Raw genomic sequence first — 72,089 nt, 5'->3', positions numbered from 1 at the left:
GCTGGAAGCACCGTCCATGCACCACCCCGTCCCCTCCTCAGGGTCGGTTAGCTCGTGGGAAGCAGTCTCGCATCCCTTCCCCGAGTCCCACGCAATAAATAACATCTCCTTTCCCCACCGCATCCCCCCCGCTGCATCCCCAGCGCCTGGCCGTACCCGGAGCCGCGGGCGCCGCTCCCCAGCAGCCCCCGAAGATCCAGCGGCATCTGCAATCAAAAGGTCCTGGTGAAGCAAGAGCAAGAAGCTGCGGCTGGTTTGAAACTCCCATATTTATAGAAGGGGGATGTTTATAGGAGCCCTTCCAAGGCTGCCAACCGCGTATGTAAATTGTGACGATTACTGTTATTAATAATAGCAAATGGACTCGGAGGCTTTCTGCTGGAGGCGAGTGTGCACAAGGCATTATCCCTGGGCACTTCTTTCAGTTGTTTTAAACAGGCTAAATAATATGAAAACAGCAGGTTTCAGCAGAACAGACAAATGTAGTTGCAGTAGCCTCTTACGGCCATGAAGCCCCCCAGCCCCGGCCGAGCGGTGTAGCTTAAAAGCTACAACAGAGTGGAAGCAGATACCTTCTCAGCGGTCATTTTTCTCCATTCACATCTTGGCTCTTTCTGCTTGCAGAACTGCTAGATTGAGAATATCAGGAGTCAATTGACCATCAGTATAATTTCCTTTCTTAAATTACTTCAGTGCTTTATTCTTCACGATGCACTTCATTCCTTGACTCACGACCTCGTTTTGCAAAGGCAAGGCAACTCAGGGGTCTATCACAAAATGAGCAAGTTCACTGGCCACTTTATTGCATCTCTAGTGTATTGTACCCTGGCCATTTGACAGCAGGGAGGCATCTTCTCTTGCAACTGCCTGAGATTTTCGTAAGGCTCGTGAAAACATGAGCTTCCTACAGTTCTTTTTGCATTTTTAGAATCAATGCTGAATTTGCGTGAAAGGGAAAAAATGTGTTTTGCCTGATTAGAAATCATTAATTTGAGGGAACAGATGGAAACTGTTTGTTTGTGAGACAGAGGTCTTTAGTTTGGTCTCTAAAGGATACGTTGCATCTGGGTAGTATGGACAGTTTTCAGCTCCTTGCTGCCGCAGACTTTGCTGCACGTATTTAAAGACCATTTGCATTTGGGCAAACACTAGAGAAGGAGCTTAAGGCACTTAGATGCCAGAGTGCTGGGAAATTTGTCATTAGCCTCCCCAATGCTTTTGAAAATACCGTCATACAATCTCAGGCAATGCTTTCATTCTTCATGAATGTGGCAGTTACTAATGCAGCTGCTACTACTACGAGCAAACCCTAGAGAGCAAGAAGATATATGCCATCCCCATCCATGATATATTATTATTATTTAGTTGGTCTCTAGCCGTTTTGGTAGGAGCAAATAAATTGGCTATTTTGGACAACTGCACGACCTTCTCCTTCATGTGCAAAGGGTCTCATCATTTCCTATGGTCGTATCAGTAGGACGGTCCTTGTTTTACTGAAAGAACAGGGCTCCTTCGGTGCTGTTGCAGTTGGGTTTCTGCCCCTTCATGCTTGGGGAGGTTGGAATTGCCATGGACCACATCCATAGCAAAAGTTAAGAGCTGAACTGTCTGTCCAAGCACGTTGCGTCATGTTGATTTTTAATTGCTTATGAGAAAGTCAAGATCTGGAAGCGAACACGTTGCATCTCTGACACCAAACGTTCCCATCAGCACACCTTTGTAAGGTGACACAATTGTCTCTGGATCCCACTGCTGCTTCCTAACAGGACTGTAAAAGTGTGGTGCTTTCAAACCTTGGTACAGGACAACAATAATAGTTCATAATAGAAAATATTCTGCTATTTCAGTAAGCTCCCTGCTGCCTTTAAGCACAAATGCCAATATTTCCATTTCGAAAATAACTTGCTCGCTAGGTGAACACTCTGTAAGAAGTGGGGGAATGACAAATACAACTCAGCAAGCATACTTCCCCGTCCAGTGCCAAGGATGATCACTGGGAATATATTTTCCGCTTGCTGTCATCCACACATTTTATCCTCACACCAGGGAAAAGCGCACTCCTCCTTGGTGGGGGGCTTCTGTCAGTCTCTTTTTAAATAATTTTCATGTTCACTTTTTTTTAGTTTTGGAATAAGAGAGGTACGGTTCTCGGGAAATGGAGCCTGAATGCCAATAGGAGCCAGTGCCAGGCAAGCACCCGCCGGGTATTTTTCTCCAGTTTCTGAACATGCAAATTAGATTTCTGTGGCTACCATGTGAATTGAGTTAAAATAGAAAATAATGGAAAACAAGGAGGTTTGGGGCAGGCTGGAGCCTTTAGTCATATTTCATTTTAAACTGAAAAATAACCTACTATTGTATGGTCTTCAGGAAAGGATTAGAAAATATCCAGGATATAGAAGAGAAAAATAAAAGATGGAAGATCTTATGACAGAAGAAAAATGAACAATAACAAAAATCCACTATTGTCCAGTTCTCTGAGGGAGAGAGGTGGCCAGTCTGTGCTTTCTGAGGCTTTTTGCTGAACATAATGTAATTTCTCAGGCATGTTGCTGTCTGATAACTGTGGATGAAGTGTTTGTTTCAGAAAAATTTAGTATGGTCAGAAAGCTATGCATAAGAAAGGCTCATATAAACTGATTAGCAGTGAAAGAAGAATGGAGATGCTATCTTGGCTGCTAGCACAGCTTTCTGAAAACTTCCCTGTAATAATTATACTGAATTATATTCTCAATTACAAAGCCCCACAGATAGCCTATTATAAGCTGAATTAAAAATCGCGCATCAGAAGCTGATTCAAACCACAACTCATTAGCACATGTACAGACACAGGAATGAAAAAGGAGTTATTTTTGAAAAGCGTTGAAATCAGAGTTGTATCTGCCAGTATGCTCCCTGAGCTCAGGCTCAGCTTCACCTGAGAAGGGACTAGCTGGTCCCTAAACGAGCACAGGGAATGAAGCTGCCTCTTGGATTAGGGCTTAATTTTGCAGTCTCTTAAGTGAAACGCACTTGAAATCCCCAGGAGACTTCTGAGTTAGAAAAACCAAACCTGGTTATTCGGGGCAGGGAGGGATTGCCTGCCTGAAGGGTTAACTTTAAGCTCAAGTTAGCTTTAGTTTAACTTTAGGTCACCCAGTCCCCTCACCATTATCTGCTTGTCAGTTATAATTTCCCATAAAAGGTGAAGTTCCCCTGTTTCTCCTGAAGCCCCGGACCCAGCTGTGGTTCACCTCCCCAGGGTGTGGGACAGTGCAGTGGCCAGCCATGCCTTCCTCCTTCTCCTCCTCCTCTTCCCCCTCCTCCTCCTCCTCCTCCCCCCTCCCAGACGCATCCCTGTCTCCAAGGTCTCTTTTGGAAATGCTGGACACCGATTCAGTCATCACGTAAAATGTCACGAGCATCCTGCAAATCACCAAAGAAGTGATGGAGCCTAATGTAGACTTACTCTTAAAAACTGTCTCATGCTGGACGAGACCAGGATTCCCTCCTAGTGCAAAAGCAAACCCCACCGCACGCAGCTTTCTCTTCCCCTCCGAAGGGGAGATTTCAGGCCCTGACTTGAGCTGCGGCACTGCTCATCCTCGGCGAGAGGGGGACGGTCAAGCCGGAGGCTCAACCGAGGAGGACGGAGCGAGAGGTCTGAGCAAGGGAAGGTGCAGCACAAGCAACTTTGGAAAAGACGCTGCCACGAACAGTATGTCAGGTATTGTATTCCGTGACTCCTCTCTTCTAGTCTCTTGTCTCTTTCCTGCATTGCAGCAGACGTGGCATGACAGAGGAGCAAGTCTTTGGCTGATCCGATCCTTTGGGGTCCCCTATCGTCGTCTCCCAGTCGGAATCTCAGGCAGGACAAGGAGCTCCTCATGCACCCCGGCTCCAGTGCAAGCCCCACATGTGAAAGGTTTGCCAGATCACGGACACAGACCAAAGGCTGCTGGGACCAAAAAATGCACCCTGAGGCTTCAGTTAGCTCTGGACTGAAGCCTGGGTCCTACTCCTCGTCTGACAGAGGAGAAAAGTGTAACCCCACGAAAGTCCTCAAACCTAGGGAGGGCTTCTCCATGCACTAGCAGAAAGCAAGGTAATTAAAAGCACGAACATATGACAGTCTGGGAGGTTTTTATACCCAGACTTGTAAGCCTAGATGAGAAAGGCCATGCTCACGTGGAAAGCAAAAAACCATAGGCCAGATATTGCTAGCGGCAGGTCAACAGCCTACCTCTGCCCTACCTGCTGCCGAAGCGCCTGCATGAAACGCTTTGAAATGATCAGAACGGTCACATTCGGGCTGGTCTTCACCCAAAAGGGTGCCCATCATGGCCACAAAACTCACTTTGGTGGTAAAGACCATCAGCCAAACTCTTGGTCCCAGTTTCTTTGCTTTAAAGAGTGGTTGCATTATTATTCCATCGGTTTTCCTAAGACTTTAGGTCTGGAAAATTTCATCAAAAAATATATTTTGGAAAATTAAGGATGGATAGAAGTAACAGATATCCAATAAAACAGTCAAGCAACCTGAAGTTTACCTTGACAACTGGAAAGCTGTTGTTTATAGTTTTGTACCACAACTCATTTAAGCATGCTGCTCAGTTTCAGAAAACTGCTTTTCCAGAAATAGCACTTATTTTTCAATAGAGTCCCATTAGTATTTGCTAGAATATGTTTGATTTGGTAAAATGTTTCAAGCACTAGAAATTCTTCAGAGCGACCTACTTTAAAATACAGATTAAAATAAATCATTTAGTTAAAAGGTTATTTTAGAAAAGATCCGAGATGGCTGGAAAACATTATGAATACAGACAATTCTTTAATTCATGGTTTCCCATCAAGTGTCATATTTTTAAATCTAGCTGCATGCATTTTTAGAAATGAAAACCAGCGACTCCAACGAACTTCAGAAGGATGGCAGAAGCTCTTGGATAAACTGATAGAAAATTATGAAGACATTGACTAGCAATACATTAAGACTGGAAGCATTTCTGTTCTATAATCAGACAGTTCTCCAACAGCCACACAAAGGAAAAAAGGAAAGGCCAACGTGGATACCAGCAGAGTGGTTTCCTTGGCAATTGTAACTATGCAAAAGACTTTCGTTTCCTTCCATCTGGCTAAGATAAGCAAATATTTAAGCCTATCAACTGATCTATAAAGATTAGTTCAACTGAAATCACACCATCTTATTAATTTGAAATCACAGGGTCGTATCCAGAGAAACACTGCAAGCATATACATACCTGTGAGCATTTTAGCAACCCAATGGCCTTGATGGATTACTCCCTTGCCTACAGCTCTGCATGTATTTTCATGTTTTCATTGATTCGGAAGACGGAAAGCCAGAACAGTCAAGGGCAGAACTGGGAAGAATTGCATAGACCCAAACTGGGAGAAACTAATGAGGTTTCTGTCTGAAAGCTGAACTTCCCCCAGCGCTGGCCACCAAATTAGATGAACCTTTCCAGAGAAAGAAGAACGTACGAAGCTCGTCTGGGACACATGAACCATTTTGCTCGGCTGTTGCTGTAAGGGGAGGGGGTTTTGTTTGCTTGCATGGGTTTTTTTCAATACTAAAATCACAGCCTGGTGTCACAGGCTCTAATGTATTGCTTCAGTTGCTCATAATCAGAGTTACTCATGCCAAAGAAGAACAGATTGATCATTTCATCCGAAGGCAATAGAAACCTGTTCTGGCCCCAGTGCTGGGGAATTCCGTGTTCCTGGAGGGAAGATTCAGAGCAGATCATTGCCCAAGCGCAAATGTGCATTGGCATATACAAACACTCGATTGGGGTTTATTAAAGATAATTATTTCTTATAAATAAGTTGTATGGCCCATGTTTTGTCTTTTAAAGAACACCAGCTACCTGGAAATGATTGCTCTTGTGAATTGCTTTTACATTCTTTTGCTATGAATCAATGGGAAAAAATAGATGATGTTTTAAAGATTTATAAAGATTAATTCATAAAATTAAAGAAGGACCTCACATTTTATTCTCACATCAAAGGAGAGGGAAGACTTCACGATGGAGGAGGCAGTGTGGATGAACACTGTGCATAAGAGCCCTTGCAGGAGGCACGGGCAAGGTTGGGGATCCCACTGCCGGGGTCCTGGTGTCCTCCTCCTTTTGGGTTGGAATAGGTCCCATACAGCCGTGTCAAACCTGGCCCTCCCCTTGTCCCACGTTTGACCATACGGAAGGGAGAGCCCCCCAAACGGCGCTGCGAGCGAGCGCCCTTGCTTTGATTCCTCAGCCGTGGGGAGGAGGGAGCTCAGGGGGAGCAGCGAGAGCTCATCGACATGAAAAATGTTTGTGTTCTTCTGCTAATATAGGGAAGACGGATGAGGTTTGGTTTGCTTCGAGCCTCTATCAGTTTAAAAGTAAAAACAAAGCCTATTATTCTTATTATTATTGCTATTTTTCTGAAGGGTATATTAAATTTCAGACATCCTACTTGATGATTTAAAATGAGCTCTCTAGCTAACTTTAATTAAAAGAAAAAAAACCCCACAGTCTAGGTTTGATTGACAACTATGTCATTGGACAGAATTAATAACCTTTCACTGTGCACTCTGAAAATGACGGATGCAGGATTCATCCAAGCCCGCGTGCCCTCCACACACCATTCCCCAGCCTGCGCGGGGAACTGGGGCTGCTCCCCGTACCCCGAGGGCAAGCGCGGGGAGGGCTGCTGTCGGGCAACCCATGCGGGAGGAGACTGATGTACCCACCGTCGCCGTTTGCTCTCCCACATCCTGACTGCAAATATTTCCAAGGGATCAGATGCTTTTGCCACGTCTGGCATTCCCGAGTGGAGCCTGTGCGCGTGTCAGGGATCGGGGCGATGTCTGCGTGGTGGCCATCGGCTCCTTAGAGGTTGTGTGCGATAGGAGGCCTTTTCCTAGGGCTAACATCTGGTCTCCTGGTACAGAAGTATATATACTTATTAGGCAGGTACCATCTTAGCATATGAAGACTGAAAAAATCACACAAGCCCACTTATATAGTCACCCAATGATCCCTGCCAGGGGCAGGTAGGGTGCCAGTAGCCAAGTTCAGCAACTACTGTAGGAGGTAGCCTGTATTAACATGTTATTTTTCCTTTTTTTTCCCTTGACCTGTGCCTTTCATCAATATTTCTGCTTGTATCATTCACATTGGATGTTGTAAATAAATGTTTTCTCTGCCAGTAGCAGTACCCCAGCATGCTCCCTGGAATTTACTACAACAGCGGGGAGCACGCCTGAATCCCAGGAGCTCCCTGAAAGCTTGTCAGGATCCATAAAAAGAAATAAATAGAATATTTGTATATAAATTAACACAGAACCGTAACAGACTTCAGATTGTTAAGTCATGCCATTGGCCGCCTCATCCATCGGAGAGTGAGGTTTTGACCAAAAATCCATCCTTCATATTCAGAGCTTAATTTCCTTTTCCTCACTTGATCTCATTACGTGGGGGTTTTTTTTTTTTTGGCTTATGAGTCCATGGCTCCGGCAGACAACTCCTGGCCTGGCAGAGCTGCCCCGGTCCCCCGCGACACCTCAGCATTCCCTGCTGCTTTGGGGCGCCTGAGAATCGAGCTGCTGGGCTTCGACGAACCATTTACAGAAGGAGCTCAGCGCAGCAAGGAGCGCATCGTGCGGCACTGCTCCAGCCTTGCATCCCGGTCGCACCATGAAAGGCCCAACGGCAGCACGGAATAGGGCAGAAAGCGGGTTTACGGCTGCCAGATTGAATTAAGGAATAAAATAATTCCTGCCTGCAGCAAACAGACTAATTAGTGGCAGCACACCCAGAAAACTCCTCTTAATTTCTGGGCGATTAGGATGCTTTGCTGAGACTTTTAGCAGCCTCCAAGGTCCTATTTAACCCGCAGGGAAAAGGAAATGACTGAAAGGCCAGGGTAGGCTGGGTTTATGGGAGGGTGGCAGCGCTCGTTTTGTTGGTATCCTGAAGTGGGGCCTTAGGGCAATCAGCTCATGGTTTTCAACCCAAAGACAAAAGCTACTAAAATGAATTTACAAAGACATAAGTGCCTGAAAGCTGGTTTTACGGAAAAAATTATCTCTTTAGGCACAGAGAAGCAGACCCAGGACAAGTGGCTCTGCCTCTCCAGCACAGGCCTATACCACACGCTGCTCGTATTTATCCTACAGAAGGATTACTGCCAAGCACACAAGTAAGATATTAGCTACAAGTCTGATTTTCCATCCTTATCATGACCATTAGTTACAAAATCATATCAAGTAACTTATTCTAAATGTTTGGCACAGTCACTGCGGTCTGTTGGCAGGCTGGATGAAGCACAGAGCCCAGGGTGGCTTCTCCTGGAGATCACTATGGCTGATTAGTTCCCTAATTCCTGCAATTATTAACCTTAATGAAATTTTGCTCTCTAATAGCTGCATGGCTATTGATTTTTAATTGTTTTGTTTGTGCCTTGAATTGATTAATATCAATTCTGAAAGGCATGCACAGCAGGAAGAGCCATTTGTCATTTGCAAATTAACATGAAAACAAAATGAACCCAGTAAGCAGCCGTGCATGAGGGAGCTGCCGAGAGCATCCGTGGACCCCTCACCACGAGCATCCCCGTCCCAGACAGCTGTAGGCCATTAAAGGCTTTGCCTGAAGGGGAGAAGATGAGAGATGAAGGGCAGGTAAAGATCTCGCATCTTGCTCACTTGTCACGGCATAGTTTATACCTCCTTCTGCTCGTGCACCGGGTACTGCTATCAGCAGTGCAAAAGCTGAGGCGGAGGCAAGTAGCGCTCTAATGCCCAAGATCGGCCAGTCTCTTGGGATATCGTTTTCTCTGTTTTTAATTCTATTTTATAGAAGACATTTAGCATAATTTTGTCTAAAAGTTACGCGTAGAGACAACTAGATAAGTTAGGATTTTTAAGTCACTTGTTCAATTTTGCTGGGACTTGTGTTCGTTTCAGCCATGGGCGGCTGAGGGACGGCCCTGAGATGCTGAGGGGGTCTGCACGGCCACGAGGTCCATGCGCTTGCGATGCCGTGCAATAAAAGCCTTCTTCAACGTTAGTCCAGGACATCAAAAGAAGTGAACTTATTGTCACTGCGTTTGCATGTGTAGAACTAGACCACTTGAGCATCTGAGCTACATCTGATGTACAAAACGATGAATTCTTCTTTGTTACATATCCAAGATGTTTCTTTAATTTAGATTAAGCAGTATCCTTGGAGGTAGCAAGAGCTGGCCTACCTCGTTCATAAACAAAACCCCAAGCTTTAAAAAAGTTCACACATTGGTATATTTTCTTCAGATGAAATAACTATCGGGTTAACTAAAGGAGCTGTGCTGAACAGCATAATTAGAAGAGAAAAAAAGATTAACACCCAATAACAAGAAGAAGCAAGGGAGGACCAGGAGCAAGGCACAGCCCTTCTCCTGGGCAGTCACCAGGCTCCTCACCTGGGGAGCGGTGGGGACGGTTCGGGGCATCGAGCCGGTGCCACCTTTCATGCCATGGTTCTGTTACTGCTGCAGCCCTCACCCACAACGAGCTGCAGTGCCGCGCTTTGGCCTGAAGACGCCCATGGGAGAGGAAATCTTCTTGACCCAAATCTGTACCGTTTTCCTGAAGCTGGTAAACGTGATGCCTAAAAAGGTACGGTTTCATCTCTGGCATCCCAGCCCAGGATGTTCCAGTTATGTTACTTGTATCGCTGTGCACAAACAAGGGGAGCCTGCTTGCTTGCAAACAAACCCCCACAGCTTTCTAACTTCAGGCTGTTGGTGGTAACCAGAACTCCCGAGAGGACGAAGGGCATCTCTCTGCTGCTGGTGGGCGAGCAGACTCCAGCATCAGCTTTCCAGTTTTCCCTCGAGCATCCCACGGCAGGGATGCAGGGATGCAGCTCAGCGACTCGCTCCCAGCCGCCCACCATCCGCCCCTGGGTGCCTGGGTGGGTGTCTGTGAAAGGTAAGCGCTAACTGAGCCACCCCACCGAGCCCCAGCCCGCTCCCCGCACCGGCACCGGCACCGGCACTGGCACCGGCACCGGCACCGGCATGCACGGCAGGGGCTGCCATTTGCTCTGGATTAACATCTTGCCGGGGCGCATCCCTCCTTCCTCCCCGTCAGCAGCTCGGGGAGTACCAGTCCGCAGCAACTGGCATTTCCACAGGCTTTAGCATTTACCTTTTTTTTTTTATTTTTTATGTTAGCATGCATGGAAACCCTGAGTCTTAATGAAGAATATCGCTATTCAGAGAATTTCTCTTCCAGCAGCCGCCCGTTCAGAGAAGGGATGCCACTTACTCAATTCACATTGGAAATCCAAATCTCCCAGCAGAAAGGTGTGCAAACCAAAGTGCAGCAGAAGTCTCTGCTTGGCTTTTCGATATATAGAGGAAATAACTTTGCACGCAGGACGTACCTGTGAGGTGGTTCACTCCCAGCTGGGGCATTGCCATACACGTGCAAAAAACCTGAAATTCATCGTAAGTGAGAGGGGCAGGGTAGATGCCACAGCCCCTTAGTCTTTGTAATTTCAAAGCTACCTATGCTTTCTCAATTTTAACAAATCCACATTACTACTCGCTTTCCAGTTGGCCAAAATAACGCACGTGGTGAGAAGCAGGAGCTAATTTAGTCCACTTTTCAAAGCGGGATACTTCTAGCATTTTGTGTTGGAGATGGAGTCCCCTGTAACCTGCTTGGAGGAATATACGGTCTGGTCATAAGATATCCAGTTCCTCGGCTCTACCGGAAATTTTGCTGAACCTTCAAACTTTATAAAGTGGAGATGAAATTTAAGAGATCTTCTACAGTAAGAGCTGGCCAGTTACTATACATAAAGCAAAACTTTTTAGTCTCTGGAATTCAGGAATTAATTTAATTTTCTTTCTCATGCTTATAAGATTAAATAAAAAGCTTTTTATATTCCCCATAGATAGGAATTACTGTGTGTCTCATTTTGACATTTTAGGCAAGAAAGTATTAATATAGAGAAGTTTGGGTCAGATATGATTTCCATGCTGTCTCTATAGATGAAATGTGTTGCTCACTGCATACAAGAGAATTCATGGATTCAGTAAGCCAGGAGCGGTTTATCCTCCTTTTCAATTTCAGAAATTGTTAGCGTTGGCTCTTTGCACTGGGCTGGGGTGAAGATACGCTCGGTTTAGAGACACGGGGAATATTGGGATCAACACAACAGGCTGCTGCCAACCTGCCCTCGCTGCCTGTACCTGCCCACGACACCTCCTTTGGCTCGCGCCTGTCCTACCCAAGCAAAAAACCAACCCATTTTTTCCTGTTAACTGTCATTGTGGTTAGAGGGGACGCTAGGATCTTGCAGAGCACGGCCAGAGTCTGCCGGCCCAGCTACCACAGACGGTCCTGCCCACCGTGAGCTGGCTCTGCCTAAGTGAGGTCTCCACTGCTGTAATGGAAAATTCCCCTGGGGCCAAGCAAGATGCTGCTTTTTGTACTTTTCTGAGACTGTATGACACCGCTCTGCATTAATTAGCTTCTCAGAACCGAGGTACTTCAATGTGTAATTACGAGCAAGCATTTCGACAGACATTACGCCGAGACCAAGGCTCAGCGGTACAATACAGCAGAGCCTCCATTTTCTTCCCGGAATTTCTCCGTTTGCTCAACGTTGGGTTATGGTGAGGGCCACCTCCGGCGGTGGCTGAGCCGTGCAGGGAGGCACGGCTGCACTGCGGCTGCGATGCTGCGGGATGGGGTCAGCTGGCTGCCCTGGGGGGGATGCCAAAGTGACATCCCTTGCCAGAGGAGAGGCTGAGCACGCAGCCCCCCAGCCCTGCCGAGGCTGGACATCCCCCCCCACGCCAGGTTCAAGCTCCCCCAAATCCAGGCACCACCCAGTTCACAAGGGAGCTTACACGTCCTTCGAGAAGATGCTTTTCTCCGTGCATCGCTGCTGCCACTCACTCATCTGTTCGCTGTAAGCGGTGACGCTCCCGGCAGCGGTGGCAAATGCAGCACTGAGCAGCTTAACCCTGCCAAGGAGCAGCGGGAAGAAGAAAACCAGCGTCGTGCATGGTCAGTCATAACTCACGTACCTCCAGCTGTGATCTCTGGCTTCACTTCGTAGGTGTCCCCCCCCAAAGAAGCCCTTCTGGCAGAGGGAAGGCAGGCAACTGGCAGCCATGGCTCCGTTTCCTTCCCCAGGGGCAATATTTGCTGTAACACCCCAATGCCTCCAGGTCTGGGAACTGAGAGTGCACTGGGGTGGTTTCCCGCAAAGCCAGGGCACCCCGCAAAGTCTGGGTGCCTAACACTGCGCCTGAGGTTAAATACACACGATATTTTCATCCTCTTATAGTCCCCCAAATCAACATTAGTGAGAAGAGTGAGGATGGGAGACTCACGTGTTGGGGAAAAAAGCAAAAGCACTATAAAAAGAGAGGGGGAAGTGCTGCTGTTGCCCTGTGGAAGCGTGCTAAACGCTCCGGTAGAGAATGAGCAAACTGCAAGAACCACCCTGCGCTGGGCAGCAAGCGGCTGCCCGGGCTGGGCGGGCGACGCGGGGCTCTGCCTGTGGTCACCCCGCGGAGCTGCTTTTCCTGCCTCTCGGGACGAGATGACCAGCGTGCGCCCACCCCGTGGTTTGCACTTTTGAACTAGCAGTGAGATTTTTCAAAAATAATATTTCCCCATGAAAACTAAACTTAACATGAGCTGGAAAAGAAAGTGAACAAGCAGGCAAAAGAAAGGAAATGCTTAGCTACAGCAAGCATAAAAGAGAACAGGTTTTATTTAATCTTCACAATGAATGGAGAAGACTGACTCCTCATCTTATTAAAGTGTGAAAAGATCGCTATGGTTGTCAAGACAGCTTAAATTTATTAGTTTCTCGAGACAGCATTTTGGAGTGGATTCCTGGTATTACAGTGCTTCGCTTTTCAAAACTTCTCTTTTACTGAACTTCTTCAAAAAAAAAACCCAAAATATTTTTTTCCTGTTAGCTGCCATCTTGCTTTGTGGGATATTAGGCTTTTACTGCTTTTTGAACACATGTTGTTAAGGGCTCTAACCACAGCGGATAGTACCAGTTACCGACCTGCCTGCTACCCTTATTCACTTCTCTCTCATTTGAAAACTTAGGACGGGCTTTAGAGCAACTCACAGTCACAGACAGGGCCCACGAGCAAAGCTTCTCTTTAGATTTATAAACAAACAAAGAAAAAATCTCCCATTTACTTGCAAGTCTTAGTTACAAATGACTACAAATTTCAGGATTTGATCTATAAAAATTATATATATTAAACCAAAGAGCACTACAATGATCAGTTAGCTAAAAAATGAGGTACGGCTCTTTATTTTAGCATTCATTGGTTTTTCTAGGTGTAAACAGAAAGAGCAGAGGAGCGAGGAGCCTTGTTCTGAGCCCTGCTCTGCTACAAGGCAACATTTCTGTTCTCTGTCAGGAAAATGACCAACCAAAATGAAATGCGCTCTATGGAGAGAAAAGCACTTCCCAGGCGGACTTTCTGGGCTATTACACTATTAGGAGCTTGAGTTCTCCTGAGGTATTAATTAGTGGAAATAATCACCCGAGGAGTCAGCGCCTTCCCTTGCGAGCGGTTTTGTGTTGCCCTGAAGACGCTGATGGAAAACCCGGGATGCCTGCGATGGCCAACAGCTCTGGGACAGCGGGGGGATAGGACAAATCGCTCCCCAGGCGTTTTCCCCCACCTGGGCTAAGCTGAGCTTCGCAGGGAAATAACATATTATTTAATTCATGCTACCGGAGAGGGTGACATAGCGAGACGTGGCAAAACAGCCGTGCCGCTTTGGAGCGGTTCGTGAGGCAGAGGGAAGAGCCAGCCCCAGGCGCGGGGCGTCTGCCAGGTCAGCGGCACAAAGCCAGCGCTGGGTCCGTCCCGCCGTTCACATACGGAAGGTCTGACCCTGCTTCTGGTGAGACCCAGATAAACCCACTTGATTTATCCCTGGTGTATAATTCTTTCTACGGTGCAGCGTGGTGGAAGAGGCAGCTCTGACACTGACACTCATGGTTAGGGCCCAGCGGTACTGTTATAACAAGCCTCTTTTCCCTTTTTTTGGTTTTTTTGTTGTTTTTTTTTTTTTTGAAAAGAACTCCTTTGCTCTCCTGGCTTGAGTACTAAAACTTGTCAGACCCAGGAGCCCACGAGTGATTTCCAGGGCAGGCAGTGAAGCTACTGAGCATCACGAGACAAGGAAGGCGAATCCTTTCTTCCCACAAGACTGGGTTAACACCGGAGGAGCGACCCCAACCTGAGCTCTGCTCCGAGGTAACCCACGGCACATGAGACACACTGCCCGGTGCCTGCGGCTGCCACCCTCCAACGGCACGTCTGCGGGTGAAAAAGTGGGTGCTAAAGACGTAACGCCCACCCTCCTGGCAACTTCTTTGAGCCATTTACCCAGCAGAGCTGAAGCACCGGGAATCAGTCAGATAAGGAGGCATTTCCAGGAGCATTCCTGTTACTTTCAAGCACGACCCTTTCTTTAAGAAGGCGTTTGGGTACCTGAGAACCGTCCTGCTGCAGTTCAGAGCTGTAGGCATGTAAAGGGCATTTCCACATGACACCAAGGGAGAAAATAACTTGTCCGCGGCATTGCTAGCCCAGGTCAGACTGCGAGTGTGGTCGGCCGGGGCTGACTTCTGCAAAGGCTCTACGTCCTTAAACCTCTTGGCTCAGCTCCTCGGAGGCACTTAAGAGCCCAGCCCCGGCGACTGCAACAGATCCATTTAAAAGCTGGCGTTTACCCTCTTCAGAAGATGTTATTCTGCGCTGGGTGTTGGCAGGCTAATGCAGCCGCTCCGGTGGCTCTCCGGGAGGCGAGAGCCGCTCCGCCTCCGGCTCCCCGGGGGTTTTCACCTAATGGAAGTCTGGGCTCAGGCCAAGCTCCGCTTTTCTAGTAATTTTACTGCAGAAACCAGAAATACAAAGCGACAGCGACGGGAGAAGAACGGACGTTGATGAGAGGACTGGAGCGGCTATTCAGGAACGGTTCATTCCCACGTCCAAACCCAAACCTTTCTCTTTTGTGCCACGGTTAGCTAGGATCGCATGAATTACTCGTCTTGAACCTGCCTACTGCAATGAAAATTATGTTTTAAACGACCCCTCGCTGCGACCTGCTCCTTTGGACACAAATCGTTAAAAAACCCCGATCTCATGGTGTGGGCAGGACAAACGCAGTCACAAACACAGTCCTGCTAGCGCTGGCTTTGTGCTCCCGCTAGCCGAAACGCCAGGCGTCCTTGCACACCGTAAAGGGGAGGAAAAGTCCAAAAATTGACATGAGATCTCAAAACCTGTAGTAAAACTAGCTTTTAGGCAAAACGCATGTTTTCCAGCCATCCCACCGAATAGGTGGAGGTTGACTTTAACCATGGAGCTCCTCTCGTCGTCAAAATAAAGCATCAAAAAGCTCCTCCCCGGCCGTGGGGCTGGCCAGCATCCGCAGAGCCGGTCCCTTGCACGCTGGGAGGAGATGAGGCTGGCTGGCGCATGTCACCTGCCAGGCAGATGACAAAGGCTTAATTTTAAATAATGGGTTTATTAAAGTAAACTAAAGTCCCCAAGCGATGGTTTACTGAAACACAATGATTTCTCTTCAATGCATACGGTGGAGGCTGGGCTTTGCTGAAAGATGCTGGCAGGAAAGAGGGATGTGGGGAAACACTGTTTGAATTTATGGGTACGCAGAAGAGTTCCAGCTGTACAGAAGTTACACACTGCTACAAATGCCATTTTTGTAACTGGAAGTATTTCGTAAAATTAAGAACGTTAAAATTCATTTTGCAATGAGTTGTAAATACAGCATTGTAAATACTAATCATCATGCAAACATACCAGCAAGCCTTGATTTTAATATATGCATTCGAAATGTGACAAATTTCGCTTCAGATCACATGTTTTGCCAGCTGGGCATTAATTTGAGCAGCTCTACTTCAGCGCTTTATTAAGCTATCTGTTTATATCATGATCAAAACAAATAGCACAAAGTGAGAAATGGAAAAATATTGTTTCAAACCATTTACCCCTAGCCGATGCCAGCTGCTCCCTTCTCAAATGCAGTTTTAACAAACCCCAGCCCCGCTGGGGAGCCCAGGGATTTCATCACTCCCAAACACACAAGTCCCCTCAACAAGGATATTTATTACTTATTTCTTCGGTCCTAAACTCTGTCATGCACATGCCATCTCTGTAGAGAAGCGATTATATCTGGCAGAAAGTGGGTTAAAAGGCTGAAATGGTCATCTTATTTTTATATGTTTGTACCCAGTACAATTCTTTTGTCCTCAGAAACTCAAGAAGATAACTCAAACTAATTGCACAGCAAAATTGTATTCAACATAAACAAGGAGTTGAATATTCGACTCGATTGCAAAAATTTGTTGTAATGTAAAACGAAGTGGGACGCGGCAAGATGGGTGCTGGATCCGAGGGCAAACCGAACCGAGGGCATGGCTGAGCAAGCAGATTTGCCTGGCTTTTATAGAATAACAACTTAGCAGTATTTACTTCCATGCTAATCCCAGATGAATTATTGCACTAGGAGTAGCTTGCAAAAAAAAAAAAAAACCCAAAAAACCTTACAGATGCCAAAAGTGAGCTTTCTGATAAAACCTCAGCAGTGTATTTTCGCCTCTCGCTAGAGAACAGCCGGGAAACGGCTTCAGCCGGCTGAAACTCCAGGCAGCTCGCAGCAGGGGGGACGTTGGTGCTGCTAAACCAAACCCAGAGCCCGTTTCATCACGGCTCCCGCCGCTCGGAGGGGACGTGCTTGTGTTTGAAAGCTAACGCAGCTACACCGGGGTGAACCTCTGCCAACTCGGCTGGGTTTCCTCAACCTTTTTTTGACAGTGAGCAATGAAACTCAAGCCACCTCGAGTTTAAATATTTATACTTTGATCTGAAATGTAACAGCTTTCCTGTGATGTTTTATTGTTTTATATTCCCCCTGTATGTTTAAAGGCAGAAGTCTAAATATGTGTCACTGGGAATGGCAACTTGCTATATATTATAACCGCTAATGTTTTTTGTCCTTTCCACAGCATATTCAAGTTTAATGTGTGCTGCGCTCCCTGGGCTCTGCAGTTAAAAGTGATTGATAAATTTGCAGGTGAAATCATAATTTAGCAGCATTTCAGCAAAACAACCCTGACACGTTGCAGTACCATCCAGCTTTTTAAAAATCCAGTCCCGTCGGGGTAGGCTAACCCCAAAGTCATCGTGGCAGCAGGGAAAACCACATCCCAGAGGTACCCCACTGCCACCCTGCCCTCCATCGTGGCACTGCACCGGCCGGGCCCTGAGCCCAGCCTAAAGGTAAAGCTTGGGTTTAGGCAGATATCAGCTCTCAGACACATTTTCTGCATGCTACTTGGAGCTAGCAGGGACGAGATGACCGAGGGGCTGCTGCTGTGTCTGCCTCCTGCCAGGATACACCACCCTCCTGCTCGTGCCCCCTGTTAAATGGTGAATTATAGAGCCAGAGCTGGATGTCTGGCACATCACTATCGATCCTGCATCAGGCCCCCTTGCCGGTGAGCCCTGCCTGCCACAGCAGCCGTACCGACCTGGCCACGGCAAGATAACTGCTGCCCCTCAGCTGCCCTTCTCTGCCCGTCCGTTCGAAGCTATGCAAGGAAATCAAAAACATCTTCCAGCTCCGATGGCAACTTTCACGTTTCCTCTGCCGGCTACAAAAGCTGCACTGGGATTACGCAGAGAAAAACATGATGGGGCAGCACGAGCTGGCTCCAAGCATGGGATGAAGAGATTTCCCAGGCCAGGGGCTCCCCGTCACAGGGAACCAGAAGCAGAGAGGGCAAAACAGCAAAAAAAAATACTTGCTCAGACCCTTACAAGCACCCAGTCCCACCCAGTATCCCAGACACGGTACTGGGGAGTTATAAACAGCCTTTCTCTCTGACCCAACATAATAAATAGGATGTTTTAAGGCTGCAGAAGCGATTAGAGGATGGGCACGCTGAGCCTGCAGACCGCGACCAGACAGGAGGAGATGGAGGTTTGGTGCCTCCGGGTGATAATGCGGATCAATGACGCTCCGGTTTCTGGAGTACGTCCTGGGTCCCGGCTGTCGGCTGCGGCCGATTTATGGTAAATAAGTGTCATCTGTGAAAGCTCCTATTGAAAATGAAATAAAACACAGGATGAAGGAGTGAGAGAAGGAGGGCTTCTGGAATAAAGTGGGCAACAAGGTGGAGCGCAAAGATAGCGTCAAAGTAGTTCCTGGAATACACAATGTTTGTTTTACATGAGTATTCTTTAAGCAGTTAATTTAGCTGCGGAACAGTATTTACTGACCTCGTATGCATCTCCTGCGCGTTATCGTGTTTCTGTATAAGCAATATTTTCAGGTTTTTGTCTTGTTTTCCTTTGCAGGGCAGGTTAGGGGCCAGCGTTTGCTGCCTGATGATGCACAGAGCTCCAGAAAGCAGGCGGAGGTAACCTGACCCTCCCGCTGCCTTCAGCCAGCTCTCACTTGGAGATTTGCCTTCTCATTCCCTTTGGCTTATTTACATCCCTCGCCGGCTCCCCCCGAGCCTCCTCTGCACCAAGCTGTCCCGGCATGGTGGGGCTCCCCGGGAAACGTCCCCTCCAGCAGCCCCTCCAGGACAGGGTCACCAGCCTTCTCTTCAAGCTACGCTCTTCCCGCATACGTAGGCAAAATAAAATTTAACGTTAGGATCAGCATCTCATAAGCTTGCGAAAGCTGAGATGGCCAAGCATTTGTCTCCTCCCTGGCCTGGCCAGGTTTCCCCTCTCCCACTTAAATTCATCTTGCCACACAACACGTCTTTGCCCAGAAGGGGAAAAAACCATCTCGGGGTATTCCTAGGAGTCACCGCTGTGGATTAGGCTGTTGTCTCCGGACAACGGGGAAGCATGCCTGAATAAATGTGAGCGTATGTTGTCCAGCCAACCTGTTTTAGAAATTTTATATGCGTGCAGGAGAATCAGCACGCAGCTATTAATATTAAATCAAACTTAGGGGTTTGTATTTCACACGCTGTAACACTCGGTTGGAAATAAAATTGCTTAGTAGATGGACTGAACATGAAAACAGTACAGTATAAAATATTTCAATGTTTGCTTCATTTCACATAATAGCCATTTCTATTATTAATTGCTAAGCAATTGAAACACTATTTCTCTGGAAATAAATGCATAAGAAATATGCTTCTCCTCGAGTGACATCCATAGAAAAAATAAAGCGTTACGGAAGGCAGAAGTAGCAGATGTCACTCAGGCTCCCCTGTTCCCATCTCTAATTAAGTTAGGAACCAATCAGCTTTTATTAACATAATTTAAAAAAAAAAAAAATCATTTTTCCTCTAGTTTAAAAATATCACATTTCCGTTACACAAGCACTAACTGCTCAGGCAATATTTACCTTTTGCCGAGACTATCTCTGTGCACATACTTTTTTTTTTTTTTAATGTTTTTGTACTATTCTGCTCTACACTGCGGAAAGAACCACCAGAAACAGGGAGCAGGCAGCGGCTGTGCAGCATCCCCACCCGAGCAGCAGCCTCACCCGGGGGAAGCCTCTGTGAGCCGTCCTCGGGCACGGGGGAGAGCTCGAGTAACCCTCTTGTTGGGGCAACGTGCTTGCATACGCTTGGGTCAGTCGTGACAAGACAGTGGGTTTACCTGGCTTTTTGTATCCTAGGAATATGGGGGGGGGGAACCACTTCTTTGCATAAGTGCTGTGGTCATGTCCTTGGGAAGGATAGTATCTACCTGACAGTTTCTGCTGTCTTAACCTATTCCAGCAGGATCCACCACATAACTCCCCTAAGGAGTCAGTGGAAAAATACCTGGGAGGTGCCAAACGCTCAGTTGTGTGCGTGCCATAATCAGGGAAAAAAGGATGAATTCATACTGTAGAAGAGAAAAAATCTGCATGTAAAATCTCATTATATACCTCCTGGGAGAGACAAAGGGAGCTCGGCCCCAGAAACCAAGCAGAAAGCTCCTCAGGAGCCCAGGCTGTTGGCATCTCAGCCGCTTTCTCGGTCCAGGATGGGGCTCTTCGTACGCTGCATGCAAAGATACCGTTTCAGGTTTTGTGAAGGCCCGTGATATGCTAAACCCATAATTCAGATGCCATCTCCAGACATTACTGAGCAGAGCTCATTACAGCACGGAGCTGGCTTGGACGGCAGCATACATTGTCGGCTTCCCACATTATTTTTTCACACCCCCTTTACGCCTCAGCCACGTCGATTGCAGTTATACATGTGCACGGCTTTGCAATTAGTGACGGGCAAACGAGCACGGGTTGGAATACAAGGTTAATGCTATTCCAGCACCCCTCCCAAGGAAGCGACAAGGGTCAGCAAGTTTTTGACGTGCCGCCTTCTTGCAGCGTTTGAGAAGCTGCGTGCTGCGGAAGCCACGGCGGTGCAGACGAGATCCGTGGGAGGGGAGATCATCTCCAGAGGTCATGTTTCCAAAGATCACAACTGCAGCTACTGGAACCAATCTAATTTAACTGCTAAATTAAACATGGTTACTGCCTCGGGGACCTCTCTGTAAGAGCGAGGTAAAGCTGTCTTGTTTCTCAAAACCAAGTATATATGCAGATTTGAAACAATAGTGCAGAAATTAATTATTTCCCAAAATAAGAATGCTCAAAAATAACGTCTAAGCTGGGTTCCTCCTTGTTTTGCATCTGGGCGCAGTCCGTATTCTGAGCCAAAACTGAGGACACCAGCGCCAAGACATCACCCCAACCCTATCACCTCGTCCCCTGCCCAGCCCGCAGCCACGCTGGGAACGGCTCCCGCATTTTCCTGGCTGCGGCACAGGGGCAGCAGGAGCCCCACGTCCCCTCTACGTCTCTGCTGGTGCTTGCTTTGCTGCTGTGAAGTTTAGCTCAGGGATGATGGATATTGGGTGGTTCCCTCCACCACGACCAGTCTATGGGGAGCCCATGCACATACTGATGCGCTACCAGGTCCTTATGATAAAGGGACTGCGAGGGAGGGAGAGCACTGAAAGGGAAGATGTGCCCTTCATTAAATATAGACCCTGCTCCCCCTGCACTCCGCGGGCTGGAGAGGAGCCACAAAACCCACTTTTCTGCCGAGTGCTGGATGGGAGCTGCTGGAGGACCTTAAGCACAATTGCATTGCTCTGCTTCCCAGAGGGAACAAAGAAATTAAGCCACTACAAAATTATGCGTGTTCCTAAGGTGAAACTGAATTAAAATGAGACCTCCAAATCGAATAAAAACCTCAAGTAAGGCTGCAAAAATGAGCAGGCCTTTCCAGAGGCTTTCTAAAGTCCTTGTCAAGATGGTCAGAACGGGTAATAATGAACAAAGGAACCGCAGTTTATGGATTATGCCCAAAAAAGTTATTGACATGCAAAAATGTAATCAGAAAGCAAAAGGCAAGAGGGAAAAGATGGTTTACAAGAAGCAATGACAAAACTAGCTAGAAGTGCAGCACTTAATGGATAAAGTGGTTCATCTGGGAAAAGTCATTTATAAACAGCAGCGGCTGAAACCCCCCCATCATTCTCCACTTCTCTCAGCCAAAACATTTGCAAACAAGTGCAGAGAACAGATGTCGCAATGCCTGGCTACTCAGAGCAAAGAGTCAGCGCGTTCCCAGCCCGCATGCTAAAGGATAACTTTAAAGGATAACTTTCTCGTTAGCTAGGAACAGCAGCAACGGGCTGCCGGGGGCACAGCCCCGCTCCTGCATCCACCGCTGGCCAGCAGCTGCTCGGACGCTCCCACCACGGGGGTGTGCAAAACGCAACTGGTTTTCGAGACGCTGGCATACAGAGAAGACTTACAGTTGGGGAAAAAAATGGATAAACATTACACGTGATCAAGAAGTTAAAGTGCCATAAAATGCTTTCCCTTGAGAGCAGCAAAACTACTAGCAAAACTCTCCGTTGTGCAAAGGCAACTATTATCTCAGCTTACTTTTTGCAACTGAAAATTGTCCAGCTGTAGTGAAAGGAACACAAATATCTTGCTTAAAAACTATAACCTTTGCATAGTCATTACAGCCTACGTAAAATCTGTGGGAGGCATGCCAGCAAAGTACAAAACAGGTACTAAAAACTTGACATTTATGTACACAGATCAGCGGATTCAGCTAAAGGATTTCCAAGTAGTTCTGTTAATGACCCCTTAATACAGAGTTATTTGGTTTTGGATAGCATCATTAAATGTTATTACACAGGACAGTAATACCAATTTATTGGTATTATTCAATTCATGAAACACGGCCCAGGCAGACAATAAACAGAGCTGAGACCCAGAGGAGAAAGGCACGAGGCGGAGAAGAGCAGTTGGCAGCACGGGCAGGAGGACCCCGCACAGGGATGCGGCACGTGGGAATAAGTTCCCAGGCAACAGCACCCCTTGACAGCGTCCCCAATACCTGTTAGCACTCCTGCTACATCCCATCCATCAATATTTACTCTACCAACTACGTTTTCCAAAACATATTATGAAAAGACAAAACCTATTACCTATGTCCCCTCAACCCCAACTTTGGTTTTCATGCTCTTCCTCCTGTCTAAAAGAGCAGCCAGCAACGTCTCATCATTTCAAAAACAAATGGTATTTATGAAATTTTTAAACCGTATCTGGGTGCAAGTGATTATGATCTAAATGAAGCAAAGTTACATCAGTTATATGGATTGAAACAGAGCCTGCCTCTGTTCATGGTCCTCCTGCGCTGCAATTGAAGGTCTCCGGCTTGCTAAGTCATGGCAAACACAAGGGAAGCTGCAAAGAAAATAAGTCGTCTCCCTGCTGCACTGGTCCCAGCTGCGAGCTAGGCTGTGCCGAGGAGAGATGGGGTGCCCAAAGGAGAGGAGGGGGCTTTCGGCCACGCTTGCCATCGAGAGCAGCCACCGGGACAGCCCAGCTCAGCACACTACTCCGGATACCGCAAAACACCAAAAGGCTGTTTTAAAGTGTCTTATTTTAATCCTATTTTTCAAATTCCCCATCCTTGATAAGGGAATATTTCAGCTTTGTCTTCCAGTCGGTGTTAGGGCTGGCCAGTATTCTGCACAAGCCACACAGCAATATATTCTAATGTATGGCAGTACCAGATTAATTCAGGTTGGTGGCTTGTGTTCTAAGGTGGCTCTCCAGTGAGAGGGTATTATCAAAAGATCCATTTCTCCTATTTCAAGACAGAACAGTCTTTTCCACAGATATCAAGATTTCCTATTTAGTATTTTGAGTTTTATTTCCTTTTTAAAATATTGTTTATTTAGAAAAGTCTTAGGAAAATCTTGCAAATCCCATTTCTGCTAACGTGTAATTAAGCAGGCTGATTTGAAGAAAAATGTTGCCCAGATCGAGTGCCCCATAACGTAATAGATCGTGTGGCAATTTACTGTAGCATGGTATAATTGCTTGTGACAAAGTGCTTCCATGTGTCAGCATGTAATGCTGCTTCCCAGCACAATTGATTTTAGAGACGGAGAGAACCTAAATTTATATAACAGTAGGATACAATGGCGTTTCCTACACTATTCAAATATCCCGGATTTTTCTCTGGTCTTGTACATACCTATTTTAGCAAAAAAGAAAAGAAGAATTTGCTTTATCATGGAGGCATTTTATATAACCATGCAGTTGCTACAACAGATCCTCATGGGAGAAATACAACACGACTTTATGCTCGGTGAAATAAGCTGATTTTTCTCTCTTGCCTGCCTTGGAGTTGCACAGAAAAATCCATTAGGTTTCAATATTGCCGCAGGGCGATTATTTTTTCCAGGGCACTCTTTGGCGATGCCCCGTCACTGTGGAACATCCTTGCTTCACTTGGACATTTTGCACAGTTGCTGACATCTATTTTAAAAAGCCAAGCTCCTGAACACTGACCCCCCCCAGCCTGTGCACCAAGCCTCCCCGCACCACCGAGGCTGCAGACAAAAATGCCTCCGTAGACGCGCAGCTTCTGAGCTCCATCAGGACTTGAAGCGTTAGCCCTTTCCTGAGCTGCCCCCCAGAATTTGGTATGTGGCAAGAAAATTACTTTAAACGTTATTGAGAAGCCCTTTTTTTTTTTTAAGCAGTCAGATTACTTTAAATTACCTTTCTCATTCTCACGTGAAGTCTCATTTCAGGTTCCTCCACCCAGTAATTTCTTTCACCTAGTTACTGTATGGTCTCTGCTCTGCACCACATTCCCTTCCCACTCACATTTCAGCTCCCCAGACACGACAGTGATAGGCATCAGCAAGAGGAAAACCAAGTTCTTCACCTTTTAATTGCAGGATGTTTGGGTCCCAGACACAGTCTGCCTGGGTCCAGCTTGATTTTGGAAGCAGACTGCCGCCCCCTTGCATTTCTCACGTCCAGAGCTCTACCCCTGACTTTCTCCTTCTTTAATTATTGTTTGAAGAAAATACTGAAGCTCAGTAAGGATTTCGCAGCCACTCCAGCACCCTGATGGGAAAGCCTGAAGATAACCATGTTAAAACTTAGATACTTCCTCACCTAAGTTAAAACTTAGCTACATCCGTGCATCAGCCAGTGTGTCTCCAAGTACTGCCCCATCTGTATTCCTTCTGTAAAAGGCAACCGAGGATGGGAAAAATCACCTTCGTTTGGGTGGGGAACGGTCCTTCTTGAACAAGGACCTACCTCTTGGCCATTACCAGCTTTCAGGGCTGCGACACCGTCTGCCGGCGGGGACATTTGGGTGCTTCTCGTCCCCCCTGAACGGGGCAGCGGCGGGAAAGCAAAGCGTTCCTGGCCCCAGATGCGTCTCCTGAACCGACCGATGAAGCATTTTAAAGAGAGGCACACAGGGGCAAGATTCTGGCTAGCGGATCAGAGGCCACACGAGCATACCCGAGAGTTTTTTGCCAAAAAAAATAAAATAAAATAAAAAATAATAATAAAAAAATAAAATTAATAATAATAATAATTAATAAATTTTTTAAAAAAAAATCCCCCTGGCTCTGTTACCACTAAAGATACTTCCTTTAGGAGCATTTCAGATGTACAGACTTCATTAAAAAAGGCCACCAGCCTTGCAGGGAAAAGCGTAACAGAGTCGTCCACAACCTGGCATTTTTTTTTTAGCTTTTCAATTATTCACCCCTTGTGTTCCCAGTGGGGTTCAGCCATCTGATGCTCCCAGACTGCTTTTTCCATGATGAAGTCATGTTTTGACAGGTTTAAAATTTGAAAGTCCTCTTCAACAAAGAGCAGCAAATAAAATCAATAGCAAACACAGCATATTGAAAAGACCACAGCTGAATAAAAAAAGACTCCGAATTCAGTAATTTTCACGTTCCAGAGAAAAAGCAGTCAATTCCCAAGAAAGATTTCGTTGTCACTGCTAGAGGTTTGCTTTAAAAGGGATGCACAACGCCACCGGCAGCCTCCCATTGCCCAAGGTCTTTGCTTGTTCCTGATGGACAATAAGGAAAAAAATAAATAAATCAAACCACAGCAAGCTAATATTAAAAGATTGTAAAAGTGTGTTGTTCCCTCTTATTGCAGTATCTGCCTTTGACAACTCTCTCTGCTTTTAGTTAAACCTCAGGGCCCCGCGTTGTGCCAGAACAGCAGCAACCAGCGACAGGAATCTTGGTACAAGTTTAAATTCCTGTTGATTTATTTTCGCATATATACCAGGAGTGCCACAGCAACAGGCACAGACGGTGCCGGCGAAGGTTTCCAAGGGCCGAAGCCTGCCGGCGCTGAGCGAGGTGCTGCGCCCGGGGTCAGAGCAACGTACGCAGAGAGCAGCCTTCGCTAACCCAACAGGTTTTGCCACCAGCAGAGACGTAAACCACGAGCAACCAGGCTTCTCCGAGAGACTTGCAACTTACACAGGCAAGACAGTTAGTTTACTAACAAGGTTTAATCTGACTTCAGCATTTCTGGTCCCGATCTTGGTTTAAATACGCAATATCTGCATGAAATACATTAAAAAGACTCTCACAGCTATATACGCTGTGATGCAGATTTAACGAACCTGATTTGGTAAAAAGAAGCAAAACGTGATTTTTTTTTTTATCATTTCTATCCCCTTGCCTTGCAAATTTTAAGAATTTATTAAAATACATTTTAATTTGGCTTAGGTCAAGATAGGTGGACAATCTGAGTTTCCCACATTTTGGGGGTGAGGTTCAAAATGCATTTGGCCTAGTGTTTGCCTGCAGAAAAGACTGATTCCTTGCTAGTTTTGAAAAATCTCTGACCTTTCTTCCCAGCCACAAAATGAGAAGCATGAGCACTTATCACATAAATGGGTCTTAGAAGATATCCAGAGAGCAGAAACCTCAAAATGATGAATAGTCACATTGACTTCTGCCTTGATTCAAGGATAGCATGAAGAAAGCATCATGGGAAATGAAAAGATATTTATGTAAATTATCTAAATACACCCAAAAAGGGGCTTATTCTGCCAATGAGGATACAGGCGTTATCCCAGGGAGAAACAGTGAAACCTCTGGCAGCTGCTGAATATTGAAATTAATTTTCCATCAGAAGGTGATACACAAAATATCCAGATAACAGTCTTCTGTTGAGCATGGGAGCATCATATTAGCCTCATTAGAGCTGCAAAATTAACTTGAAATCCTGCAGATATGACAGGTTTACCGCTCGCCCGTGGGATTTGGAACAAAACAGCAAACGGAGCGTAACACAACAGCAAACAGCCCAGGCACACGCTCAGCATCTCCATCCCACGGGCAGCGGTGGCTGCCGAGCAGATTGCACGTTAACCTGCCCTGTCCTTCGTGGAGGAGGCTCCATACACCGTACAGGCTAATTTCTGGTGATGGAAAACACTCTGTTACTGTGGAGCCCTGGTTTCCTTTGCTTCTTCCAAGAAAAGTTTGCAAGGATAAAAACGAAGGTAAACTTCAGATTAACTATAACCTGCCGTGGGCAGTGGGTATTGGGCTTCAGATCTGCGCTTGCCTGCTGCTGCCCAGATTGCAGGTGCTGGGGAGACTTAGCAAGTCTTCAGTGGTTTTGTCCCAGCTCTAAAGCAAGGCTGAACACTCTTCATATACAATTAAAAATAAAAAAAAATAAATCTATGCAACACTTTTTAAAATAAACTGCCTGAAGCTTCAAAGCAGCACTGCGCCGGCACTTGGGTGAGATGGGATGCTGGAAGAGGACAGGTCTGGGATGCTGGAGAGCTCAAGCTTGTGATGACGAACTGCATCCCCACGTACTGCAAAATCCTGCTGGGAGCCCCCGACCCGGAGGGGGCCAGGACAGGGCCAACTAAAGCATTTACACCCAAAGCATGAGGTTAAGATTTTGCACAAATGTGGTTTATACAGCGGCAGACAGCAAACAGGTGCCTTGGCTAAAAGAAAGCGGGAGCATGCACCCAGAGCCGGGGAGAGGCGGGAGGGAAGGGGAAAGCGATGAGCCTGAGCGGGACCAGGCTCGGGAGGGGGAGCTGGGAGGGAAGCAACAGCCAGAGATTGGGGACAAAAAATGGAAAAACAAGCACACGTTTTTGATTGCAGCTCTTGGTTAGACACGCGCAATGCTTGAGCATCTGCCAAGAGTAGATCTAGAGGTTGCTGGAATAGATCAAAGTGATCACCAACCTTTTTAACAAAGTTAGCCTATATCTAAGCAAGAAAAAAAAAATATAAGAATGTCTGCCTAGCTGATTTGCCCCAGCAGAGCTTCACGCTGTGCTTGTTTTTTCCAGAGCAGTGCTCACACTGCCGGTGACTCCACAGCTGAGCACGGGGGAACACCCCGGTGCCTCCTGCTTTGTCTAAAAGGCAGGCAGTAAGTGGCATTGGCATAATACAATAGAAATCCAACAATATGAAAGATAAGGGTTTTACTGAGTTTCTGAGAACGTCATTTATTTAATGACATCTCAAAAAAAAGAAAAAAAGAATGAAGAGCAGCACTGCAGCGCTGGATCTCATCCTCATAGCTGTGTGAACCAGGGTCAAATTTTCTGAGAAAATTCACAGGAACAATCCACGTTTGAGCAGGTGTAAGGTTCAAGGAGAACACAAAACAGACCTTCACTGTTCCAGTCGCGTGTCCAGAACCCCAAAGTGCTGTTTAAGAATTCTCTGGAGAAACCATAAGGTGCAATTGTTTTTGTCCTTCATATAATAGTTCTTTCCCGTGAAAATATGCGTATCTGAAATCTAGGTGCAACAGGTTCATTCTTCTCTCATTTGAGGCTATTAAGAAAATGGGACGTTCCACCGCGTTGGGTTAAACAGGGCAACACCTGGAGCCCAAATTCCTCAGTTTGGCTTTGCTTGAGAAGTGCCCCAGAAGTGGTTTAAACCATAAACATGTTACTTTTGTTTGAAAAAATTTAGTGCCAAGGTCCTGAGGTCATCCACCCACCTCACCCCCTTTTTAGCATTTGCTGTTCCTCACACGTTCAAATTCCTGCTGCAAAGATGTGAAGATACTGCAAGTCTCCTTACCTTCAACTGATAAAATTATCATTTACTTTCTGTAACACCCTAGGGAAGTCACACCCTCCTTTGGTAAATTGGATCTAAATGCTGATTAATTTAACAATATAAATCATGAAAAGTATAGCTGCTTCTAGAGTTTGCTGAATGTAAGAGACTAGAGATCAGGCTGTCACGAGCCATCATTAGATTTTCCTATGGAGAATTTCAACAAAGAATTTTAAAAAAATGTCCTGCTCAGAGTGTTTACTGCAGGGGAAAAGAATTCAACAGTTATGCAGAAAAACTCTTGTGTGAAAACAGAATTATTTATCATGCTTTTCCTCTAGCAAACTAAAATTAGACATGGTTGCTGGAACAGAGAAGTGGTGGGGTTTTTTTTTCCCCCCAGGTGAAAACACGGGAAGAGTGCCAAATTCATCCCCAGAGTTATACCCAGAGCAAAGGCAGAGATAAATTTGGCAGGAAAGATCCCGGCCCCTCTGTTGTGCAGGAGGTAGCGCGAGGCAGCGACGCTCATTACTCAAGAAGACTAACAGCCCTCCTCAGTGATGGAGCCGGAGCTCCCCTTGCAAACGAAGGGACCAGAGAACTCCAGAATGAAACTCAATTTTACAGAGCGCTGTATGAATATGGATGAACCTCTGCAAAACAGACCACGCAGGCATAAAAATAATTGAAAACCTCTGAAAGCAGAGTATAAAAACGCCGGGACCAACCGCTGTCCTGCTGATGCCAACACTACCCACGGCACTGACTTCAGCAGGATGAGTATTTTACACTTAATGCTAGCTGATGTCCTATCCTGTTAGTTAAATGTTATTATCTGTGCAGATACCACGGGTCCATCAAGTGCTAATCTCCAAACATAGGTGCTTGGAAGAATATTGAAAGTAGAGCAAACAAGAACAACCTGTTTACATGACATTAAAAAACCCCAGGACCTTAAAAATAAAATGTATTTTTAGGAAGTCTTTACATTTACATAGTACAATAATACAGCCATTACTGAAAAAAACTTCAAAAGTGGTTGCTTTCAGCTTCAGCAGATCTCTGAATAAATAAATATGAGGCTTTAACCTTGACTTCAGTTGTTTCTACAGAATTTGGTAGAGATTTATTTGTGTACACCCAGTAAGCTTCCAAGCTGTTGGATATGGGGGTTGGGGTTGTTTGGTTTTGTTTGGGGCTTTTCTGTTTGTTTGTTTTGGGTTTGGGTTTTTTTTAATTTGGTTTAGTTTTGGTTTTTTGTTTGTAAGGTAGTTGGGTGTAATAATAAAACTGAAAAACCCATCACTAGGCTCAGAAGCCGAAATAAAGCCTAACACCCCTTTCTACAGTTGTTTTAATTGGCTAGAAGTAATGTCCTTTCGTGTCTTTTATTCGGCAGCAGCTATTGCTTATGGAGTTGAAGACAACAAATTAAATTTTTAGTGCTGTGTTCAGATAAGCCCATTTCTTCTTAAAATGATTTAATTCATTTTAAGGTCTGGAGGAATCACTACAATAATGTTATGAGGCTTCTTGCTAACTGACAGCGCAGTAACTCACCCAGCATCTGCCCCGGCAAGACCTCGAGTTGTCTTAGAGCTCGAGCATCTTATGGAGGGTTATCTAGTCCTCGTTTAGAGACTTGAAGGTTTGCATAATTCACGGCATGGTGGTGGTTAATTATACTCACTCCTAAATGTTGACACTGCTTCTACCGCTGAATTTTCATTTGCCATTTCCCATCATTTCCAAACAGAATTGCTTCCTGCATGCTCAAAGCCCTTTTCTTTATGCCAGTGTCTTCTCATTTTACCTGAGTTTTTCCTTAAGGAAAATATTCATATTTAAAGTGAGATAAAGTTAAATGAATATTTCTTTAAAGGAAATAATTTGGGCCACTAAGCAGCAGTTTACCAGCTTGTGAAAGGAACAAGCGGAAGAAAACAAATTGCGCTATTTTAAGATCAGCTCTCTGTGCTGCAGTTAAAGCATAATTTAGTCTTATAATAAGGCCAAATTCTTATCATACTCCACCAAGGTTTTGAGAAATAGTTGGATGACTCTACCAATTTCCGTTCTAGTCTAATTGCAAGCCAACGGCGTTTATTTTGAAGACTGAATTTCAATAGTCATAACAATTGGCTGAACGGGAGCGAGTCGGACATCCCGCTCTCAGCGCTGACATGCTAAACCGCGGCTAAACCAAGAGTGGATCCCCGTGCCGCACCGTACGCCGCCTCCCCGATAACAGCTGCTGAAGGCAGCCAGAAAAAGCTCATTGTATCAGCAGTGGGGTCCCTGCCTCAGTTTCCGCTTGTACAACAGTACAAGGAATAACACCAACCACCTCTGCAAAACAAGAATAATAAAAACACTGAGAGACTAGAGGTAAAAGTATTATTTAAATTAATTAAGCACAAAAGTACGCATGGTACTGTTGGACTTAGTGAATAATTTACATTTTGGTTTAGGAGCAAGAGGAAGCAGACCACGGTAAAAATTGTTTTTATCCCTGCACAGATTAATTTTTTGATCTGTTTTATTTGATCTGAATATATTTTGTTTGGAAAATAAACATTTGAGTTTAGACTTAAACTGTTCATACTCTCTATCCTTAAGAACTAATTGCTACTGTTTATCTGGCCAAAATTTTTCAATATGACAAGCCTTCCAAAACCCTTTTTTTTATTGTTTAAATCAATCCAGTGTTTGTTGAAATAAATGGGATAGCTTCAATTCTATTTTTGATTAATTTATATTTAATCCCATGACTAAACCAAAGTTCTCCGGTCAACGGAAGCCAAAGTTCCACGAGGAAATGTAATGCATTTCTACCCAAGGACGTTAATGTTTGCCCAATATCAAAGCACAAAGCATAGTTGCTCAAGCTCTTCATCAAAGCGCATTATTTTTGGCCAACGTGTTTTTGTAGAGAGATGATTACGGCACAAAGGGTGACCTTCACCGCTGTAGGAACAACTACCAGTGGGTTTGAACGTCGTAAAGCTCTCGGAACCATGCAAAGGGGAGCTAAGCGGCCTCTGCGATTCCAGCACGGCCTGTCTGTACCCCCAGCCCACCATGAGACCTTCACGCCAGCCGCCGGCCCAGCCCGCCGGGCAGGATGCTCCCCACTTTGCAAGCACCCCTCGCCGCAGCCCTTTTGTTCACGCTTGCTATGGCAGCGTTGGGGCATTCCCACCCAGCTGCACATCCAGCGTGTGAAAAACGTGGTTTTCTTTCTTTCTGTGGGTTTGCAGCGCAGGAAAATCGAGGACCGGGGGGCCAGAAAGAAGAGCCTCTCTCCGCTCTTTGCGAACAAACACCGTCCACCCTCCCAACTAGCGTTTCCTTATGGGGGAGAAATTTGCCAAAACCCCGTCTTCGCCCTCCACTTGCAGCTCCTGGCAGCCTGCAGGCTTTTTCGGGATGAGCCTTTAATTTCATTTCCATGGTCAACGCCGAGCTGAAATGATGCAACAGGACGTAAGAGCCCCCAGACTGCACCCAGTTTTGGGGGGCCTGGAGCAGTGGAGCCCCGAGGGGGTCGGGGTGTGGATGTCAATCCCACCTCTCCCCTCCATCCTTCTTTGTTATAACCCAATAACAGGGTTTCACACGGGCAAGACAGAAAGCGATTTACGCAGCTCTTACGCCTGTCTATTATTCATTGCCTTATTGGATAGAGGGTTATACAACTCCGTAGCCTTGGGTAGCTTACAATACAATAATAAAATACAATAAACTCCGTAAAGTACTTTTCCTGTCTCGCATCCCAAGGCACTGTACAAATAAGATTTAAGAGATAAGGTCCATCCCGGCTTTATGAGGAGAAAGTGCAGTAAACCGAGACTAAAATAGGAACCGTGACACCAGCCATATGTTAGTCTACATCTATATGGAGCAAGGATTGGGTTGTGTTTTAAAATATATTTCAGGTCTTTTTTTCCCTCCCGCTCCTTTTTCTTTAAATATATAGTCCAGGGAAAAATTAGGAGCCTGCGATAACCAGCATGAGATTGCATGAACACATGGACAGCGTGAAGCATCTGCCCACAAAAGAAACTGCTCAAATCTGGCGACGTTCCCAGGTGTAAAAAGAAATTCTTCCAAAATTGTCAGTCAACTCTCAGAGGGCAGAGAGGGGTAGATAGAAAGATGGCTAAGATGCTAACTAGAAAATAATAGCTTTACTGAATTGATCTCTATTAAAGAGAAGATGACACCTCAAGGGCAGCAGACATGCAGCACCGTCTGCAGTAGGGCTTTTTTCAGAATTAGTCTTAACCAGTTTTGAAACGTGCAACTTCGAACATCCTTGAGCAGACTTCCAGTGTTTTGATGCCACCATGCAGCTCAGCAGGAAAAGCCAGACAAATTAAATTGTTAAGGCTTAAAAGTTCATACCTGGGTTAGAATGGGTTTCTTTTGCAGGAGATCAGACCAAAGAAATAAAAAAAAAATCCCTCAGCCTCCAGTGGATAGGTACTTTGTAAGTCTTATTTTGTAGCAGCTGTCCAAGTGAGACGGGAAGGAGCGATCAGCGTGGCTTGAGACACGATGGATAAGCAAAGCCAGGTGCCGGGGGCAGCGTCCTGGGGACGGGGAGCAGCTCCAGCATGACCATGCAGGGTATTCTGCAAACAGTAGGGCAATTAGCCCAGCCTTAATTAAGAGCAATAGCAATAGAATCGTCAGTCTTGCCAATCCATATCCGTCAGGGGATACTTAGACAGGGCTCTGAGCAAAAGCCCTACACGGAGTAACAGACCGAGCCGGACCGCTCTTAGACACCTCCCTAAATTTAGAACAGCCACGGCGTACGTACGCGGAGCACGGCACAGGGATGGATGCCAGCAGGCACACAGAGCTTCCCCAGAGAAAAAAATCACACCATGAGGGCCAAAACGCACTAACAGTAGTACGAGAGGTTTAGGGCAGTAAGTGATCAAAGGTTAGCACAAGTAACTCCAGCACACGGAGTAGCACATTATCCAGCAAACCCCATAATTTAGGCTTCTTCCCCCTGGCAATAGCCAGTTTTCATGGTATTTAATGGAAACAATTATCCTCGAGAAATACACACCTCTTTCAAATGTGTCTAAAATTGGGCTATGTGTCCAAATTAGAGACTGAAGAGCTGAGACAATATTATCGTCCTGAAAATTCATCTTAAGAGAGTCATTAATTTGCAAGACACAAAATGCATAAGAACTGGGCTGGGTTCACTGTTTTTCAAAAACGCTGCACTACAGTTTCCAACGTAGGTTACTTATTTTCAAGTTGAACTCAATGTCATGTTGGACTTTAATTAAACATAATGCAAAAATAAACCATGTGTGAAAACGCTGCTCACCTGATGCCTCCAACACAAGGTGTTTCTGTTTTCACCACAGCACAGAAGTATTTTATATCTGCCACCATCACCTCCATGGGGCGGGTTGGATGCCCTGCGTCGCGAGTTTATGTAACTAAGGGTGAAAGAATCGGCAGGATCTTTCTTTCAGAGAAAGAAGGAATCGCCCCTCAGCGTGGAGATGCACATCACATCTCCCAAACAGCGACAACTAAAAGCTTTTGCTGTTTATCTCGCTCCCCTCACGCTGCTCACTACAACTTCTTTCTTTTTTTTTTAAACCCCTATGCCTTTACTGACACGGCCACACTGTAAACCAGGTTGCTGAAGTCATCCAGATCAAGAATAACCACAGAAATAAAGAAGTGAGAGACTGGTTCCAGCCACTGGACAATATGCTTCTCTTCATTGCGTACCACCGTGCCCTGCAGTTGCAAAGCTGTTGTAAACTGTGGGACACAAAGGGACCAAACTGGGGTGAGGGGACAGGACTGATTCACCAAAAATATCCTCAGCCACGTTTACCACCACAAAAAATAATGCATGTCGTGTTTATTGACATCATTTCACGTTTAGGAGCATATTCAAAAGCAAATTTCATCAATCAGAGCTCTGATTCAAGATTAACGACTTTGAACATAGTGCTAATAAAACGTGCACAGCTTCATGAAAGCTGCCCAGAGAGATTTGTGTCAGAAATGGGTGCCAGCCTTCAGCCTAGCAGTCTCTGAGCACCCCAGCACATCTCCTGAACGGACCTTTTAACGGAACGAGCCCGGCCTTGAGTCTCTTTTTCAGGTGTTCTTGTGAGCACGGAGGCACCAGCATCTGGGACCACGGCAGAGCACACCCGCATCGCTTCTCCGTTCCCGTCTCAGGGGACCCAGCTTCTGCTCTGAACTCCCACTTCCAGCCAAGCAAAACCCACAGCCGAGCCCCGAGCGTTTTGCAAGAGATCTGCAGAGCAGATCTGCATGCGGTCGCTCTCCCTACCTGCAAGGAGGTACGTATTTAGGATAAACGTACTTTTCCTTTCCAACTCCATAAAACCAGGCTGAAGCACAGCTAGCAGAAACCAGATTCTATTTGAAAAGAATCTTTTTCCACAAACTCTGGCATAAGAGACTGAAATGGGAATAACAAAATCATCAGCAGAGTAGTACGCTTTCATTGCACTCACAGGATTTGATTTATATTGCAGCTTTATCGTGTACACTGCTCAGAAATATGTGTAAATACAACTTAGTATTGCACTGCGAAACTGAGAAAGAAAAAAAATGAAGCACATTATCAGAGCTGCAATACATGTAGGTATTGCACCACTGAGAGCAATTTAAAGATTGATATTTATTTCTGTCACTATATAAATTACAACTTGGGAGCAAAAAAGCAAAATAGACATCGTAATAAACCAGCATTTTGTTCTGACTACTTTATTACCTTTAGAGGTGAATGAAACCAGAGAACCTTGTTTTATTTTCTGTATTATAATTTGACTTTCTTTTTCTTTGCAAAAAAAAAAAAAAAAAAGAAAGAAATATTTCAAATCAGTTGATACACCCAAGAACTATTCCCCTCCTACAGTGATTTTCCGTTTAGTAGCATTTGCAAACATTACTCTCATGACTGGCTGCAGGAACATAGCATGGTAATGTTCCCGCTATCCTGTTTAAACAGCAAGGTTATCTTTGGTCAGTGCTCTTCAAATTTAGCAAATCAACCATAAATACCAGATCAAGTAGTGTGTTGTTACTCCAGACTCCTCCTTGCACCTCTGCTGAACATTACTTTTCAGGGTTTTTAGAAGTTATGGGAAGCCAAACATCAGCCAATATACTCAAACCCAAACACACCTCTGGTTTGACTCTTCCGAGTCACCTCCAAAGCAAGAAGCCTCCACGCCAAGTCCCTTGCAGGGATATTTACTTCCAGTCAAAACTCTCTCAGCCCTTCAAAATCTCTTGGCATCATCTTCAGCTGACTTTAACACTAGTTATTTGACAGTAAGAACACAATGAAGTATATTTGCCCAAAGAGGTGTTAACAGGCTCTGCAGGCAGCCAAGGCAGTCCAGAAGAAATGTTTACGGTGGGTGGGTGCAATAGGGACAAGGGGGTCCCAGGCCCCCCCTTCCTCACCAGCTCTCTCTTGCTCCTCTCCCCAGGCAGCTTTGTCAGCCTGGATCAGGGCTGGGGGGAGCTGACCAAGGGACATTTGGGTGCTGGTTCCTCATTTCACTCAGGTTTTGTACATTTTTCCCGTTACCTGGCTCCAGGAGAAGTTAAGAGCATCCAGGGACCAGGAACAAAACTCCACTTCATTCAACACCGTTGTTATGAAAGGCTTTGAGGCAGCAAGTACCAGACAGGATGACCATCTTTTTCAGTTCCATCAACTGCTTCTGATGAATAAGGAGTCACAAATATCAGGCTCATCTTCCATGAGAATATATTGAAAATTAGATTCAGAGAAGACAAATCTCACAGACCAGCGCTCACCTGCAGCAAGAGGCGCAGAGTGAATTTTCCTCCACTTCTCTGTAGCCACATACGTCAGTGAACATACCAGTGCTACCTGCTCCATCACACCGGTTTGTAAAGGATCAGGAACCTGTTCCCATGAGTACTGTGTGTGGGTTTTTTGAGTTTGGCAGAGGGAGGAGACAGGAGAACCATCTGCCACAAAGTGCCTTGTTGACCTTGGACCAACTCCAGCTGTGATGGGTGCACAGCCCTCACTTTTTTTAAAATGGCATCTAATGACAAAATTATATGTCCCATCAGGCTTCCCCCCAGTTATCTCACTGCAAATACTTCCTTTATTCCACTTTTATAACTCCAAAAGTGTTAGTTTTAGACGACACCAATTATCTGTTTTAAGAATTTCTGCCATGGTTCTGCTTCTCATCTCAGCAAACCCAACCCTTGCTAACAGAGCTACCAACGTCACAGCAGTACACCTTTCAAACCATCATTGCTGCAGTTGACTACAGGCCATTTACCTTAGCATAAATCAGAACAAAACTGTACAACTACAGCTGAGTGCATGTGAAATACTGTATTCCAATTTTACATCTAAAACAGTGTCACTCATCCATCCAAAGTCTCCCAGGAACTCCAGTTCATTGGCTCAAAGGCCACCTTAATGCCCACAAAACTAACACATTTTGGCTTGTTAAGCAAATCAATTTGTATTTTTCTACCACTAGGTCCAGAGGGCTTTAGCCTAGGAATGATGAAAACCTTGTTCAAAAATTGTGTTATGAGCCACTATAAATTAAGGAGAATAAATTAAATTAAGGAAAATATTAAAATTAAATGTTAAATGTAAATGTGTTTAAATTAAAGAAAATATTTCTTCTGGATACGTAATGTTTTCAGTCATAAGAAATAGACATATCAAATAAATTTAATACATTTAGGGAGAGTTCAAAAGATAGGAAAAAACAGATCATGATAGCTAGAAATCTACACCCTTTCATAGAAATTGAGAGTCAAGGCAACAGGTTACCTCAAAAGCCACTTTTAAGTAGACTAGAACTCTCAAATTTGCATCTGTATTTGATTTTTGGTCACAAAATGGTGAAATAAATACAAGAAATCCAAAACAATAGGTATACGCAGATTAAGACACATTGAGGTACTACGCTTTGACACAAAAAAATTACCAACTGTATAATTATCGGTGTATTCACCAAATCAGCCTTGCGTGGCTGGGACCTTCACCATACGATTTTGCTTCCAGAACAGCTCAGGGGTTTGGCTTTGTTTAAGAGTTACACACACAAGGAGCAATAACCACGTCCTGAAATAAGTAATTTTATTACCTCGTTAATTAATGTAACAAGATAGATGTACTGTTGCTACACACCTCAAACAGGCAGCGGGGCATCCTGAGAGCTGCCAGGCAGCAAGCGCAAGGCACCCAGCTGCTGGAAGCACCCAGGAGGAGCTGTGTGTACATCCCATCTAGCAACACCCGGGCCTTCCGCAACGTGTTAGTGCTGAACACCTCACAAATACGATCTGGCATGAACCATCTAACCCAGCCTGCACTTAGGAGCCTAATTTAACACTCTGAAGACATTCATTAGAAAGGCTCATTACATTTAGTCTTATTGACATAGCCTGACTTCTCCGTATTCACGTTTCCTTTAGATGCAGACACATCTGTTAAGGGCTTTTGGTACTCAGCCCAGCTGTTAGAGGAGAAAATAGCTGTCGTGCTTGTAGATGCAGCATCTGGCAATCGGCACTGTCCGAGGGGGGAAAAAAAACCCGGTTCTTATGGAGGAGGGCAGGTGGGGAGGGACAGCCTAGGTTTGTCAGCATCCGCCGCCGGCACAGTGCCATACGTAACTACTCAGGTACGCTCAGCCATCCAGGGAGCTCGGGTTTTAGGGAGAGCTGACAGCTCATGCAACGGAGACCTTGAGAAGTCCCACAGGGCTGGCAGCGATGGGAAGCATTAATGGAGCATTTATAGCCTATTTTACGTTACGAACTGCCAACCCCTTAGAAGCAGGGATGCAAGCCTACCAAAGCATGCTTGGTTTGGACCCACACTATACGCTACCGCATCCTCTGACGTGTTTCGTTGATTCTCTGCCACGTTATAATTTCCCAGTGTTTATTTCAGTTGCAGTCACTGCAAAGGGTCACACTGAGCAGAGGCAAGGATTCCCCAGGCAGTCTAGAAAGGGATGTCTTCTGCTCTAGAAAATGAGATCTAAAAAAAAAAAAAAAAAAAACAAAAATAAAAGTGTTCAAACTGATGCAACTCCATCATGCAATTCTAGCTCCTAAAATCTCTCACATAAAGCCACTCATATCAGCTGTCCCCAGGCTGACAGAGGGAGCAAGTGAGAAACATCCCATTATATCGGCTACATATATGCATAGGTGCACACACACACACACGCTTTGTTAGGTGAAACAGGCTGGCAGCCGGGGTTAACATCAGCATCTTGGACACGCTCAAGCTAGTTCTTTTGCGCAAGAACAGATGTTGTAACAGGGCTTAAATATTTTTTTTTTCTAAGCCAGTTGTCCAGCCACGTACAGCTACTGCTTCAGGTAGCAGCACCTTGCAACAAGGCATGGGAAAGGGAAAATGCCGTAACCGCGATGGCAGGAGATGGCAGGAGGAGGATGGCTTCCAGTAATCAATCGCAGACCAGCAGAGCTGCGACACATTCGCAGGCAACGCAACAAGAGGCAATCAATTTACCTGTAATGTGTTGGTTGCGATGCTTAGAGACTAACATTAAAAGTAGAGTTCAGAGGGCAGTTTTATTACAGCATAAAATAATATGATAGGGGAGAGCCCTTCTTTTTGTACATAACTTTTAGCTGGGTAAATCAGCTTTTTAAAACCTGGATCGCTACTGTCAAGAGTATTTCCTGCACAAGATCACGGTCTGTCAGCCCTGTCATGCGTACAGCTATTAACTGTCTTCCTTTCATTTTAAGCTTTTAAACTGTCTCCTTTGCGTTGTACCTTTCATCTTTAACCTTTGGAAGACGTGCCCTATATCTTCTGGCACACCGCAGAGATGCAGAGCTGATGTGCAGTCCCAAACGCTGGTGAATAAAACCCGACAGAGTGCAGCAATCCACGCTGCCCGGCCCCGGCACCACAGCCGATGAAGAGGTGTGGGGCGAGGGTGGGGGGGCCCACGGCACTGCCAAAATCCCCCTTCACACCCATCTCAGGCAGCGGGGAAGGCTCAAGCAGCCCCCAGCAGTCACTGCCTTCATCCAAACCCAAATATTTAGTGTTTCCAAGAGGTAAAGGCTGCCTTTGTGTTTATGTCCAAGGGCCCCTATTTATAAAAGCCAGGAATTTACTCTGCAGTTTGGAGATTATCATTTTTCGTGGGAAAAGCTACTTTCACTGCGTACATGTTGCATTTTCTCAGCACCACCACCACTCGTATTAAAACAGAATTAAAGCATCCATTCGGCAAAAGAAGTGAACTATTAACCACAGAGGGTAAGAGCCACTGTCAGCCAGGTAACAACGAGGGGACTCTATTTGCGTTACCCGAAACAGAAGGAAAGAAAATCAATATATTCCTCTAAAATGGGCTCCTTTTCCTGAAGTGACATTTTTACAGTACCTCATTCTTAATATTTATTTCATCCCCAGGTTAAAGGATCATTGCTCACCTCGTGTGATCAGGTTGAAGAAACAAACAGCCCCTTAAGCCCTGCACGGGTGCCCCGAATCAGGCACCCCAGCCCTTCTCCCACGCCCCGCAGCCTCCCAACCCCAGCCCATATCACCCATAGGTAATTAGGGGTACACATGGCTTGCTTGGGGCAGAGACTTAAACCAGCTGTTTTGCAGCAAATCGAAGTTAGACAAGGTGTAAAAGTGCGTGGACGTTTTTTCCTACTGATGTGAAATAATTTACAACACCTTAAACCCATTCCTTGGTCAAAAAAATCATTCCGGCACTTGAGCACCCATCTCTAAGGTGGTCCAAACACCCCCTCTAACTGCAAGGAGGCCCTGAAAGGGCCCAGCACTTTTCAAAGCTACTTCTTAAAACAATTCACTTAATTAACACCTGTTAAGTATCCAACATCAAGCTGGCAAACAGGAGTTGCTCTGTCTCCACACGCAAGTCTGCAATGTGCTCTCCAGGCGTGCATGTTCCTTGGTTGCTCATCCATCAGCACAGTGACAACGTTTGCAGGGAAAGCAAAACCCACAGGAAAGGTGCAGAGGAAAGAAATCCCTCCCTGTAGCTCATTGGGACTCACTAGGACACTTTGCGCAAGGCTTTACTTTTATGTTGAGCAATACGTTATTCTTTAACTAGCCTTTTAATCTCTGAAATCAAGGATGCTGCTCATAAAGTAAAAATATTGCCCGGTGCAAGAAAGCGTGGTGAAACCTTGTCCAAGCTCAGCAAATGCGGCTGTGTGAACTAAGCTACCACCCGTCAACGCTGTGTCGTATCCCACATGGCCGGTTAATAGGGCGCCAGGGTCCTGGCGACTACCTGGATACACAAGATGGCAAAAGCAGTGAAACATTTCCAGCTTCACTTCGGTCTTCGTGTTTTCTACGGAAAGGAGCCCTTGATGCCCCTTTACTGGAGAGGAAAAGCTGGCAGAGGGGGATGCAGCTCGGCGCCCGGGAGGCTTCGCTGCTGGGAAGAGCGGCCTGGAGAGCAGAGATTAAACAGCAGAGACTGTTTTCTAAATACGGTGCAGGTTTTAGCAGCCGCTCCAGCCTCCTGCTGCGCCAGGCAGGTCTGGGCGGGCAGGCTGGGAGCCGCGGGGCTGCAGGGCTGGCACCGCCACGGGGACCAGAGGGGATGCCCGAGGGGCGATGCCAGAGCTGGCTTAATTTTTTTAGTAGAAGATACAGGATGGAGGGGAGGAGGGGGGCAAAAAAGAAAGGAGGCGATAGCTATTGACTCGTTTTCACAGTTTAATTAAAACGAGAATACAATTGTTCAGAGCTCAAGTCGTTCAGTGCACATAATTAAGCTCTTTGGTCTTACCTTGCAAATGAGCAATTGTTACAGCAATCCCAGATTTCGGTCTGAAGAGTTGCCAGCTAGGTTATTCCGGCGCTGTAGCTCGATGAACAGAAAGGTTGTGTTTGTAAAATGGGAGCCCTTGCAAAAATCTGACCTACAGAACATAAAGATGACGAAAGTTATTTAAAAAATGGAATGATTTTTATCCGACAGGGACATATCTTCATTGCCAAGATTATATAGAAAAAAGGTCTTCCAGTCATTTTAATCATGGCACTTTTTACAATCTATTTTAGTAGTACCAGAAGTATTTCAAATAGTTACAAAATCGCGCTTTATTATTTTAATGAAAGCCAAGAGCTTTTTACAAAGCCAATGCAACAGCAAGATAGTAGGGGCTATATAAAAGAAGCTGCAATAGTAGAAAATTACTAATTATATTGTGCCAGTGCCTAAGGGCTCAAATCTGAAAGGTGTGCTCCACCGTGCTAGGCGCTGTACAAATACATCAAAACAAACTTACCATGAGGAAGCTATAATTAAAAATAAAATAAATTTCTTGAGGTGAACCACGTTGCATTTTAGTTAGAAGTAGAAACCAATTGTGAGATTAACTTTTTGGTGGCACAAGATGCTGCCTATTTAACAACTTAGGGGTTTTCACAGGCTTTCTAGAAAGTCTAAATGGAGGGGAAAGGGGACTGATATGGGAATATGTGCAGCCCAGCTTTTCCAAGCATAAGAAAATACCCAGGAACACACGTACAAGGTACACGTTGGAAAGAGAGATGCTCCGGGAATTGCCACCAGCAGCAGGGCAGGCACAGCAGCAGGGGGGTAAGGGGGGGCCAGGCCCAGCAGGACCCCCAGGGGAGAAAAGGAGCCTGAGCTCATGCAAGGTAAGCAGTGCAAGTGTAAGACAGTGACTGTCGTTCATCTGTACAGAGATGGCAGGAAGACTCAGCGTGGGCAAGAGTCACATTTGCTGACGACACAGCCTAAAACCAGGAGTAATCCCCGCAGCTGGCTGATGTATCCAGTTTCCATCATTGCTAAGACAAGCCTGGAGCCTAGTAATTTGGCATAGACCAGCACGCACAACAGGTAACCTGGAAATAACTCGTTTAATTACATTCGCAAACATTACTCTCATGACTGGCTGCAGGAACATAGCATGGTAATGTTCCCGCTATCCTGTTTAAACAGCAAGGTTATCTTTGGTCAGTGCTCTTCAAATTTAGCAAATCAACCATAAATACCAGGTCAAGTAGTGTGTTGTTACTCCAGACTCCTCCTTGCACCTCTGCTGAACATTACTTTTCAGGGTTTTTAGAAGTTATGGGAAGTCAAACATCAGCCAATACACTCAAACCCAAACACACCTCTGGTTTGACTCTTCCGAGTCACCTCCAAAGCAAGAAGCCTCCACGCCAAGTCCCTTGCAGGGATATTTACTTCCAGTCAAAACTCTCTCAGCCCTTCAAAATCTCTTGGCATCATCTTCAGCTGACTTTTTAACACTAGTTATTTGACAGTAAGAACACAATGAAGTCTATTTGCCCAAAGAGGTGTTAACAGACTCTCCAGGCAGCCAAGGCAGAAATAACCTGGGAGTAACTCATTTAATTACTGAAAACTTTTAACTCCTACCGCAAACAGCAGTTTGCGTACCAATCTGCCATGGGATTTTTCTGGAAGCCACTGCTGTGAAGTTTCCCACTTACTGCAAATGTAGCGCTAAGGAAAGGGATGATCAATCCTGACTGGTTTTTACAACATAAGTCATTCTTCATCACACACAGCGGGACAGGGGCCCTAGATGCAAGCGTGACGTGAAGAACCTGCAAAATGGCAGGAGGAGTGCATTTCATCTTCGTGGCCAGCAAAGAGCCCTGGAGCTTCCTTCCCCCTTGGCTGGCAGCAGCCCCTCTTTCCTTCCTGGAGCACTGCATGGTCACAAGCGTACGAGAGCTGGATGGGATGAGCATAAAAATGCAAATCAGCATGCTCAGACGAGGCTGCGCTCATTTGGCTATTTTTAGCTTCGCAGAGCACTTTAAATCCCCGCTGGGTTCAGCGTAACACACCAGCGGTCTTTCGAACCGGCTCAGTCATCGCATCTTATCAACAACTGCCCAAGGGACCTCTGCGGCACAGGCACCCCGCTCACAGCGGGACCCACTTCCCACCGAGTCACTTCAGAGGTCCTCCCTCACCCAACCGGCTGCTCCTTCCCCAGCCTCACATATTTGACAGGAAAGTCAACCCCAACCGGTTGTCAACATGCCTTCTCCCGATGGCATCGGGCCAACGAGTCGTCATCCCTGAAGCCATTTAATCGACATGGCACAGGGCTGGGGGATGCGCTGTGCGATGGACACTGCCATGCAGAGCATCCCCGAGTGCCACCATCCCAGCATGGGGCTGTGGCCCCGTACACCCCACCCAGCCCCGCCGCAATGGCAACCACCCAAAAGGAGGGGTGGGAGTGTGGTGGGTTCAGTTTGGTCTCGTTTTCGTCTGAAGATCTTGCTCACATTTCATAATTTCGTTTGTGGCTTGAGATATCGCTCCTCCATACAGCAGAGGCCTTGGGGAAGCTCTTGCTGTTATCAGAAATTATTAAAAAAAAATCTGCTTAACCTGTATTATTCCAGCCTATTAACATTTATCTCTAAGGAGAAAAGAAGGAAATAATGCAAAAGTCCATGCCTTGAAGTCCTTTCCTACAAGGACTGTAGGAAAGCTTGTTGTTTTGGAGAGACACTCTTAAGAGCATATTTCAAGTTAACATTAACAGAACAGAAAACCCTGCTTGAAAGGCGTACCGGGGCAGGCTCTGCTCCCTCCTTTTCAATAGGTCAGTCACATTACTATTTCTTCAGATCCTTGGGTAATTTGAACCAGTAAAGAATTGCAGATAAATTCCTGATGCCTTGAGAGAGAGTCTTCTCCTTCCCATCTTGCTCCCTTCTGCCCCTTAGTGTCCCTAGACACCTGGGAATAAAATCCCAGGAGTAGGACCAGCCAGTGAGAGTAAAATGATTCTGTTCAAGAGTTTCTGATCATTAATACCCAATTAGCCAGCAGCAAGGATCAGCTCAACATTGCCTGTTCTGAGGAAACCCGCCCCAGCTGCTGGCCTTGCCCCGGCTCCTGCCCCAGTACAAGCAGAGCTGAGGACGGCGACACTCATCTCACACCAGAGGAGCATCAGCACATCCAAATCGTGTTTTAAAGGGGGCAGAGGCAGAACAAGACTCTCTGGATTAAAGTAGGATGCTGGCAGTATCCAGCCCAAGCAAAGATCGCGATGATTTACAGCTGTGAAAATTAGTAGATGAGTTTGGAGTGAACTCCTGAGCTGCCGAAGTGGGTTGCGCTGTTCCTCCCAACCGAGAGGCTCAGAGAGGTCTGGCTGAGGCAGCACACAGGGTACACCAAGCCAAAACAGAAAGAACAAAACAACCCCAAATCAAGGGATTAACATTTCAAATTGCTATCTGAGCAAGTCTTGTCTATAAAAAGGAGAGCTACACAAAACCTGATCCAAGTTCTACATCTTCATCAAGTGGCCAATTTATTCATTATTCAGAAGTGGGGAGGCAAGGGCTTCATAACAACAGCAGTAGTCAGCTCTTTTTTTATTTTACTTCTTTTTCTCTCCCCACATTCTGCAAATGTATCTGCCGAACCCCCAGCTGCCTGTGTTGCCATCCACAGAAATGCCAATATTAAGTATTTTGTGAGTGCCGATGATGCTACAAGATTTGTTACAATTCAACATTAAAGGAGGGAAAAAAAAGCAAAACAATGAAGGCACACAAGGAAGACAGCCAGCAGAAGTCTTAAATATATGGCATGTTTTAAAAGCACTTGCCTGCTAGTCCCTACTGAACCTTTCTGCCCCTCTGTGCCTGTGATGGAGCCGCAGAGGAGCGCAGGGTTTAGCACAGACAAACCGGCGAGTCAAGAGGATGGGCGCCTGCTGTGCGGGGACACGATGGGACTGCATCCGTGCTGGCCGGCAGAACGCATTGATCGACGTTCGTACACAATCGATGATGTTGGTTAATGACTTTGGGGTCCTTTGCAAGGGGGAATTTCATTAATGGTTGGTACGTTACAACTCCAAACAGCGCAGCCCTAAGACGAAGTACAAAGCCAACGAACCCAGGCAGCAGCTGCACCTTTGATAGCCTTCATCATGAAGAAAGCCTTTCCACTGCCAGGAACCCCCGTTTTGGGTTCATCACCCACCTTTTGGGCCCTGCAGGGACTGCCCCTCCTGCAGGTTTCTGTTGCAAGGGATGCTGAGGTCACCGCGTGCCCGACAGACAGGGACTGCTGGGACACCCACTCCACCGACGAGACACGCAAGAGGGATCTGAGATGTGGGACTGCCCTTTGGTTAGCACTTACAGGGACATGAAAGAAATTTATGTTATTTCATAGCAGACCTGTGTAACAACTCCACTGAAAGACATATTTAACGAACATAAACATAATGAGTTGTCCACACTCAAAATGCACCTGGCAAAACAGAGAACAGAGATAAAAAAAGGAAATCCTTCCTCTTCTCCCACGCTGCAGATTAACCAACAGAGTACTGCACGGCCAGCTCCAGGGCATGCTCATGGCTCCTGGCTTGTACCCCTCGCCCACCTCCCCTCCTGCAAGCATGGCTTGGGAGAAACAGCAAGAAACATGATGTGCAGATGACAAAATCAATATAATCCACCAGTACGGAAGGGGAAACAAGGGAAATCAGCTGTTACAAAAAGCTTGCAAAAAAGTGTCAGACAAAATCAGTGGGTTGGAGAGGAAAGGAATAGGCTTTGGGTTAGAAAACGCTGTCTCTGCTGAGCTTCTGGGGAAGGAAGCTCACATGTGCTATAGGTGAACTGAATATACAACTGCTGACACAAAAATAACACATTTCTGAATATAAACATTAACCTTATGTTGAAGGATGCAAGTGGTGGCCACCATCAATGGAGTATCAACGCCCAAAGACTACACAGACACCATTAAAGCAAATGAGCCTAAGCAATGTTTGTTATAGCACCCAAATAAAGTAGTACAAGCATCCCCATTACACTTATAGGAGTCAAGGGTGGGGAGGGCTCACAGCTTGGGCTGGCAGGCAGGTTGGTCATGCCGTATGGCCATGGGCATGCAGAGGGACCGCGAGCCACCAAAGGGACAGGCACTCGGGGCAGCGGTGCTTGCCATTCACAGCATGAAAAGCCAGCTTGCCACAGCAGCACGGGTAGGGACATCTTGAGATGATATTACTTCTCCTCAGTGAATTCAACACCAGTATTTTTCCTCCTTTCTTATTATGCGTTTTGTCCTGCCTGCATCGCTTTTGAGTTTCAGGGACAGCAATGGCTGCGTAACACAACAGAAGCTATTGTATTATTTTATGATCGCACATTCCAGAATATTAATTGGATAAATTACAGTTCTTGTTTCAGTCAAATGGACACTTTAGTTATAGAAGTGAAGATCCATAAACCTACCCAGTATAACCCACTATTTTATTTAGAGCGCCTAGAAATTATCACTTCCACATATTTTCATTTCAGAGACCACATTGCACTTCACGTCTTGAAAATATATTTATTCAGAGCTCTCTCATAACATTCTTATTTGACAAGTTGTCCATCAGAAAAGTGTTTTCAGCTGCAACAGTGTCGTGAGTCACACAGCAACCCAGAGATCCTGACCTGTATGTGTTTGTTTCTCAGTCTTGTCAACTAGCAACCAGCTCATTCGGTTGTCTGTAAAAATGTCTTCTCAGGAAGGCAAATGTTTTTCTAGATTGCTTGGAAGAAGAGTTCTTTTTAATCAAGACACAGCATAAAAATGCTTCCTCCTTCCCATCATTGCTCAGTTTTGATTGTATTCTCTAAAAATTAGTTGAGATCTAGGCAGTGACAGAACAAACAACTAAACTGGACATGCAGTGACACATCCCTGGGTAATTTTTTCTGTGAAGGGAAGGAAAAATCCCTTTTACATTGGAGACAAATACACTGATCCTAAGTTTTCTTAACCTAGACTGAGGAAAGACTGGGTGGGATCAGACAGAAAAGACCCACTAGAGTTCCATTTGCCAGAACATCATCTGACAGCCCTTAAGAAATACTGACCAACTATGAGCTGAAAGACAAGGGGCATAAAGTGTTCGAGAGACTTATCTGAGTCTAAAAATAAAAATAAGGCTTAAGTCAAAAAGTCTTACCTGGATAGAGAAGGGTGCCTCTCCATTTAATTAGAGGTAGGTATAGGTGAGTTATTGATACAATAGTCTGGTTTTTAAGTGTGGAACCCTGAGGGCTGGGGCTTGTCCCCACATTTATTATAGTCTAGGCGACAGAGAAAGAAAAAAGAAAAATATATATATACACACACAGAGAAACATTCAGATAGTCATGAATATCAAATGCTAAACTTTTAAGGCTTAAGTAAAAGGCAGCTATATTTTCCTCTTCTTTATCGATCTGGAAGTTTTCAGTGTGAATTTAGTTCCCAGAGGTTCGATTATGATGACTAGACACAAAACCCCTTTGAAGCTGGTGACAACCTCTGCACTGGCTCAAGAAAATACAAGAGCAGATCTATGTAAAAGTCACCATCTTGAAAGGTTTCCATTTCTGCATACAGATTACCTTATTCTTCATTTCTATCGAGGCTGAAAAGAACTACTAGGAAGAGCGATGGGGGATTAGCTTTACAGACAGGACATTTCATTTGGTAAGCAACAAAACAGTTTCATGTGTGTCTCAGATTGTCAATTAAGTTGAAGACATTATTAAAGAATTCGCAAAACTGAAAAGTCATTGCCTCGGCGACGCTGGTACAAAGCGAGCTCACGCTATCTCAGGTCTTAGAGATGAGCAGCAGCAGTGGGAGATCACTCAAAATGCTCATTTCTAATCAGTTCCGTAAAACTCGTTTGCAGGGGAAATTTTCCATTTTGGTAACCGTACAAAATGTCACATCTTTCAAGAGAGCCTTATCAGCATAAAAACAACAAATAAAATGCCAAATCCTGACACTGTAAAAGTTGATTGCAATGAAAGCTGCATTTCATTACTTTACCTCTGAAAGTAACTCTATACCCAGACCTTTAATTATAAACAGCTACAGACAAAACCAAAAGGAACACAGCTGATGGATAAGCTGTCGTGGGAATGTGCAGATGTGATCCCAAAGCTCAGTCTCCAGGTCTGGAGTATGGATGTCCCAAAGCTAAAGAGTTTTTTAGAGTTCTGTCAGCCTAACAGGTTTAAGTTTAGGCTCAATCTCACCTGCAAATGCAAGACAACCAGCGTAAGAAGGTTTTGCAAAAGATATAGGATTTAAAAGCAGCACTTGGGAAATGTCATATTGACAACGGGTTGGTTTCCCCGATAAGGGCATAGAGAAATAAGGGCAAACTAGACCGTGATCAACTAAACCAGCCCAAGGGCAATAGAGAAAAGTAGCTATAGAAGTTAAGGAGTCCTGGTCCCACCAAAAGTAAGGTCAAGGAGCCCCTGCCTGCCCAGTCTGCCGAATCACACCCGACCTTCCTGACTCTGGTACTTTATTGCTCTAATTCAATTAGACCAGCAGAATTGTTTATTCTGGAACCTGAAAGGATGTGGAAATTAAAAAAACCAAACACAAAACCAGCACTAATAGAATGGCTAAATGTTGTGAACATCTTTCTCAGTAGCCCAAAATAAAAACATTCTAGAAACAACAACTGGAGAATCTGAAATGCTTCCTAACCAGATTTAGCAAATGGTGGGGAAAAATGAGAATTCTGTAGTTTGGTGAATTGTATCCTCTAACCTTTGATAAGACCATTCTGCTTTTATTTCTCAGTACAAAAATAAGCCTGCAACAGCAGAACATTGCCTTGAAATGAGCAATTGCCATCATGTCATTAGAGTCGTTCAACAAAGCTATTTATGTCCTGAAACATATAATGAGAAAACTTTGCATTTTGGATTGAAAAAGAGAGCTTAGCTACCTGATTACATGCCGCAAAAACCTGCCCTTGCCACAACCGGCAGAAGCTTCACCCCCAGCTTCAGCAGAGCCATAGCAACAGAATTCATCACAGTTTATGGAGGCTGAGAGGGTCATTTGCAAAAGGAAAAAGCCTGAAGAAATTTTTATTTTATTGGCATCTGTCGTCCCTATCCAAGGAAACCTTTATGCTAAAGGCTGAAGCCCCGTTGTCTATAGTTTCTCATAAGTTTACAGAGGATTGATAGACTCACATTATTTACATAAGTAAAGAAAAATGTGACACTACCATTGCATATAAAATGTCACAGAGGACTCATCTTTGCCTTATCCACCAAGGCAACAACCCAATTAAATATCTTTATTCCCTCCGCAGTGGAGCTGACCCCATGTTTCCCAACAGATTTCAAGTGTAGAACAATAAATTGCCTCTTTTATAATGATAAAAACATAGGCTGAGAAAACAAAGCTGTCCTGTACAGTTGCATGTCTTGCTAAACCCCTCTGTCTATTGCTTCTAGTAAATCTGTTAGTATTTGTCCATTAAAAAAAGAGAAACATGGATCACAGGTAGCAACAAAGCGTATGTAAGTCCACCTTTCCCACACATACGAAGCTAATTTGTGTAGATTTTAATGTGATGCCTTTTGGTGATGAGTATGGCTGCACACCCCTGAGCGCTAGCATTGCAGGCAGCCAGCTAAACACAGCACGCACCCTCGGCATCACCCGAGCTTCTTCTGTCTTGAGAACCAGCACAGTAAGTGGTTTAACATGCGTATGAAAACATAAAAGTTAGATAAAATTGGGAAACGGAGACCTAGCAGCACAATATCAGCTCACTATAATATACCCAGAAGCCTTAAAAAAAAATAATAATAAAATTGAAGCCACCATCCTGTCGCTGGTGGGAGTTCAGCAGGGCCAGACCGAACTCACCGCGCAGCCCCACGGCAGCGATCGTCAGAGCCGCAGAGCCAACACCCAGCTGCACCGCAGCAAACACCTCCTCGGCACCCACGTGCAGCTCAGCCTTAGCCCCGAGTTACCGAGGCATTCACACAAACCGCTTCTTTATCTTTATCCAAATCCCACCTTCAGCAACACACCGAAGGTAGCAGGGCTTTTTACCGCTTCAGCATGGATAAGCAGTCTTCTTTCTTGGTGTTCACAGAAAACCAATGTTAAGAGTTTCTCTCATGCTTTAAGTAGCTGAATATTTTCCAGTTTTTATTACAATTATGTTTCACTCAAATTAGAGCTAGGTAGAGCCACACGTGCCCTTCAAGCAGCTTGTCAGAGGCTGGTGCTCCTTTTAGAGCTCTGCCCTGTTTGTTGTACATAAAAGCAAGTTTCTCAGACTGTTTTCTCTCCTTTAAAGCCTCATCTCAGCTTGAGTATGCATCTCCTCCCAGGCCTCAGCCAGATCTTTATGCCAGTTAGGTTAATCGACAGCACCAGGTTTAATACATTCTTAATTATGACTAAAGCCATAACAGGTCTATACATTTTGGGGGGGGGGGGGAATTGCGTTGCTATATTTAACTGTTTTTTACAGCCTGGTCCTGCCGGCAGTCACCCAGCCGCACATCATGCGCAGCTCTGCCCGCATCCCATAGAAAAAGCCATCACCACGTCCATGACTGCAGACGTCACACCAATACACGTTGTGTTCTTACTCAGCTATAGGAAGCATCTTCTCCTTTAAATCCCTGTAACACTACTATCATTATGAGATGTCAGAGACAGTAAATCCAGACTGTGCCCCACATTATTTATAGCTCTTGGTCCATTCAGAGAGAACAAATACCTTATTCAGCTACAACTTATAGACATTTAGTGAAAAACAACACGCTTTACTGCCTAGTTAATTTTGAAAGTAAGGATTTATCTTACTATTTGGTTTAGTCTGTAATGGGTCTGGCTCTGTTTATCAGGCTGTATGCAGCTAAGAGAGCTGAGTAAGTACAATTACCCACGGCACATGCTGATGATAAACTGCATCCTGCGTGCCTTATTCAGACAAATTCTTTTGAATTTCAGAGCAAATTTTGACCAAGTAAGGCATTTGAATCCAAACTAAAGCTGAGCTATAAACCTTGTGATGCCATCTTCTGATCCCAGGGATTTTCCAGTAATTAAAAAACGACACACAAACTTAGTCTACTGCTGATTTATAAGGACTACTACGTATTTCACCAGCGGAAAAGGAGTTTCTCGTGAACAGACCCAAGAGTTAAAGCATCTGCCCTGGCAGCAGCAGTAGGTGAGTATTCACCGGTGGAGCCCGCAGGTGCTGTAACCCCACTCTCACCAGGAGCCCTCCCTCGGGGCAGGGCTACACTTCCACAAACGCAGCCTCACCAAGCGATTAGCACACACCCAAGTTTTAAGGAAAGGAGCATCACCTTCCCAAATCAAAACAGGAAAAAAAAAAAACCACCCCAAACCAGAAATCTGAGATTGCTACAGATGTACTTGAAGTGTTGCAAGTAAGGACAGCTCAAGCTGAGGGTCTCTTTTTTGGCGCCTTGAATTTAGCAGATACGTGTCCAGCTCGGAGGCACACCCGTTAGACTTGCATGCACACATCTATTTGTAGCCCACAGATTCAATTAGAGGGGAGGCTGACATACATGCCTTAATTGCACTTTCCATTACCACTGCTGCTCGGATGCTGCGATTCTCCCTCTCCTTTCTGGCAGCACAGCCAAGAGCTGCATCCACTCCCTGGGATGCTCATTAGCTAAAAGCCCATGTGCTGAGTACTGGTACACTTTTTTTTTTTTTTAAATAGCCGGGCCTATGGCTGGTGCCCAGCTAATCACCCACGCGTCTGCAAGCTCCCGTCAGCCAAGGAGCTCAGGACTGTGTTTCCCTATGACCTGACCACACATAGCCACTCCAACCCCAACAGCATAGGTTTACCGATTCTACCTAATTCTTAACAAATTTTTAACATTGCTCATTCCCCAGAGAATAAGCTCCTGTAAGAAAACCCATTAACTCCCCCCTGTAACTCTCAGTACAAATTCAAATTAGCCTAGAGGGGTGAGAGGCAAAGCATGTTTTAATTACCTGGGAGCAATCCCTAAAGCAATTTGCCCAAACCTCTCCCACAACAGCAGGTCAGAGCAGCTGAGCCTTCGTCAGGAGCTGTTTAACAAGCCTGGATTGAAATGCATCACCCACTTCCATTTCTGAGCCATATTTTGAAGGGGAAGCATGAGAGCCAGTTTCTGGAGGATAAGCACAGAAGAGCTTTAGGTCAGAGTAGTCATTTTAAAGCGTGCGATTTTGCTCCATTAGAATACTTATATATGTATCAATGCACATAAATACAATGACCCCACAAAAATACCCCTCTTTCCCACCGGTACTGGCTGCACAAGCCACCTCTGGGCAGAACGATGGGCCTCCAGAGCCCCAAGCAAAAAGCCACCTTCACCCAGTAATTATTCAGCTCATCATTTGACACCACAAGGTAACAATTGGGTTTCTTGTTTATTATACCAGCATGCAATTCCTCTAAAGACAGCGCAACTACACGGCTGAGGGATGGGTTTGCCCCAGTGACTTGCTGTTAGTTTTGTCCCGGATGATGGATGCCGAGATGTCACATTGCACCCAGTGTAGGTGGGGGTTCTGCAATGTGCCATTTTGTACTTGCTAAGCCCAGGCTTCGTTTTCCCTAGAAACCAAAGTCCCCCCCCAGCCACAGGCACACCTCTGCTTCTCAAAAACCGCTCCAAAGCCACTCACGCAAACTCAATCCCTTGCTCTGAAGGGAGACAAGTAAAAACCGTTGCTCTTCATAAGGAAATAGATCCAACTAACTGGGCGTCACCACACTGAGACGCCAATTTATAGTGTGTTTACACTCACAAGAACCCCCTTTAAAGCAGGCGAGTTACTGGAGGTGGGGGAGATGGGTAGGACAGGTTGGATTCCCAAGTCCCCATCAGGCTTCCCTGCCAACAGGCACCGGCTCCTCTGTTGTTAAATGTCAACATAGATGCTGCTGCAAAACTTAGTTTTCAGAGTGCCAGAAAGCGACTTGAGGAAAATCAAATCACAATCAAAAGAAACTGAAGAGGGGAAGATCTGGAAAGCAATGAAATACTGAAATTGGAGCAGGTCTGAAGGAAAGAAAGAAGTTAAAGTTATGCATCAAGAAGAGAGCACTGCATAAAAGCAAGTGACCTATTAAAGGAGAAAAGGAAAGTTAAATTGAAAGGGCTTCTAGGCAATGCACAACAGATTACAACACATTCCTCTTGTGCATTTTGAGAAGCACTCAAGTTCTGACACTTATAACTTGTGTTAAGAGTGTGATGGGAAAGCCATGCTCAGCCCCATGTGCAGGTGTACCAGCAGGGACAACACGCTGTTCGCCATGCAAGCATCGCTCCAAACCTTGCCTCTTCCTTAGCAGCACCGCACCAGAGAGAGGGAGATTTCTAAAAAATATACACAGCCTCCTCCTACTTGTGATCAGCTCTGCCAACATCAGTCCACAACTCCTGAAGCAGAGGGTCAAAGGAAGAGCAAGCGCAGGGCAACCCCAATTATTTATTCCAAGTTGATCAGGACTGTGACAGGAGATCATGAAATAAGGCTGACATTCTGGTCACGCATCGAGTTCAGACAGTGCCACATACATCCCTCGATTAAAACTGGTGAATATACATGCACCATTGACTTGCAGAAGAGTTTACTGGTAGAGTGTTGGCTAAAAAATTGAATAAGCAAGTATTGTTCTGTTTAAAAACACAATTAGGCTCAATCAAACAATTTGCTCATGGTTTTGTCAACGATTCAAATAAAAAGATATGTAAGAGTTTTATGATGCATTTAGTGGTTTCCCCAAAAGAAGAGTTTGGGGTTCAGCCCACAGTAATGCTTCAATTGTACATCCATGTAGCATTTTTAGAAATATAATCCACTGTATTTTTAATGTTCTCCAAGCATTTTGTATTTCAAATGTCAGAGTTTGGCCGCTGGACCAAGCTAGAGTGCTCACCTGAGCACCAAGGTACCCATGAGTGCTCGGGTGCAGCTGGCTCTGGTTTTGACCAGTGGTCCACAGAGCCCTTAAGACGGGCTGTAAGCACCACGGCAAGTCATCCTGGGCTAACGGGAGCTGCTTGCCTGTTACCCAGGGACGGGCTGAGCTGAGCAGTATAAGGGAAGGATTCAGAGATTTTGTGTTAAGGAAGAGGTAAGTTTTAGAAAAATAAAATAAGCAAACATCAAAGATTTCTGCTTTTAATACCATGTTTAAGTTGGCATTCCTACAGCAAACGTCAATGTTTTTGATAACGTCTACATTTTAGCCATTTAAATGTATTTTTCACAGCAAAACATCATGGTGCTCCAAGAGTGAACTCCATCCGATATTTATTTAAACTTTCACTGCTTTGCTGCTGCTTCTCATGTCAGAGAAGTTCTTCTATTACCAACAAAGTCCTAATTCATTTAGCATTGATGCTAAGAAATGATCCCTCCCAACAGCACAGCCTCAGGTCTAATAATTCCCAGCAGGAAAAGTTAATTGAACAGCCTTCTGGCTGAGACAACATTTGATTTTCCTTTTTTAAAATCCATCAGCATCTGCAGGTGTTTTGGCCACTTTCTGGGAACAAGTAAAGGGAAAAGTGCCTCCATTTCAGAGAGACACATTACCTCTGATGAGGAACAATTTGTAAAATGGCAAGCTTTTTGCAAGAGCAGGAAGCAAGGAAAAGCGTGATAATGAAAGTCTGGTAACCTGTAGGCTGTTCAGATAGACCAAGTGTTATTGGCCAAAGGAAGCAAGCTCAATAAAACCAAGTGAAGACAGTAGTGGAAAAATAACTGCATCTGGAAACAGGTGAAGACAAAATGCAAATTCACTACACTGAAAGCCACATGGATCTTATTCACCTCTAAAATTTTTATTCCTGCCACTTCCTTTAACATCAACTCAGAGCTGATGATATCAGTTCCACTTGCCAACAGATAGGCACCCATATAAGTGATGCCCATGCAGTGACATAGAAGCAAGACAACGCATTCAGAGGTGATGATCTGAGATAATACAGAGAGCAATCAGCACTGCTGGGGGATGTGCTGCCCGATACACTCCCTGTGTATGTTAGCATATTGCATGGTTTTCCTGAAGAGCAATACATGTTTTTGGAGGATCACATGATGTGGTTGATCATTACTCCCAATGGAGAACAAATAATCTTGATCGTTAAGCTGAGAAAGTTCAGTTACAGCAAACTAAGAAACACATTAGAGCTTTCCCATATATAAGCAGGAGAAATTGTTTTGTTGAAGATGTTAAAAGGATGTAAACTGGAAATATATGATACTCTTTTGTCTTACAGAGGAATTACCTGAGGATCAGCAGTTTACTTTCCCCCCCGACCTCTTCCCCTCTCTTGGTTTACAGGTTTGGATCACTTAGAGCCTAATGCCCCCCCCCCCCCCCCCCCCCCCAAATCCCACTTCATTTTTGGTGACAACAGTGGATAGTAGAGATAACCTTTGCAATGAGAATTTCACCTACATAGTAAATAATATAAGGTAAATAAGGTACTTTTTAAAATAACTAATGATTACCTGCTGGTAAATAAGGGGGTCCAGCACAACATACACCACACAGATGGGGCTCTTTGCATCCCCATCCCTGCAAAGAGCCATCCCAGCTGGACACAGGGTCACCCACCCGATCCCTGTGGCTTCATGTGTCACGAGGCACACCTCCATCCTTGCAAGACCATCTGCCTCAACGCTAACCAGTAAACCAGCACAGATCCCTGTGGCACCGTGATGTTTCAGCCATCACCCAGCACGCACACACCCATACTGAGCTCTTCTGGGTACCAGAGGGCTTATCTTAAATATTTAGACTACTCAGCTCTCTGCCCTCAGACTCAGAATGAAAAATGCATGACTTATTCTTGGTATTTATTTTTCATCTGTAAGTATCTTCTGTTTTGTCGTAAAATAAATTCCATGTTAGACTCAAATACATTTCAAAGCTTTGCATCTTCAGGGGAATGTATGAGATGATATGTTTTTCCCAGGGAAAAAACAAAAAAGAAACTGCTTAAGAATTCAATTAACTTGTGAAACTTACTGTCATTAGAGACGATCAAATATAAAACTGAAAAGATTCAAACAAATGCATATATAGTCATATGACTAAGAAAAGCCTTCTCAAAATGCATGAAGCACACAATACATCATCCTGTAATTGTCATAATGCATGCATATATGGTGCCAAAGCAGATTTACATAAGTGATCTTGTTTCTGGTATTTTCCAGAGAGGTTTTCTCTGCCAGCCTACACAACCCAAGCCCATAATGCCCCAGGTGCTCCATGGCCTGGCTTGCTTCCACCCAAATCTTGCTGCTTTCAACAGGGACTTCAAAACCAAGACACTCCTGCAGCATGTTTTTTATGTCAACTGACCAAATTCTAATAAAAACCTGTTTTAGCCAGAATTCTTATGACTGGCTCTGGTCTGACATCAAAACAACAGGCTGTTCTTGTCCATGTTTACTTTTTCCTTTGATTCAGATTTGATTTTATTGCTCACGAGAAGTGCCAAATGGATTCCTGAGAAGATGCAAGAGCGCTGCCTAGTCCTGGAACAGAAACATGCAGAGGGAATTGAAGAACGCAGCTTTCCTCCAGGTTTTTAAACAGAGAAAGCTGCATTCAGTACACAGATAGTTTGTTTCTATGGTCCATTTATTCTTTGGCCTTTCCAGGTACAAAAGTGCCAGCAGACACAGTGAAAGATAGTTCAACTAAGACCAATTAATTCACAACTTCTGACATTACGCAAAACTTGGGTTATTAACAAGAGAGCACAAGAGTAAAAAGCAACAGTTTCTCTCATCTAGTAACATCTTCCTCACAGACGTTAATACCCGGGACTTCAGGGGAATCCTAAAGAAGTCACATGCAAAGTTACCCCAATTTGAAAACTCGGCAGGTTTTGGCTAAAGCTGTTGATCCACAAAATTCAGAGTCAAAGCCAAATTACACCAGGTAGAGCCTACGTGTCAGGATGACTTTATGCAAGGATCAATTCGCTTCCCGACATTTGCACTGCATCCTAGAAGTTTTTGTTGTCAGAAGAGTAACCTCATCTTCCTCACCTACATCCAGATGTTCATTATGTGTTTCCCCATGCTCCTCAAAGGGACACCCTGGTGCCCGGTCCCTGGGAAGACACATCCAAGAGCTGCGTTGCTGCTGAGCAGACAGCAGGAACACTGGGCAAAGATGTTCTAGACCACTAGAGATGACTGGTTACACAGTTTACTTGATTATAAAGATATAGGGCACCCACAGCTTCTCCCCTACCCCATTTTGCTGCCAGCTGGGGTGCAGGCATTCCCAAGTGCAGAGCATGAATTCAGACTCCCTGCACAGATATGTCCATCAACAGCTTGCCAGCATTACTGCTTTCCCTCTCCAGTTTTGAGAGTTTAGAGGAGGAAACAAAGCTTCTGGGAGTACTCTTATGATTTAGGCTTGTTTGGAAACCTGGTATGACTTACATGTGCTCATTAAAATATAAAAATAAAAGATGGTGGTTACCCACATAGACTGAGTAGGTAGATTAAGTACTATGTCCCCTCAGTCATGGAAATTGACACTGCTAAGGCTCAAAGCATCCATCTCAAAGTAATTTGCGAATCATTTTCCCTTCTGGGGAAGGAAAAAAAGGCAACTAAAGCAACTACGCAGTTATTTTCTGTTTCTTTTTTATCATTTCACCATTGCCACCTGCTGTGCAATATTTTATGCTCCATTTCTTCCAGTTAAGCTATTTCTAGGTGAAAAAAGTGATTTATTTTGTTCAGGTATGGGAGGTATTTATGTATTGTTCTACAGCGATGGATACCTATGAAATCTGAAGAATAGGAACACTAATCTAGCACAAGGGACATCAGCCCTATAAGCAGAACAAGCTTTAAGGAGGCTATAACCATTCTCACTCCCTGTTTCACTCTAAGGACAGGGATCTTCTGCTTTATAATTTCAGGAAAACAGCATGGAAGAATGAGATTTATGTGAACCAACATAGAGGAGCATGCTTCAGTCTGTAGCTATTGTAAGACAGTGTCTTTAAAAGACGTGACCAGCCCAGGATGTTTTTCTGACCCAGGACCAACTGCAGCCGTGGATTTGTTCTCCCTTTTTGGTGGAAGCAAGACCAGCAGTTAGAAAACTTTCTCCTGCTATTACCTGGAGCAAAGCTTCAGGGCTGCACTGACTTTCCTTCATTTCCAGCTCCAGTGATGAATTTGATGCCTGAAACCCAATTTTCTTCTTTTTTGGACTCCTACCAAAACAAACCCCAGAAAGCCTGTCACTTTTTTTTTTATAACCTCAGAAGAATTATTACAGCAGCTGCTAACTATTCTAGGACAAATACAGTTCCTCAAAACTACACATTCATCTTTACAAGAGAAACCTAATGATTTTTTTTTCCCAAGCAAATATTAGTCTCAGATTCAGAAGCACGTTTTATTTAACAATAGCACTGTAAACAAGATAACCCCTGCCCATCGCACTTCATGTCGCTAAAAATAGAGACTGTAGAGGCACCCTGTCTCTGGGATGACATTATTAGACAAGTCCACTCCTGCTCATCAAGCCAACGCAGATGCCCCCCAGGACAGTCCACACCACAAGTGCGATGCAGAGGAAGGGAGTCTCAGCCTTGGCACGATGTTTTGACAGAGAAGCAGATGAACTGTCACTGCTTTGCAGTCATTTAACTGAATCCCTGAGAAAGGACAGATTTTTCTCTCCACATACTTCATTGTCAAGGACCACATTGTCGTAAACATTTGTACGTACCTCCCTGGAGACAATGGTACTCAAGTAATAAAAGACAATTTTACTAATTGCTGATGCTATGATGTTCACTCAAGTTTCTCCAATTCCTGGCTCGTGCAGGATGCAGTAGTTGACAGTGCAGTAACAAAAGAGTTAGGTGAACAAGACGAGCAATTTCTAATGCCTTTTTATTGACACACCTGATGCTCAAACTAGTCACCACCCCCTTCTGCTTGCACCAGGGAAAGCTGTGCAGGGAGCACCAGAGCCTTGGAATATTTTTGTTATTCCTGCCTAAATAACCATCTTCATACAGCAGTCAGTATTAACTACTTCACTGTTTTTTTTCTAGGCAGGGGTTGGGTAACCCTGCAATATGTCAGAGTCTTATCTTACCTCTCAGGTACTCTAATATCAGGCTCTGAGTCCCAGTTTTCCTGGCTAACCAGAGGGAGAAGCGTTCACACCAACCCTGGCACTGAAAAGGCTGAAAGCAAAGCCCACCGCTTTGCAGCAGACCTGGAAGCAAGGGATCTCCAAAACCTTCATTTTGGCCCAACTCAGCCAGAACTAGTACAAAAAGACTCTGGGCAAGACACTTAGCCCTCAAAGAATCACTGTAAATTCACTTAGGATGTAATTAAAGGTATGCATTACGCTGAACATGTGAATTCGCTCTAGCTGAAAATTTTACTTTCATACCTTAAAACAATTTAGCTCACAGCAGGTGAGAGCTAATGCTTGAAATCAAAGCAGGTGAAGGCAGAGGCTCCATTGCCTACGTACCAAAGTGATAAAGAAATGATAGCTGGAGATAACTCAAGTAGGGTGAAATATATAGATGAAACAGGATTTGACATACCTAGGATTTACTGAAGAGAAACTCATCCTCAGGAACTGATATTTTCTGTGATGTACTTAGTTCCTCCTCCTGCTTGCAACCAAGCAACAACCTCTAATATATTGGACTAAATGAAACATTACAGTGCAAAACCCCTGTGACCAATTTTAAACTTTTGCCTATAAGAAGGATCTTTTATTTTGCACAATTCCATCATTTTCACTGTCCTCTGTGACCTAAAGTTAGCTAAACAAAATCTTTTACGCCTTCCTCTCGCTTTTCTTAGGACTGCTACGAACATTTAAAGGTCACTTATAGCTGTGTTTTAGAAATAACACTGCTCCCCAGCTTCCCCTCCCCTTTGTCATGGGCCTGACATTTCTCAGATGGATTTTGTCTTTTGTGCCCTCCGTTCACCTGCTTCGCCACGTTGTCTCCTCTGGTGAAGCAACCTGTGTGTCAAGCCAAAGCACTTCCCCAGGGGTGGTTGCAGTGATCTTTGCTGGCACTGAAAGAGCGGCTTTGGAGGAGTCAAACTGCCCGTTTTGCTGAGCCGCCAGCCAGCAGAGTACCAGAGAAACCTCAAAGCCCTCTCTGAAGGTTACTGAAATACCTTGGGTAGCACACCAGTGAAACTAGACATAAGCAATAAAGCACCAACGGGGTCAGCGGGAATCGTGCAAGCAGTTCCTGAGCTCGCAGCGGGGTCTTGCAAAGCAGACCACAGCTTACCAGCACCACCAGTGCCTCTGTCCACACCATTATCCTCCAGCAGGTTCCTGGCCAGCCTTTAGTCTCAGCGCACGCACAAACACACAGCAGGCAACCGCTCTCCTGGCATCCTCTCAGCTTCCCTAGTGAATTACCCGTTTTTGACGCTGCTTTTGCCACAAGTGGGGCATTATCAGAACCCATAGAGATCTGCAAGGAATATTCCTGATGTCTCAGATATTATTTACAAGCAGCCCTGTTCTAAAGATAAACCCAGTCTTTGAGGAAGAATGACATTTTTGACACTTTTTTTAAGGTACTTAGAACCTTCTATTTTCATTCTTACATAGAAGGAAAGAAGAAGATCTAGGTAGTCACTGTGAAACCACATCATTGTCCTTCAGCCAAACCCACATTTTACCCTTACCTGTGGGCACAAACCGCTCCTACAGACCCTTTAGCACACACCTGACGGCTCCTGCCACTGCTCCCGCCATTCATTCTCCTCTTCTGTTCCTTGTTTTTGAAATATGGTTGCTTTATGTTACAGGCATAGCAAGGATAAATGCTGAGAGTTCATTTTCTGTGGGAGATAATGGAAAATAACATTGAGAAGTGACTTCTGTGCAGTAGGAACTAGGCTGGTATATTTTCAGGAACTCAGAAGAACATTTAATTTAATGAATAAAACAAAACTGGGAAGATTTCCACCACTGCCTTGATTCGCAGCTCTGATCAAACAGCTCCGTCTCACCCTGCCCCAGTTTTCCCTAGATCAAAATGGGCATAGCCATCTGCCCCACAAGGGTTAGCACACCCAAAGAGAGTATTTTAACTTAGGGTCAAGTATGATGTCTGTGTAAGTGGCTCAAATGATAGCAATACCAAATGATAGCAAATCCCTCCTTGGATGGAAAGCGAGAAAGTAAATAGAAGTTAGTGATTTGGATGGAGCAGAACACAACAGCAATTCACCATTCATCCCCCACAATGGCCTACGCAGAAGAAACATTTTCTTTTCCCTAGCCTAGGGAAGAGCACCGTAAAGATGAGCTGTGCTGTTTGGCACTGCTGTGTAACCGTTTCATTCTTCCAGTCACTGCCATTTCACACCACTACGTTGCTTCTGGGACATTCATCTTGGAAAGCATCCCGAGACACACTGTCTGCAGGAGTCATGCATGACCCGAGAAGAGCAGAAGGCAGACAGACCCCCAGCACCGCTGGCCATCAAGCCGTAGGGTTTATGACAACAGCAGAACATCAGGCACAGTTTTATGTCCATCAGCTCATCATCCACAGACCTGAAATCACAAATTTATTCAAGGGGGAAAGATGGTTCAAGAGCTCGCTGCCCTTTAAGATCCTTGCAGGTTTTAAACAATTTCCAGCAAGACCAAAACAAGCATCCCCTCTTGAGTTTAAAAATAAATGGCTCCGTCAGTACATGCTAACTTGACACTTGTGTTTCTGGACAGTAGGGAAGCAAACAACGAATTTTTTTTAAATCGCAAGCTAATACAAATTCCACATCTCCAGCAATGAACATACCCAGCGATGAGCAGTTAGCTCACCACAGCTGACTTGCTAGTTCTCTGCAGCTTCCCTAACACAAGGTAAAAGGGAAAATAAGTCTGGTCTCACCTTGTAAACTCAAAGCAGAGATATTAAGCACAAACAAGCGACATGTGGAGTGGTTTGCCACAGCAGGCTGGAATCAAGCACAGCAGCTGAATATTAAAGAGGGGCAAGCTAATTTTACAGACAATAATGAAGCATGTATTTATGCATGCTAAAATGCAATTAATTAAAAAAATCACATCTCATGCTTCAGTGTGATAACTTATTGCTGTAAGGATGAGGAATGAAATTTTACTCCTGATTCACTGGTTAAGTGGTTGTTGCTGGAAAGGGATACCCACATACAATGGACACAGATCTGATCTCTGCTCCAAGCTTAGAGGCCAAGTTACAAAACTGCCAGTCACCGACAAGAACGATGGCTTTTCAAAGTAAACTTCTTTCCTTTGTTTATTTCAGATACCTGCAAGTTCTCAGGTGTTTCTGTTCATTCAACATAGAAAGTAATATTCCATACAAATTAAGAGACCTTTCAAGAATTAGAGACAGTATTTGTTCCCCCAGGTGTCAACCTGTGGTGAATTCATGTCAAGATGCTGGTCCACGTGGCAAGATACATCGGGCAGGACATGCTATAGGTGCTGCCAGCTGTGCCCAGAGCAGTGTCAAGGGGCAGAAGGGAGAAGAGTGCACAAAGCACAGCCCTTCCATCTCCTCTTTGGGACACAGACTGCTCCAGGCATAAAGAAACATGGATCAAACAGCTAAACATCAGGTGAGGGACAGGGGAAGCCCCCATATTGTGTGTTGTAGACTCCTGCCCTTCACCTACACTGCCCCAGCTAGTGGCAAGTACAGTGAGCCATATCTCAGCTGGAATAAAGAGGTACTGCTTCATCACCTTCAGTAGAACTACATAAGATGAAGATTTGGCCAGGGGTTTTGCTTAAAAACCAATAATTTGGTCAATACATCTATGCAAAACTGCACATAGCTAGAGTATGCAAGGGTGTTATCATTACAGCTATGCACACCTCAACTCCTCCGGCCCTCCCATGTTTCTGGCTGGCAGAAAGGTACTGCCACTTGCCAAATCCCTGTTCCTCAGCAGTACGGATATTAGAATAACTTGAACAGCAGACCCAGGGGCATATCGAACAATAATAATTAAACAGTAATAGCAATGAAGGGTGCTGTCCTTTTACAGGGCTGAGCGAAAAGAGCCATGAAGTGAATTAAATGATTCCCAGCAAGTTTAATGGGATTTACATCAGTCCCAATCTGAAAAAAGTTACCCAAATGCCATTAAAACAATGGCAATCTGCCTACGCTGTCCCCCAAGCAACAAATGAAAAATAAGACAGTAATTTGCAGAAGGCTGTTTTCCTCTGTGTATTTCAGCTTCTACGGTGTTATCTTCACTTTACTCAAGATAGTATCTAGAAAATAACTGATTGCCTATTTGTCATACATATCTGTGAGTTGCTGGTATATTAGTCAATTTTTCAGCACAACTTTGTAGTAAGGAGGTTTTGCAACATTTTGCCTTCATTAAAAAGCACAATTTTCCCTCTACCCTTTTCTTTTCCGCACGCAGGCTGAAGAGAAGTTCATTGACCATCTTTGACATGCAAATATACTAGCAATCTCAATTTTTTTTTTCTTCATTTCTGAAGTTTATCAAACACTTGGATCAAACCAAAAATATTACAGCTTCCCTTCCAATTTCTATATTCCCATTTGTCCCTAGAGATGCAGTCCACCTGCACGGGCTGTGCTGGGTCTGGAGAAGCACAGGAGCACTGCACACTTACACGCAACTCAAGCAAGTCAAACAGCAATGAAGAGGATGTTTCTCAGCAACTCTCCCAACACCCCTCTCCTCCAAATCCACTTCTGCATTTTCATCACAATATTACTGATTCCCCATGGATTACACTTGGGAATAGCAAATACCCATTTGCAGGAGAAGGATCCCCTTTTTGAACACCCCCCCAAGAACAGGTTGTGCTGCTGAAGGCAAAAGCAAAGCCAATTCCTTTCTGAGCTCTCATGTTGATGTGATCTGTCACTCAAAGTCCCTCCAGTTTCATTGTGTACAACCCACCGCCTCATTGCGCAACCTCTTATGGTATTTTGCCATTCAGCATTAAATTGTCTGTGTTCTCCCTTCATGGTAAAAAGCAGGAATCCCTAAGTTTTTAGGGGAAAATCTACAAAAGATAGATGACAATGTTCTTCCACATATTGCTGATAAAGGAATAATGGTCAAGATACACTTGGGATAAGAAATGCCAATTAACTCTGGAGATGGCCACTTCCTTTAATGTTTCCTTCCTCATTAAGGTGCTGAAAATGCTTAATGCTTGTGAAGCACTTCAGTTATTACCATTTGTAGACATTAAACCAAACATTTAAGATCTGCAGAAACACATACATTTCGCATCATCTAGCCTGGGGATTTCTAATGTTTCTTCCATGTCATAAACAAAGGTACAATTAGGTCCTTCGTTCTAAATGGCATTTGCATGAAACTCAGGTTCCAGTTAAAGCCTTGAGCTGTTCCTTCTGTTCTTTCTCCATTTGAAGTCACCACTCCCTGCAGTATCACAGCTGGTTACTACAGAAATTAATTCTGCACCCCAGGCACCAAACTTGCAGTATACCGATGGGAAGTATCCAAAAGCAGTGGGAGCTTAAGATCAGTCATACAAATATTATTTACTCTAAAGGCTGGCAATGTGCAGAGGTCCAGGGAATCGAAATAGAATCAAGATTAGTCTTTCCTCATCATAAAAAGGAAGTATGTAAGTGTTGGAGACTTTCGGTTTTTGTAAAAGCACTGCTCAGACAAAGCCCAAGTCCTCCTCCCTGGATAGAAATCAAAATATAATCATGCAAGTATTACAAGGCAGGAAGAACAACTTGTCAACTGAAATGGAGCAAAGTCAGATATCATGTTTGTGGAGCAGACTGCACAGGCTGTTAGCAACCCACAGATGACTCACATGATGTCAGAGTAGCATCTATGCTTTGTCAGAATTCAAGACAAACAGAAGGAAATCTCAGACGACCTTTAGCTTTGCACAGAGAGGAGCAGCAATGCAGCGCTCTCATGTCTGCATCCTCAGGTCTCCCAGTGGAAAGCCCTCACATGCCACAGTCAACCAGGTTTTGCTGCCATTACAAAGAGCCAAAGGGAAATGCATTTTTATAAACTCCTATTGACAGGAAAGTTGGCTGTAATGTGTAAATGTGGTGGCCTAACCCCAGCCAGCACCTCAGCACCACGCAGCCACTCACTCATTCCCCCACCCAGTGGGATGGGGGAGAGAATCGGAAAAAAAATAATCAAAACTCGTGGATTGAGATAAAGACAGTTTAATAGGACAGAAAGGAAGGAAAATAATGATAATAATAAAATGACAATAATAATACTAAAAGAATTAGAATATACAAGACAAGTGATGCACAACGCAATTGCTCACCACTTGCCCACCAATGCCCAGCCAGTTCCCAAGCAGCGATCCACCCCTCCCGGCCAACTCCCCCCAGTTTATATACTGGGCATGAGGTCCTATGGTATGGAATATCCCTTTGGCCAGTCGGGGTCAGCTGTCCTGGCTGTGTCCCCTCCCAGCTCCTTGTGCCCCTCCAGCCTTCTCGCTGGCTGGGCATGAGAAGCTGAAAAGTCCTTGACTGAGTATAAACACTGCTCAGCAACAACAGAAACCATCAGTGTGTTATCAGCATTATTCTCATCCTAAATCCAAAACATAACACTGTACAAGCTACTAGGAAGAAAATTAACTCTGTCCCAGCCAAAACCAGGGCAGTAAACAACAAAATGACACATCTTATTTACATGTACCTGATGCCCAAGAATGGCACTGGAGAGTTGTAGCTTGTTGAGTGAAGACTGTAACAGGCCAGAATTTATAATAAATGTCCATGCATTTGGTTAGAGAAAAGCCGAATACTGCACAGATCCCTGTAGAAGAGTTTGTCCTGACTGGAAGCTCAAGTTGCCGATTGAAGCAAATGCTCTCACCACCAGCCAAAGCATCTGCTGCCTCTGCATTTCTCTATTTACTACTCTGGGATAGGAAACTTTGACAGATCCAAGTATGAAAGAGGAAGAGACATGAAAATTTTGACAAGCCTTACGGAATGGGAGAAATCATTTTTGCCAGCCAGAAATGCCTCTACCCTGTATAGTTAAATTGGTACTTAATAAAACATGCTAAAAAACTTATTACTTGGACATGATATTATTTAAGTAACATTTCTGTGAATGTAAATTGGCAGCACACTTGGATACAAGGTTTCTATTTTTCATGACATCTTTGTGATTTTCCTAAAAATTATTTTATAATCCCTAGTGAACTCTTGCATGAGGACACCCCATTTTGGAGACCTGTGTGCTGAATTAGCCTCCAGTTTTATCTTTTGGAACACCAAATCTTGTTTTACAGACTCAGTCTATTACAGAGGTATAACAGTTTGTGAAGCAAGTCAGCAACAGAAAGACAAAGTGATATTTCACTGACAGTTAAATAGCAGAAGTAGAGAAACTCTGTATCAAGAGATCTGTCTCTAAGTGTACTTTCACTGAAGAGTTTAATACGCATTTTTAAAAAAAAATCTTGCCTCATTATAAGCTACACTTAATTCCTAGGCATCAATCTTTAAATTGCTGCAAATGAGTAGAAAAAATCATACATGGAAACTAAGGAGCACATTGTAAATGCCATGTGTGTCTTTGCTGTAAAGACAATTAATATTCATGCATGACTTCTTAAAACAGACCAAATCCTCATGCGCAGAAATCACAGCATCAGTATGGACTAATACCACTCACAATAGCTGAAGGCTGCTGTTAAATGCTGGGAATTGTAGGTGGCATGAAGGCTTTTATCCTTTTTGTGCACCTGTCTCAGCCACAAAGCTGTCGGGGACTGTTTAGATTCAACTAAGAAAATGCTCCAAACCCAATCCCTTCCCCTGCAGATAACCAATGCTTTAGTCCCTCAATCTGAGCTATCAGGGACCTGCATCTTCGCTCGGACAATTGAGCCAGGCTGGTTAGAACACAGCCTTCAATCGCAGGATTAGCACTTTGCTCACGCATTTCAGCAGTCGGTTTGTCCTTTACAACAGGGCGTACAGTGAGCAGACATATGGTGTTCAGTTTAAATTCTGATGTTGTTTGTGTCACCATGTTACATCCCTATACCTAGAATAAAGGGCTGTAGGTTGTGACCGTCTCCACGATGGAGCAAGAAACTAGAGCTTTGCTTTGGAGGCGGCAGTTTGGGAGCAGAGGTGCAGAAAGGATGGTGACACACAGACATGCATTTATGTCTGCTCTGCAACATGTCCGCCCATTCAGAGCCATCTTTCACCCTATCATGCCATAACCAAGAACCTCTGTGTCTGCTCTAACTTGAAAATTTTTTAAACAGCTTCCCATCAGCCACACTGCTAGGCAAAAAACAGACTATGGTTACAGGTATGCAGTCACTCCTCTCAAACTGAGCTTGCACAAGGGAGAACATGACTTCTTTTTACCCAGACCTTTCTAGGAGGAGGACATACCAAGTGGTATTTGCAGATATGACAGCATGACACAGCTGACTAATAGTCTTCTCCACTTGTAGCTCTGCTGAGTGCCTAAATCCCTTGCTTACTGCAGAAAATTGCCTCCTAAATACTTAAAGTTTTAGGCTAGCACAATCATTTGGTCAAGCACGTATCTCAGTGGAGATCATTTATCCCCACTGATACACAGAAGCATTCCTTGCTGTGGCATGAAGGCAAAAGATCTGCAACAACACGGGGTTTAAGACCGCTTGTAACCCACACACTCCTGCACCTAGCACAGGAAACCAGTACCAGGCTGCAAACTGCATTTCTTAAACATAACTTTGTAGCTGCATGCTGGAAATAACACCTGGTAGTTTCAGGTGTTGGGTAGACAGCATTGTTAATTCCCTAGCTCACGGTGCAGGAACACAGTAGGTGATTATTTCTCCTGAGCCCGGAAATACCAGATTAGCTGTAGTTAGCCAAGATAGAGTGGTAACAGAATAATGAAAAAAATAACCAGCAGTAACTCCCGCTTCCTCCTCGCCCACCATACGTGGGCCCTCAGTGTCAGCATTTTGTCTCCAGTGGAGGGTATAACTCTTAAACACTACATTCCCAGTAACCCTTAAATTGTTCACAAATTCAACTGCTATCAGTCTGTCAAACAAGCAAATAAAAGTCTGTTTTAAGGAGCAGAAGTTCTTGTTCCAGCATTTGAGAACAGCTACAGATGAAGCAGAGTACAGAGAGCTCCTCGCGCGCCAGGTTCAGGTTTCGTGCCTCTGCTGTGCAAGGTTAAATGCCAAGCTCTTGTCTCCGCAGAGATGGGCTACCGATCAATAGGAGAACTGTACTACAGAGCAATCGATTCCTTACCTTCAAGGGGATCCAGATACTCTCAGTTCCACTGAAGACAGTTATTAAGGTGTCTTGCTCCTCTAAATATTTCCTAATTACATTTTCTGAAATATTGCACTCATGTCGCAAAGCCTCCCTTAAATCTTATTTCCTCAATGATTTGGCATTATAATTCATTTCACAGGAGGCACAGTAATATAAAACAGCAAAATAGATACAAATCATCACAACACCTCCTCATCACTCAAGGCGTCAGCTAGAAGATTCATGATCTAGTAATAAGATGAGTTAACAGACTGCTGCAAGTAATCTGGTCATTCACAGCCTGTGAGCTTTACGTGGAGCATCCATGAAGCCTATCTAGGAGGACGCAGGCTTTTCCACCTTTATCACTATCAAAAATCTTCATATGAAGAAATGAAGCCACAGAGTACTTCATAACGTGAAGTGGCAAATTAAAACGTAATGACACCACTGTAGCAGAGACAATTGCCAACCTCTGCCTTTGTTACCAGAAAGCAGGATATTGCATGACAAAAATAAATCATTACAAGCTGTAAAGCAGAGAGTTTATCATTAATGAGCTTCCCCAGAAATTTGTCATTGAGAGGAAAATTTGCAGGTTTTGCTCTGTGAAAGAGAGAGGCCCCCATCGCCCACCAGGGATGCTGCAAAAAACAGTAAAACACCCCTGGTTGTGTGGCAAATGTGTTCTGATTTTGCTATTTTTAGCAGCTTTCAAGTCACCAATGCAATCTTGTTTCATGCAAAAAAAGGCTTAGTTCTGTACAACAAAAATACAACAATACCGAGGCCAAAAGAAACCTCCAGAGCCAGAAAAGGTCACCAAATTCATACTGAACTAGTTAAGAGAAAAATAATACTCCAAACTATAATTCTCATCCTTATTAGGCAATCCCAACCCTAACAGTTGTCATACCTTGATAGACACAGAGTTAAAAAACCCAGAAACAAAGACTGAGCCACTGGACAGCATTATTTGGGGAAACAGTGTCTAATAATAGAATGAACTGGGCATACCCCAACAGTTTAAGTACTAACACACATTTTTTTTCCCCCCTTAAACTCTTGATACCTTCTTTCTATCCCACCTTCTAATATTTTCCTCTAATCCAGATCATGCTCTAACCTGATAATTTTCCCTATCTAGACATCACCATTCTCCAAGCCCCCACAAAGACAGAAGCAAACCAAACCTGCGCCTTCAGCAGTGCTGATTTTGAAAGCCAACACCAGAAGCAACAGCCAGACTAGCCTCCTCCACACCCAGCAAGTATCTCATACCATCCCCAGCCTAACTTATATGGAGAGGAGCTACTAACAGGTGGAGGGAATGATCACCCCCAACCTCCTCCCTGCAAAGCTGCATCTGGGAAGGATGATATTAGAAGCGTTATAGCAATTACCAAAGCCTGCTAGATAACGACTGTGTTTCTGCAAAAGACACCTTTCACCACTTAGCCCACGGCTGGCTTTCCTGCTTAGTATTTGGAAAACTCCCGGTCCTGCTCCTGTACCTTCCCAGCTCAAGCACTCGAACGGAGACAATCATCATCATCATCTTATGTCATTTTTCATCTTAAGGTGAAAAAACCCGACATCCAAGATGCCTGTAACTTCAAAATCGACAAATCCACGCGGTATTTGTGCAGGTGATTAATCATTGGCAAACAACCTGTTCATTAAGGTAGCTGATTAAAAGATGTAAACATCAAAGCTGCACCTGCTTTCTAAATTGATCTCTGTTAAAGTGTAAATATTTTATCTATACAAGATGGGAAAACAGAATGTCACCAGTGTTTAATCTGTACCATTCATTACAGATTTGTATTAACCTTTAGAAAAGCAGTGACTACATCCCAGCGTTCAAGATGAACCACTGTTAAGAATAAGACCTGAGTCAATTAAAAACGGAAGGATGGTGCTTTACTAAAGGACAGAAGATGATGATGATGATGATTACACCATTGCAACAATCCTAAAGCTACAGTTAAAGTAGGACTTACCTCTGGTGTTATATTGTCATGCAGATATAACTTCAAGTTAAAATTTTCAATCTAAATGGTAACGTTTGGTTTTAGCACAGAGGGAAGAAGTTTGACCAAACTCCCAGGTGATCATTTTAGACCGCCCCAAAGCAGAAATCCCTTCACTCAACTGAGTCTAACACAGCTTAAAAACTTCACAACAAAAAGGTGTAAAAATACATGAGGAATAACTGCCTAAAGCCAGGGGATCATATTAAAATGAGTTAAGAATAAATGCACGCAAACAGCACAGGTGTATTTTCATCCTTTTGTTCTAATGGTCCACCATCAAACTGACTCCCAAAATACCTGATGGAAACCAGGGAGGGAGAGGGAGGGCAAATAATATTTGCCAAAAAAACCACCAACAACAAAGCACCAATAAGGCAGGCTATTCTGAGTTTGACAATATTTCAAGTTATTAAGTCAAAAATTAACAACAGGAATTAGGACATTTTTCAAAATCAACCAGAAACCATAATTTATAACATCTATAACATTATGCTATTAATATGAGGTATGGAAGAAGCTGATAAAAATTATTTCACGCACAATTTCTAGATTTCATGTGCAAGAGAAATAGATACACTGAGTTCAGCGTTGGGAATTCATCTTGCACTTTGGCTGTAATTATTACTGTCCCTGCTATCATATTACTTGACGAATGTGACGGATGGAGAGACTGCATTTCAAGGCATGTTCACAAGCTGGCAAAGCAAAACAAAGTTCAGGACCCACGTGAGCGTACAGAATTTTGGGATCTGACATTGTTCTAATGCAATGCTCCAGTACCCATAAAAATGAAGAGATGCAGGAATGAGATAGTCGTACATAATTACAATGTCAGAGGCTAAAAGATGCCTGAAAACACAGGCTAAAATGAGTACTATTGCCCAGTACATTATCTTCCAAACCCAAAATGACAATAGTTTTACTGCATAATTGCACTTTTATTGCTTTATTGCACTCATTAAGAAGAGCAGCCTTTCTCTCTTTATTCCTTTCTGACTACTTGTCTCCGTTGCTCCTGGCTGCTGGCCTAAATCCCTCATCTAAACTTATCTGCAGAGCAACTGGCAATGGTCTGGAAATAGCTGGCTGGTCCCGCGGCGCGTCCCTTCCCAGCGCCCAGATGCTAAGCCTCGTTCGGAGACGGCTCAGCGTGCTGCGAAGAGCCCCGGCACTGGTTTCCCATGGAGCCCCTTGCTGTGATCGGCACGAGGAGGTCACCGCTGTGCCAGGAGGAAGGGAAACGGCCCGTGCAATCA

At 44.6% G+C, this 72,089-nt stretch overlaps 1 long non-coding RNA gene across 6 annotated transcripts; it reads right to left on the bottom strand.

Moving 5' to 3' along the window:
- Positions 1-37,356: 37,356 nt before the first annotated feature.
- Positions 37,357-70,053, bottom strand: LOC127018730 (uncharacterized). 6 transcript variants are annotated; one of them, XR_007766824.1, is made up of 6 exons: positions 69,991-70,053; positions 61,173-61,328; positions 58,597-58,693; positions 41,334-41,466; positions 40,827-40,990; positions 37,357-38,542 (listed from the first exon to the last, which is right to left on the bottom strand). It is a non-coding gene; the product is annotated as an uncharacterized LOC127018730 (long non-coding RNA). The 6 variants fall into 6 exon arrangements; XR_007766827.1 differs by having other exon boundaries at positions 61,214-61,328; XR_007766825.1 differs by lacking the exon at positions 58,597-58,693.
- Between the last annotated feature and the right edge of the window lie 2,036 nt (positions 70,054-72,089).

Source organism: Gymnogyps californianus, chromosome 7 (assembly GCF_018139145.2).
Source record: "Gymnogyps californianus isolate 813 chromosome 7, ASM1813914v2, whole genome shotgun sequence".
NCBI classification, from domain to species: Eukaryota; Metazoa; Chordata; class Aves; order Accipitriformes; family Cathartidae; genus Gymnogyps; species Gymnogyps californianus.
Note: the sequence above shows the minus strand (reverse complement) of the source record. Positions and strands in the feature narration are given on the sequence as shown.